Here is a 72,089-nt window from a genome sequence, read left to right as displayed (position 1 = left end):
TCTTGAATCTTGATCCAGCTCTCCTGCCTTTTCTTGTCAATGCCACCATCTCCCACCCATACCACATATCTCACTCCCCACTCTATTGCCTTCCCTTTCCTCTACTCACTTTCCTTTTCAATCTTACTGGAACCCACTCTCCCTGACACACATTCCACCCCATTCCACCCTGCCTGTACTGCCACTCTCTCACCTCTCTTTTACCCACACCTGTACATCCCACTGCTACTAAACTCAACTACCTCATCTACCATCTACCCCTCCTCTACTCTCCTCCATCCTCAACATTTCTCCTTCCCTTTCATATTTACACATATATTCCTGTTTTAGCCCTGCTGCATTCCTCTCTCCTCCTCTCCTCTAATCTACCTTCACCTCTCTCAAGGTCAACCTGGTCCCTACTCTCACTACAGATCACAATCACAATGTCATCTGCAAACATCATAGTCCTCGGCCTCCTCATCTGATCTTCTGTCTGTCACTCCTGCCTACCACTGCCAACAGGGATCCTTGCTCAGAGCTGATCTCCACCTTATCCGTATCCACCTTAAACGATCTGTCTGTCACCCCACTGCAGTCCCTGCACATTACCACTACCACTACATATATCCCTCTTACCACCCATACTCTGCCACTCCTGGACTTCCCTCAGACAATACTACAGGCCTCTAGGCACCCTGTCATATGCTCACCACAAGCACACACACACACTAACACCTTCCTTCCTTCTCTCTATTTCTAACACACTCTCAGAGCAAACTCAACATATGTAGTGCTCTCTTCCTGCAATGAAACCATACTGCTGATCACTAATCATTACCTCTTCTTACCCTAGCTTCCACTACTCTTTCCCATAACTTCAAGCTGTGACTGATCATCATTTTCCCTCTGTAAGTTACTGCAGCTCTGCACATCACCCCTTTCTTAAAGATAGGTACCAAAACACTTTTTCTCCACTCCTCAGGCATCCTCTGACATTCCAAAATTCAAATAAACAATCTAGTTAAAAATTCCACTGCCATTTCTCCTAAGCACCTCCATACTTCCACTGGCATGTCATCTGGGCCAACAGCCGTTCCATTCTTCATCCTCTTCATAGCTGTCCTTACTTCCTCCTTGCTAATCTGTTTCACTTCCTGATTCACTATCCCCGCATCATCTAACCTTCTCTCTCTCTCATTCTCTTCATTCATCAACCCCTCAAAGTACTCTTTCCATCTACTCAACACACTCTCCTCACTTGTGAGTATGTTTCCCTCACTATCCTTTATCACCCTTTCCTGCTGCACATCTTTCCCAGCCCTGTCCATCTGTCTAGCTAATTGGTACAAGTAATAGTGGTAGCAGTAGTACAGTTTGGTTAATTATGATTTAATGCTTGCTCGGCACCTTGTGCAAATGATGCTGGAATTGTCCTGGTCACTGTTGGATTGTCTAACTTGGGCAACTTTCATGTTTGATGCACAGTAGGGAGTATGACAAACATATTTGGTTTGTCAGTTCCTAGATGGATTCTTCTGTTGTATGGCATTTGCTCATTTGTGTCCTAACTACTTGTGTTTTATTTTCAAGTTACAATGTATGATGATAGTGAAATTGATCTGTCCCCTGTGGGTTTGTTTGACATGTGCTTTGGCTTGACAAAGGTTGTATACATATACAGAGAAAAAAATTATATACCTTTTATTAGCTTGAAAGATTTTATATTTTCTGTTGTATATATTGCTCATATGTTACTGCTAAAATTCCTCTAAAGTTGAACAATGTTTTGTCTTAGTGAAGTGCAGTATTTATGTACGAGGATAAATAAATAAATAAATAAAATAAATGAGGATAATCATATATTTCTCCATTACAGGTTAATCACTATCCTTGGTTAATGCTGCTGATAAAAGTTTCCTACTCTGTAGTTACCTCTGTCTGATACACACAGTATACAGCCAGTACATGGGTAAGTAAAAGCAGGTAATTTTACATGGATCACTGTTACTGTTTTTATTTGCTTGTGCTTAGATTTTTTTTTAATTCACTTATGCAATGATGGTGTGTGGTATATTTAGTCTTTTAGCCAGGGCCATAGCATATTGTGCAAGCCTCCATCTGCCATGATCATCCCCAGATGCTGGTTGTTTATCTGAGTCCTCATCTGTGTCTGCTGATCCTGCCTGTGGTGCTGGTAACTGTGATTTGTGACCTTGTTATCTTTGCTCAACTGTTTCTTAACAATGATGTTATGTAATATGGCACATTATGTAATATGGCACACACCATCAGTAGTTTGGCAGATGTGGCAGGGTCATACTGCGAAGCACCTCCAGATGTCTCTAAATATCAGAAACATGACTTCAGCAGGACAAAACATGCTAGTCTGACCATCTGCATTTTTTAACCTTGCTCAGTGGGGTTGTGTGGATTTCTCATGGGTGTCATGAGCCAAAGTTCCATGGCATAGCCTACATTCCCCATACCTTTCAACCTGGAATCATCAAAAATCTGGACAAGGGCCCATGAAAAATAGGTGCAACTGGCCAAAAATCAGTGTGTTGATTAACATAAACTTTACATACATAATTATGTAACCCCACCCACTCCAATGGAATTGTGGGATACCAACTCTTAAATGCAAATGGAAGAACAGACAAAATATTAAACACAAAATATAACTAGAACAGTAGTATTTTATTCATATTAACATTTAAACTTGTATAACCTTGCACTATGTTTATTACTTACAGACATTACTACTGAAACATGCTTATTAATTGCAGATGGTACCTGCTACACCATGTCTATCAGATCCATATTATATCTGCTGCATCATCCATACTACTTCTAGGTGGCACCTGCTACACCATGTTTATTAGTTCCAGATGGTATTTGCTATGTCATGTTTATTAGCTCTGGGTGATATCTAATGCACCATGCTTATTACTTTCAGATGGCACCTGCTGCACAATGCTTAATATTTTTAGAAGGGCCCTGCTACACTATGGGCCGGATTCACGAAGGCTTGCACGGAGTCTTAGAGTAGAGTAAGACTCCATGCAGCCATCATGTCTGACAAGCGATCCAGGAACAGCCTGTAGGGGCATGTAAGAGAGCTCCTAAAATGGCTCTTACACGGACAGGGCTGGGATATGCAAATTACCTCAATTGCAGGCGAAAGGCATGCAAATGAGGTAGATTTGCGATTCAGGAAACCCGAACCTGTCCGAGTAAGAGCAGTGTTATTTGCAGAAATGTACTCAGTTGACAACTGAGTACCGTTCTGCAAATAGCAAAACGGAGCTGTGAGAGCTGCAAATAAAGGTTGCATCTAGTGCAGGAAGCATGCCAATGGCCAAATATAAGGCCATTGGAAATGTTTCCTGATGCAATATGAAAATAAAAATATTTTTTTTTCACCGATTTCCGATGTTTAAGCGTAGCGCAGCGCCGTGCAAACGGGCTGTGCTCTAAAACCCAGAATACTAAAAATTAAAACCCACAAATGTGGATTTTATTGAAATTGTTAATGTACAATGCAAGGGAATGGCAAGCTGAAGACAACATGGCCACCGAGTAGAGGTTGTTAAGGGGGGAAGCTCAGTCTAAGAGATGTAACCAAGCATCAGTAGGCAATCTTATGTAAATGAGTGTTAGGATAGGGAATCGCAAGTTTACATAGCAAATGTGCAGGGTCAGTGGAGTCTAGGAGTAGGATATGGGGAGTAACAGAGTAGAAGATAGGTGACATCACGAGGGAGGTATGTATGAAAGAAGTGAAGCTCATTGGAGCAGAGTGGCATGTGTAAGCTGCCATTTATACATCATGGAAAGAGGTGTGTCAACAGGTAGGATAGGGAAAGCCAAGAAATGGAAGGTGTATGCCGTGGATAACACCAAAGTTTCTTGCTGAATGGGTATGCACGTATGTGCGCGCATGTAAACCTGAGTAAGAGTGAGTGCACACGTGTAAGCATGAGTGCACGCATTTAAGCCGGAGTAAGCATGTATAAGGCTGTTTAAAGAGTTATAAGTGTGTTTGCACTAGTGTGCATGCGTTTTAACCCAAATAAGCAAGTTTTAGTCCATGTAAGCATGTGTGCGTGCGTGTTAGCTGCTATGCGTGGGTTTGCACTTGTGTGCGCGGCGCCCGAGGAAACAGAAAGGAAAAAGGAAGCACAACAAATAGTAGGAAGCTACCAGGGAGTACTAGCAGATCTAGAAGGTCAAAACAATCAGAATCAGGCAATTACACAGGCAGTACACTAGCCCAGTCCAACCATGCACTTAAAACTCTGCAAACAACAGTCCAGTATGTTTTTCACAACAGACACTGCAGTAAGCTAATAGAAGTGAAAACTGAAAAAGCTTTACTGAGACAAAGAAATGTTAGGGGCTGCCATTGCTGTTATAAGGTGACATATGCAAAATGCTGAGGGTGGTGACAATGGAAATGCTGCTGGACAACCCACAGTGAGGAGACGAAGAAGAGTGTACAGGCCCAGGGTAACCTACCAAGGGCTACATGAGCTGGAGATAGTGGAGCGCTATAGAGTGGACAGAGACCTCCTGCAGCAAATTGTTGAGCTGTGCAGGCCATGCCTCACACACAGAACCAACAGAGGGGAACCCATCCCAGTGGAAACCAAGGTATGTGTTGGCCTAAGAATATTAGCAACAGGTACCTTCCAGAGACCAACTGGTGTTATGATGGGGATATCACAGGCATCAGCATCCAGGGTACTACACCAGTTCCTTGATGCCATGTCAGCACATGTCAGTGATCATGCATATTTCCCCAATTTCCATGAGGTATTGGCCAGCAATATGCGTCTCTTCCAGCAAATAGCAGAATACCCTGAGGTAGTGGGTGCAATAGACTGCATGCACATATGCATCAAAGCACCAGCCGGCGAGCGGAGTAGAGTCTACTTCAACCGCAAGGGCTTCCCCTCCATCAACTGCCAGGTCATGTGTAATGCCCTGGGCATAATACTGAATGTGTGTGCAGGCTGCCCTGGAAGCTACCATGATTCCCATATCTGGCATCTGACTCAGCTGTACCAGACATTTGCCAATGGGGACATCCCACATGGTCACCTAGTGGGGGATGCTGGCTATGCACTGGAGCCATGGCTGATGACACCCATCAAAAATGCACACACACCTGACCAGGAATGCCATAATGAGGCACACGCACAAACACATAATGTAATAGAGCATGTGTTTGGGCTGCTCAGTCATGGTTCCGGTGCCTGGACACATCTGGTGGAGCCTTGCAGTACTCACCAACTACATGTACCCAAATTGTCATGGTATGTGCTATGCTACATAATATGATCCTGTGAAAACAGCTGCAGCAGGACCAGCATAGGCCTGGGCCAAACAGCCCCCCACCATTGCCAAGGCCATCACAGGCAGAGCGTGACTCAGAGGAGGAACAACCTGAGCCTGCCCCAGTAGGAAGAAGGAGGCATGCCCAGTATGCTTTGGCCTTGGCAAAGAGGCAATGCATAGCACATACACTGGCTCAGTAGAAACTCTGGAAATGATACCTCTCTCCGACTCGCACATATAGTAAAAGGGATGCCTAAGTTGACACTACCTGCTTTCAAACATGTAGAGTGTAGTATGTGCATCCGACATAGGCAGCCCTGCAGCACCACCTAAAGCATGATTGCCATGTGTTAAGCAATATAAAGCAGTGCTAAACAGCATTTACTGCCATGCAGTATATGCAAACAAAATCGCACACACCAACTAGCACAACTGTGGTCAATGTTCAGTAATATTGGGCAACGTCCAGCAATGTTGGTGAATATTGAGCAATGTCGGACAAGCCTGGTCTAAGTAGGGCATAGCTGAACAAAAGCCAACATGCTCATATTTGCTTAACGGGCCCTTAAGCAGTCTGGTCTGCTCAGTATGAAAATATAAAGCAGCGATGGGCCTCTAACCCAGAATATTGTGCACTATAGCCAAGGTACTGAACCACTAAACCATGACAGTATTGCAGTTGTCAGCCTGTATGAAGAAATGTTGATAAGTCTATGCAAAGTATTTCATGGAAACCCTGCAGGCACAACATAATCCTTGTCGAGTTATGACACAAAGGTGAGTCCTGCAGTGTGAACAGAATCTGACTTCCAACACACACAGTATAAATGTTAATATCGGTCATGTTCGCACACATCAACCAGTATAGTGGACCTCAGATTTCAACATACTGAAAGCTCACACTGGGCATGCTCAGACATGAATAAATAAGACAAATGTCAGGCAACAAAACACGGACTGGCAGGGCTGGGCATGCTCAGACACTTAGGCCGTGTCTGAGTACAGCAGTGGGCCACACATATCTGGCAGTTGCATGTGTTAACCCTGGAACCTGTCAATATACAGCAATCTGCCCTGTTCACACACTGTCATATGACAACAGACACATCTATAATATAGTGGAACCCTGTCATAATCAAATATGTTCTGCAGATACCGAAGTTGTTCATAGAAACTGCTAAAGCAATGATGATAAAGACCTGGAAACAGTATCAGCAATAAACATTGTGCATCTTCAACATTAGCATAGGTTCAGAGGTCGATACTAGGCTATCTGCCCTAGGGCATGTACAAGCCTAGCCAGAGTGTGTTTGGCATTCGCAACCCTGTCAGATTACTACACTGTGTGTGTGATTAGTAGGTCACACAAGATAGCCCATGTACATTTAGGCTAGTGTGCCTCTGTCTACCAGGGACACAGAAGATATCCCAGGGGTAAACATACGATCACCATACAGTCGTCAAGATGTCTCCAGTAGGTGGTCAGTGGGTGGCTCTGTCTATGTGAAACTGGGATTACATTCGGGAGTGAGTGGAGCCTCTGGGATAAGAATATGTCCCTCCACAATGTCCTATTAACATCTGTGCTAAGGTATACGTCCCTGGAGTGTGTAGCTCCAAGGGAGTCGGATATCCTTAGGTGGAGCATGTCCAGTAATTCTGGGTTGGGTATATCTGTAAACAACAGGCACACATCATATCCGAGTAGGTGGTAAGCGACTGAGTAGAGCTGCATCTGAACTCTGCAGAGCATCTATGTGAGTCCCTAGATCTGCTTGGTGAGGAACTTCCGTGGCCAGTACAGTTGCTGCAGTTGTCGGGTAAGGTACACCCCAAATGTGGCATTGTAACCAAGCATGGATGTGATGAGTATATGGGCACAATGACCTCACTCGATCTAGATGTGAAACCATATTGGATAAGGTGGCCCACATAGAAGGTGTGTCCAACCACTTTGGCAATGTAAATGTCAAAGGCGACAGTACGAACAAGTCATGTCCCCAAACCCCTAACAACTCCTACCGTATATAATGGAGTACTACCTATGTGGTAATGTGTGGGCATGTTGTTATTTCCAAAGGGAATGACTATGCAACTAATGGCATTTAGCTGTAGACCATGGCTCAGGCACCAGTCATCCATCTCTGTGAGACCCTGTTTGAGTATGCATGTGGCAGCTGGAGAGTTGATCATGGCACCAAGTTTGCAGTCAGGTGCAAACATGTTCAGCCATATTCCCCCTGTGGTAGCCTGTACGTCAGACAAATATATACTGAACAAGAAAGGTCCCAGGACCGAGCCGTGTGGGATGCCACATGTAACTGGTGTATAGTCAGATATGGCACATGCAATTCTGACCATGTGGTTGCTATCCCTGATCCAGGTATCAATCCATCGTGTGAGATATGTGTCCATATCGACGCTGGTGAGCCTATGCATAATGGCCCAGTGGGTTATTGTGTTGAAGGGTTTTGTAGGGTTCAGGTAGGCTGTGTGGAAAGCCATCCCTATGTCGATGGACCTGTTAGCCATTTAAAGAATACAAACAGGTTCAAGAGGCAAGATCTGCCCACAACAACACTGAAATGTGTAGGACACAGTGTCTGTAGGTTCCCGATGTCTATGTGTATGAGTCCCATGACAATATGCTCCATAGCTTTGCAGAACAGGCTACTTAGGCTTATAGGGCAATATTGTCTGTGGTCCATTGTGGCACCGACTGTGTGGAGCGGGACCACTGTCACTGTATGCCATTCCTTGGGTACATATCCTGTGGTAACTCCGATATTGAACAGTGATGTAATGTGAGGGTTGCGTCTGTCATAATGCTCGTGTAAGATGCAGGCTGGGACACTGTCTGGTCACACTGATACTGTGATGTACGCTTTGGGGAGGGCAGCACTCACCTTTTACTGTGTGATGTCAGGGAGGTTATACTCTGTTGGGATGGATAGTTGCTCCTTAGGGGGGATGGGTGGGAGACATCTGCACTGAATCTGTTTGCCAGGATGTTGGCAATGCCAGTGGGTTCAGGGTAGGTTTAGTCAGTATGCAGTAACTCACAACATATCAGTGAGTGTCCACCCAGGTTCCTGACATAACTGAAGAAGGCCATGTGATAGTCCTACATGTCTGTTGCAATTGTCTGGTAGAAGCGGCCCTTAGAAACGTTCATGAGGGATCGTAGCTGTCTGCTAGTACAGATCACAGATGGCTTCCCAGTCTGGGATTGTGCTCTATCATGTAGTAGCTTCCTCCTGACATTCTACAGCTTATTAATGGCTGGGGTCTACCACACAGGTCCCCTGCCATTGGAGTAGTGAGTCCTGTTGTTATTTGGGATAGCACAATCCATGCAGTCCACTAGGTTTCCATAGAATGTGCATGTAAAGGATGCAGCAGTGTGAGCCGTATTTGCCACTGTCTCAGGGTCTCTGAAGGATACCACCTTGCTTCAGTGACATGAGACATTGGCTCATGAGAAGTTCACCAAGATTACCCAAGATGGGTGTGTGGAGGGTATATGTATGTCCAGTGAGATACATGTATGTTCTGACCTTACCAATGAGGGGTATATCGCTGGTGTGGAACATAGAGTCCCCATGTTGGTGATGATCAGGTCCAATATGTATTCCCCCTTGTGGCTGTGCTGACTGGTTGTGCCATAGCATATGAGTCTACAAATTGTAGCGACTGTTGGGTGAGGGTGTCAGGGCTTGAGTAGTATCCCCAATCAATATTTGTGTATATGAAGACACACAATATAATGGAGTTTGTGGAGACCTTCATATTCTCCATAGTTCCCACGAAAGCCGAGTGTGTTTCCTGAGTTTGGGAGTGTGTTCTGTAGCAGGCAACAAACTGAAAGCCAGTATTGCACAATGGTAGTTGCATATGTATGGTCTGTGATGCTTTGTGCAGTGCTACTAACCCGGAGGGGTGTGTATCTGTGATGTATATGGATACTCCCCCTAGTTGTGTTGTCTGTTCCAAGTCTTGTTGTCAGACAGCATGGTATGAAACTTAATCTGGTAGTGCTGGTGTGCATAAGCGAGCCTGAACCAGGCATCTGTCAGTGCACAGATATCGCTATCCTCCATACTGAGGAGAGTCCTCAGTGGCTGCAATATGAGGTTAACACAACTGTTGTTGAGCAGCATTACCCTTAGTTTCATTTAACCTGTAATGTCTATGGAGGTGTGTTTGTCTTCTGAGCCCTGCTTAAAAAAGGCACTATGGTGGTAGCAAGTGCCTTAGCCAGCAATCCAAAGTCCAAGGGTGACAGGTGCAAGCTGTCCATAGTGAAGCTACGTGGCATGTTGAGCATGACACCATAGGCTGACAGACACTGTATCCCCTATTAATTAAACAAATTTGTTAGGCAGCTGTTAAATGTGATATGTGTGTCCATATACTGTGACATCATAACTGGTGGGTGTAAGATGCTAGACAAGGTCAGGGTCATACTGGCCTGGGCTACATGATCAGAGTGTTCCTCCATGTATCATGTCATGTGGTCCAGGGAGTAACATCTGAGGTTATACACACCAGCATGGACAATGATGGTGCCAGTCCTGTACTTGCTTTGGAGTGACCTGACTGCCTGTGTTATGCGACAGATCCTGGCACCCAAAAGACAGCCCAAAGTGACTATTCCCTTGTTAGGGTTGGTGAGTGGTACATCAGTGTGTCTGACAATAAGTGTCGCCTATTGCAAGTGTATTAGGTGTGTTGTTTAGCCCGAAGGGCAGTGACTGTGTGGCACACTGACATTGTGAACTATGTGATATGTGGGTATTGTAGTGGGGTAGCAGGTGTGTGTGTGTCTGCTTTGGAGGTCTCTGCTGCTTAGGTAGAGTACATTTACAGCATCTGAGTATGTCTATGTGTGATAATGTGGTTTGAGTGCTGTTGCTAGAGGATATGTGAGACTGATATGTGGTGTGTGTGGTTACCTTCACCACCTGATAGACTGTGCCAGTCATGGGTCGAGAGAGTTCAGCACCCTGTATGTCTATATAGGTGCATCTCACACATATATCTGAGTTTGTCAGGAGGAGGAGAGGGTTGTCTGTGTACAAGAGGTAGATGTGACATTGTGTCAATATCACAATATCCACCAGCTGGACTGAAGAGTACACATGAAACCAACCCCTGGACATGCCAGGATATTATTATGACATACTCTGTAGCCTGATTACAAAGTATCAGTAGGGTGTTAAGTGTGTAAAAGAGTATAACAGGGATTAGTGCTCATGTTTGTTGGTGTTTTGTAAAGAGTAGCTGAGAAGGAGTCCAGACAGAGTCATGACACCTCCTTCAGCTATGTCATAAATAGCAATGTACACCCATATATGTCCTGAGTCAGGGTCAACTGTACCTGAGTGACAATGCCGATATCATGACAGACAGGCCCATATGTACATACCCATCTCCCACTGACAATAGTCCACATCATCATACCAGGAGATATCACATGTAGAATGGATGAGCAGCTATCCCCACTGCCAAAAGCATGGCAGCAAGTGGAATACACTGATTCCCAATATGTGTCATGCACAAACTACAGACCAAACAGATCATGCACCTGAACAGATAGCTAAGCCTCACCCCCTGCACAGGATGTGGAACCGTTGAATGTGTCACAGCTACATATGGCATTCCCCACAAGTGTTGGTGCACAATACACCATGGGAAGTCAAGTCCAGTACGCCTATGAAGTCTGATCTGCAAGGTCATGGAGTCCATCATGGTTGCAGTCATAAACAGAGCTATTGGAAGCTGACATACACACAACCCTACCAACCGTGGTATGCTCATGTGCGGATCATGGTTCCCAAACATGCTAGACTGTTTGCAAGTCAGCCACCCAGGACATACATCAATGAACACATCTACACATGTTTCACATAGACTTTGAATAACCCTTTATCAACATCCCAGAACATGTAGTATCCACAAAACCAATAAACTGTGCATAAATATGTGTTGACATATGACGGAATGTCAATGTGTCCACAGATAGATCACACAAGGTAAGGATTCTGAGGTCTTGTTGAAGCTGTTGACACCTGCTGACACACATGGACCATTCCTGGAATGGCATAAAGCAAAGTGTGCACACATCACCATGTCCTGTCTGATGATGTTACCATCCTATAAATACAGCAGGAGAAGAGAAACCAGCCAGTAAAGCAAATAGCATGCCATGTTAATGTGTCTCCCTCTAGTATCATAACATAGTTAGGTAGGGGGGGTTTGTGCATGTGTGCAGTTACCTTTGAGAGGTGTCCCCTTTTTGGAGACTGGGAAAACTCACTAAAAGAGGTACATTCCTCTTTGGAAAGACTGATGATGTCACCATCCTACAAATACAGTCGGAGAAGGGAAACTAACCAGTAAAGCAAATAGCACGCCATGTTAATGTGTCTCTCTCTAGTATCATAACATAGTTAGATAGGGTTTTGAATCCTGCAAAGAGTGGGTGTGTGAGTGGGGGTGTGTATGTGCATGGTTTCCATTGAGATGTGCTCCCATTTTCAAGACTGGGAAAACTCACTAAAGGAGGTACATTCCTCTTTGGAAAGACTGATGATGTTACCATCCTACAAATACAGCCGGAGAAGGGTAACCAACCAATAAAGCAAATAGCGCACTGTGTTAATGCGTTTCTATCTGTTGTATCATAGTATAGTTAGGTAGTGGTTTAAATCCTGCAGACAGCGTGTATGTGTGCAGTTATCTTTGAGAGGTGTCCCTTTTTGGAGACTGGGAAAACTCACTAAAAGAGGTACATTCCACTTTGAAAAGACTGATGATGTCACCATCCTACAAATACAGCCAGAGAAGGGAAACCAGCCAGTAAAGCAAATGGGGGTGTGTGTGTATGTGTGCAGTTTCCTTTGATAGGTGTCCCCTTTTTGGAGACTGGGAAAACTCACTAAAAGAGGTACATTCCTCTTTGGAAAGACTGATGATGTCACCATCTTACAAATACAGCCGGAGAAGGGAAACCAGCCAGTAAAGCAAATAGCGCACCAAGTTAATGCATCTCTCTCTAGTATCATAACATAGTTAGGTAGGGGGTGTGTGTGTATGTGTGCAGTTACCTTTGAGAGGTGTCCCCTTTTTGGAGACTGGGAAAACTCACTAAAAGAGGTCAATTCCTCTTTGGAAAGATTGATGATGTCACCATCCTATAAATACAGCCGGAGAAAGAAAGCCAGTCAACAAAGCAAATAGCACGCCATGTTAATGCATCTCTTTCTAATATCAAAACATAGTTAAATAGGGGTTTGAATCCTGCAAACAGTGAGCGTGTGTGTGTGTGTGTGTGGGGGGGGGGGGGTATATATGTGTGCAGTTTCCTTTGAGACTGGGAAAACTCACTAAAAGAGGTACATTCCTCTTTGGAAAGACTGATGATGTCACCATCCTACAAATACAGTCAGAGAAGGGAAACCAGCCAGTAAAGCAAATGGGGGGGGGGTGTATGTGTACGATTTACTTTGAGAGGTGTCCCCTTTTTGGAGAATGGGAAAACTCACTAAAAGTGGTGCATTCCTCTTTGAAAAGACTGATAATGTCACCATCCTACAAATAGAGCCGGAGATGGGAAACCAGCCAGTAAAGCAAATAGTGCGCCATGTTAATGTGTCTCTCTCTAGTATCATAACATCGTTAGGTGGGGGGGAGTGTGTATGTGTGCAGTTACCTTTGAGAGGTGTCTCCTTTTTGGAGACTGGGAAAACTCACTAAAAGAGGTACATTCCTCTTTGGAAAGACTGATGATATCACCATCCTACAAATACAGCCGGAGAAGGGAAACCAGCCAGTAAAGCAAAGAGCGTGCCGTGTTAATGTGTCTCTTTCTAGTATCATAACATAGTTAGGTAGGGGTTTGAATACTGGAAACTGTGAGTGTGTGTGTGTGTGTGTGTGTGTGTGTGTGTGTGTGTGTGTGTGTGTGTGTGTGTGTGTGTGTGTGTGTGTGTGTGTGTGTGAGTGTGTGTGTGAGTGTGTGAGTGTGTGTGTGTGTGTGTGTGTGTGTGTGTGTGTGTGTGTGTGTGTGTGTGTGTGTGTGTGTGTGTGTGTGTGTGCAGTTTCCTTTGAGAGATGTCCCCTTTTTGGAGACTGGGAAAACTCACTAAAAGAGGTACATTCCTCTTTGGAAAGACTGATGATGTCACCATCCTACAAATACAGCCGAAGAAGGGAAACCAGCCAGTAAAGCAAATAGCGTGCTGTGTTAATGCATCTCTCTCTCTCTCTCTCTCTCTCTAGTATCATAACATCATTAGGTAGGGGGGGAGTGTGTATGTGTGCAGTTATCTTTGAGAGGTGTCCCCTTTTTGGAGACTGGGAAAACTCACTAAAAGAGGTACATTCCTCTTTGGAAAGACTGATGAGGTCACCATCCTACAAATACAGCTGGAGAACGGAAACCATCCAATAAAGCAAATACCCTGCCATGTTAGTGCGTCTCTTTCTAGTGTCATAACATAGTTAGGTAGGGGTTTGAATACTGGAAACAGTGAGTGTGTGTGTGGGGGAGGTGTATGTGTGCAGTTTACTTTGAGAGATGTCCCCTTTTTGGAGACTGGGAAAACTCACTAAAAGAGGTACATTCCTCTTTGGAAAGACTGATGATGTCACCATCCTACAAATACAGCCGGAGAAGGGAAACCAGCCAGTAAAGCAAATAGTGCGCAGTGTTAATGCATGGGGGGGTGTGCATGTGTGCAGTTTCCTTTGAGATGTGTCCCCCTTTTTGTAGACTGGGAAAACTCACTAAAAGAGGTACATTCCTCTTTGGAAAGACTGATGATGTCACCATCCTACAAATACAGCCGGAAAAGGGAAACCAGCCAGTAAAGCAAATGGGGGGGGGTGTATGTGTGCAGTTTCCTTTGAGAGGTGTCCCCTTTTTGGAGACTGGGAAAACTCACTAAAACAGGTATATTCCTCTTTGGAAAGACTGATCTTGTCACTATCCTACAAATACAGCCGGAGTAGAGAAACCAACCAATAAAGCAAATAGTGTGTCATGTTAAAGTGTCGCTTTCTAGAATCATAACATAACTAGGTAGGGGTTTGAATCCTACAAACAGTAAATATGTGTGTGGGGGAGTGTGTATGTGTGCAGTTTCCTTTGAAAGGTGTCTCCTTTTTGGAGAATGGGAAAACTCACTAAAAGAGGTACACTTTGGAAAGACTGATGATGTCACCATCCTAAAAATACAGCCGGAGAAGAAAAAACAACCAGTCAAGCAAATAGCGCACCATGTTAATGCGTCTTTCTCTAGTTTCATAGTATAATTAGGTAGGGGTTTGAATCCTGCGAACAGTGAGTGTGTGTATGTGTTCAGTTTATTTTGAGAGGTGTCCCCTTTTCGGTGACTGGGAAAACTCACTAAAAGAGGTACATTCCTCTTTGGAAAGACTGATAATGTCACCATCCTACAAATACATCTGGAGAAGGGAAACCAGCCAGTAAAGCAAATGGGGGTGTGTGTGTATGTGTGCAGTTTCCTTTGAGAGGTGTCCCCTTTTCAGAGACTGGGAAAACTCACTAAAAGAGGTACATTTCTCTTTGGAAAGACTGATGATGTCACCATCCTACAAATACAGCCGGAGAAGAGAAACCAACCAGTAAAGCAAATAGTGCACTGTGTTAATGCGTCTCTCTCTAGTATCATAACATAGTTAGGTGGGGGGGTGTATGTGTGCAGTTACCTTTGAGAGGTGTCCCCTTTTTGGAGACTGGGAAAACTCACTAAAAGAGCTACATTCCTCTTTGGAAAGACTGATGATGTCACCGTCCTATAAATACAGCTGGAGAAGAAAAAACAGTTAGTCAAGCAAATAGCGTGCTGTATTAATGCATCACTCTCTAGTGTTATAATGTAGTTAGATAGGGGTTTGAATCCTGCAAACAGTGAGTGTGTGGGGGTGGGTGTATGTATGTGTGAAGTTTCCTTTGAAAGGTGTCCCCTTTTTGGAGACTGGGAAAACTCACTAAAAGAGGTACATTCCTCTTTGGAAAGACTGATGATGTCACCATGTTACAAATACAGCCAGAGAAGGGAAACCAGCCAGTAAAGCAAATGGGGGGGGGGGTGTATGTGTGCAGTTTCCTTTGAGAGGTGTCCCATTTTTGAAGACTGGGAAAACTCACTAAAAGAGGTACATTCCTCTTTGCAAAGACTGATTATGTCACCATCCTAAAAATACAGCCGGAGAAGAGAAACCAACCAGTGAAGCAAATAGCGCACCATGTTAATGCATCTCTCTGTAGAATCATAATATAATTAGGTAGGGGTCTGAATCCTGCAAACAGTGAGTGTGTGGGGGGGTGTATATGTGTGCAGTTTATTTTGAGAGGTGTCCCCTTTTCGGAGACTGGGAAAACTCACTAAAAGAGGTACATTCCTCTTTGGAAAGACTGATAATGTCACCATCCTACAAATACAGCCGGAGAAGGGAAACCAGCCAGTAAAGCAAATGGGGGGGGTGTGTGTATGTGTGCAGTTTCCTTTGAAAGGTGTCCCCTTTTCGGAGACTGGGAAAACTCACTAAAAGAGGTACATTCCTCTGTAGACTGGGAAAACTCACTAAAAGAGGTACATTCTTCTTTGAAAAGACTGATGATGTCACCATCCTACAAATACAGCGGGAGAAGGGAAACCAGCCAATAAAGCAAATGGGGGGGGATGTATGTGTTCAGTTTCCTTTGAGAGGTGTCCCCTTTTTGGAGACTGGAAAAACTCACTAAAAGAGGTACATTCCTCTTTGGAAAGACTGATGATGTCACCATCCTACAAATACAGCCAGAGAAGAGAAACAAGCCAATAAAGCAAATAGCGCACAGTGTTGATGCGTCTCTCTCTAGTATCATAACATTGTTAGGTATGGGGCTTAAATTCTGCAAATGCTGACTTTGTGCGTGTCACTGTTAATCAATGCAGTGTGGGTTTTGCTTTTACTATGGTATGACATAGTATGATTACAACAGTAAGTGCATTGCACACATCGGGTATCTGCATGGCAAATATATATGTGTACATATCCCCTCAATCAGCACATAGGTGTGAAGCCTGCATACTACATGAATACATTTGTTTCCACTGACAGGTTGTGCCGCTGCTTCTCAGATCGTAGGTCACATATGTATGTATGTGACAAGGCCATCCACTGTCATGTACTGTGGCACACACACCCATGACAGTTACTTAAGAGTAGGGTGTATGCCCGGGGTATATGTCAGACATGGTCATAAACACCAAAGTCTGCCAAGAATGGACGGTCTTTATAGGTATATGACTGCCTTGTGGATATGCATTCAGGCCTATAATGCCTTATGTGATACACCTTGGGACTCCACAATACCTATGGATATGTGGATACCAAGGGACACATGACATGAGTCTGTATGTACACATTGGTACCCAACATACATGTTGAGGGCTACCACCTGTGTTGTACTGATGGGATAGTATGTATAGTACATGAGGATGACTATGCCATAGTTGGCTTACTGCTATACAGCATGTATCAGACAACAGGTATCTGTCTGTATGATACCCTTGTGTAGGATATGCATCCCATCCAGGGAATGCATTGTAGGCCAATCCATGCATTTCCAGATTTGGATGGACACATCCCTAGTGTCTCTGCATGTACCTAAGGGGGCTATATGACAAACAGGTGTGGTCACAGTAATGGGTGGTGGTCATTACCACTGGTTAGTGTTATAGTGTAGCACTGGAAGGATCCAATTGATACTGGGTTCCCTACTACTGTGTGTCATTTGTCAGGACATCATCCAATTATTGCTTATAGTCATGCTGTTGAGGTTGTGTATACCACCAGACCACAAATCATTGACAGATATTAACAGTATCACCCACAGCATATTGTCAACCGATGTCATGCACACGTCAACCCATGTTAGTACATAACTGTAGTAGAATGCATACTGGCCATTGAAAGATGCTATGAGATGTTAATGTGTACGACAGGGTATGACACACGTCCTATGTGTCCACTATGCACGTACATCCAGACAGTGCGCACCCACCATGTTCACAGATGTACACTTGCTAATCTGTACTGCACACATCACACACGTACTGTCCACTCACTAACACATGCTGGCAACACATTACACTTCAGCCAAGTGGCACATTGGTGGATAATACATACTCAGACCTAAAGGTGGTGTAAACAATGCTACATTGACAATCAGAGCTTTGATGCATAATGTCTGCTTAGATATACCTACAAGGATGTAGTTACACTTTCTTGCTGACAACTTTCTATTATTGCTACACTGCTATAGTGTCACCCTGTGCATCAGCACCATGTTAGCCTGTCCCTCCATCAATAATGCAGATGACAGGAGGCTGCACAGATAGCATCATATGCACAGGGCGTTTTGTTGTTTGCCAGAGCCTGACATTGACCCATCGTGGGAGTGGCTTCAGGTCACCTGCTGCTTTCACCAACCCCTAATTCATCACCTGTGAGAGGAAGACAGGAAACACACTTTACGGTCTGCACATGCACACATGCACACATGGACACATGCACACATGCACACATGAACACATGCACACATGCACACAGGAACACATGCACACTCCTCACTACAGCAGATACACACACACAACAGCAATACAAAACATACTCAATAGTGATTGAAGGTGGGTAACGGTATCACAAGGCAAACAGTGACATCACACGTGTCAGCATGCAGAATATGTGTTGATAAAGTCCATGCAGTGTGAGTGTAGACAGCCATAGGTAATGACAGTGTACATGGCTGTGGTGCATGTGTGTACATATTCAGTGATTGCCTACACCCTGGAACACAATGTGTACAAGGACACAACATTTCTGTGCAAGTATTATAAGCTCTGCAATGTCCTGTGCACCATCACTCACAGGTATACATACCATGGCTGCATGTGTTATCTGTGTGTCACATGGATTTCCATGTCTGAATGCAGTGTCTGTGTCTGTGCAGATAATTGTGGACACAGGTGTAACCCATGCATGCTATGTACACACACAGGATGAGTGGTGCATGTATACATGATGGATTACCAATCCTGGACATGGCCATTATACAGTGGTTATGGTGAGTGTGGGTCATATTCCAGATATGCCAGTGCCAGCCATGACATTGCATGGTACATGACTGCAACATTAAACATCACAATTACCCAATGTGTATCATATGACCTATACACCCAATATCATTCCAGGACAAATATGCGTCACTTTGTACAGAATGCGACTGCTATGCATATTGTGCATAGTTGCATATGTTTGCACACACACAACATGCTATGCATAATGTGTATAGGTGCATATGTGTGCACACACACAACATGGAGGTGCAAAGCAATGACAGCTATGTGTAGTACTGTGGTCATTGTAACTGTATGGGGTGTAGTACCATTAGCCACCATCATCATGCATCATGTTGTCAATCAAGGCCACTAAAGTGTGCTAAACCACCGCCTAGCATGCTGTACCTGAACCGCAGTGCCGTGGCTAAGTTCACAATTACACAGCCACATTGCACAAGGGTGTGTGAGGTGCCCAATAGGGAGCAATGCCTAACATGACTGTGTTATGTGTTGAAGAGTGTTGCACAGCCCCATGCTAGGCCCCTACCCCTCAGGTATATTATGTGTGGTGTGTGGATGACATGTGGGATACTGAAGTGTGACCTGGCAGCGGGAGTCCGGTTACACTATGTGTAGCATGATGAGATGTACTGCGTATGACAAACGTGTTATGTTGTGTACATGTGTGTCAACTATGCCTATCCAATGTGCAGTACAGTGTTGCCACATTTGTGTCTGGTGCTCTGTGCATTGCATGTGATTGAGGCAGCTACTGACTTTACTGAGATGTTTAACGGCTCACAGCAAACATGCACAGCATGCTTTATGCATAGGTGTGTTATGTGTACATGGCCTACACCTCACCTATGACATGCACATTTCAATACCAATTTTAAAGTGTTAACACACTCACCAGCATGTATCGTCTGCCCTGCTGTCACACCAGAGGGACCTACAAGAATGTGACACAGTTTGTCAGTGGCCACAACTGTGGCATTGCTACTGTGAGTGTGCTAAACTACAGTAGAACAACAGGCATAGGTGTATGGATACTATTCAAAATATCAGTATTGCACTCAATAGGCAGCACAACTGCTAAACACAGTACACATCTCGCATATGCATAATCTAACAATACAGGTAACAGTAGTTTACAGCTAGGGCATGTTACCTGCATGCTCCATGTCACCATGCTGGGTGGCTCCGGCCTCCATGATGACACATGTGTGATGTTGTTGCTGCTGTAGGCCAGGAGCCACCACACTTAGAAGCAGTTCCTCCACTCTGGTGAGGGGGGATGTATGGCCACCCCACCAACTGTGGCAAGCTGTTGTCTATGGATATCAGACGCATGCCACCAGACATGTCTAATTAAATCACTGCAGTGATGGCGTACCTGCTCATATGTCCGGTTATGCATGCCTATGTCATTTACCCAACGAATAAGATCTTGCCACAGTGCAGTACGCTCATGCTGGTGCTGGCTGGCCCTGGAAAACAGCAGGGTATAGTGCTGAACCAGGCTGTGGTGGATTTCCTGTTCCTCTGCAGCTGTGTAGGAGGATTCCTTTGATGAGCCATAAGCCTGGAAGACAAGTAAACGATATGTGTGAGCAAGTCATGTGGCACACTTATTATACAGTACAGATATCAGTTAACTGCCATATATAGCATCTGTTCATCTGTCAGAGGATACACACATTCAATACCACATATCAGTGCTCAGCCCACAACTGGCTGACAGTGCCTGGCACACTCCATATAACAAACCAGTATACACCAGTACTCGGTGCACTGTTTGGGATCCAATGCACAGCTTCGCCACAGGGGTGCATATCAAGCTAATGCATGAAGAAATATGTCATCCATTGCAATGAATGTGAAGTACAGTTACAGTATAACCAGTAACCCACCCTAGTCGTTGATGCCATAACCCTACCTAACATATGTGCACAGTTCTTAATATAGCTGGCATACTGCTGTAACAGAGTATACATGTTGCTAGGTACACACGCAAACCCTGCAACACACATGTGATTGCAGACATGGTACAGGCATCATTACACACACATCAGACATTCATACAACACACAAATGTATGCTGACACAGATGAGCATTTCCTGTGTACCTTACATTACTGTGCCCCTACTTACAGATACTTATGCCTGAGGTATGTAATCTGTGCAGACTACAGGAAACACACAAGACAGTGTTACCAGGGAATGAGAACATACACCATACTGTGCTGTTTAGGCTTCCAGCTTCAGGTAGTACAACAGTTCAAATGTCAGCTGGATTCACCAGCAGTACCACTTACTGAGCATACATGTATTGCTTCAGCCTACGATGGGACACCACAGTCGTACACAAGGAACTATGTCACAACATATGCCATCCTACTATGTCTGCATCCCAATAACTGACACATCTTTCTCTGGCCTCACACCTAGGACACAAACGACCATGACAGAAACAACCTCACACTAAACTATCACACCGTTACAGACCTTGCACACATTCACTGTCACACTCATTCCACCTCACATAGCAGGTATTGCACTGAGTACATGTGTGTGTGTGTATTGTGTCATAGGTAGGTAATACGCTATTGGCCCTAAGGCCTACAGCAGCCTAGCCATATGCTACCCTGGCCTTTGACACACATGTAATTTGATTTCACTTGCTCCTGTCAACCGGATACACAGAGGTGATTCCCAGGGCGTGTTTCCTATCCCCCAGACAATCATCAGGGGTATGTATGACATCTGCTACTAGGAGCCTTGTTTGTTAATGCTGGCTGGTTTACCCCAGAGTATGGCATATTTGACAATAGGAGCCTACCCCTCCAGTATGTGATGTTTAGTGAGGTGGTGGGGATTAGGGACCTAGGCCATGTAGCCCAGTGGGGTTGTGAGGTGGTGACATGGTGGCTGTCTGACTGCTATGGGTGTGACATACCTCTGTATGTTCAGCAGAGGTAACCTCTGGGTGGCCGGTATGCTATGCACTGTAGCTGTGGTTATGTCAGTCAGTCTGCATAGGGTATGTGTTTGAGGGCAGTATTACTCTTTGTGAGGTATGTCTGTGGCCTTTCCACTTGCTGTAGTTGTCATGTAAGGTACATACCACATGGGGCATTGTGATGAGTACAGGGGAACACTGACCTATATTTCCGTACATGACACAATGTTTGTGATGACACATACCATGTAGACAGATTACAAGACTAGTGTGGCACTGTGAATATCAAAGGGGAGGCTACTGTCCACCTGTGTCCCATGTTCCCTTCTGACACCTTCAGTGTTAGGCAGGCAACCACCTATCTGGTGGTTAGTGGGTAAAGTGTTTTGGAATGGGGTATGGCACTGCAGCATCAGCACTGGTGTTCAGTCCATGCCCTGGTCACCAGGCACCTGTTGCAATACATCTGACCCTGTGTCTCCCTCTCACTATATATATATATATATATATATATATATATATATATATATATATATATATATCCATATATATCCATATATATCTGTATATATCTATATATGTATATATCTATATATCTGCATATCTATATATCTATATATATCCATATATGTATATATATATATATATATATATATATATATATATATATATATATATATATATATATATATATATATATATATATATATATATATATATATATATATATATATATATGCAGATATATATATATATATATATATATATATATATATATATATATATATATTTACATATAGGGAATATCAATTATGAAACAGTTGTGAGACATACAATTATGTAATAATATTGCACAGTGTTGTGCAGAATGCATTTCGCTGTCCTAAGGTCGTATAGCTGTAGCAGACCTCACTGGCTGTAACTCAGTCCCACAGCATTTGACCACCACATGACATATACCTGCACTGCTTGCTGTTTTCAATGCCACACACTACAACCTACATAGATATGTGCACATAGCAACCTTCAACTACATATATATGTCCAGCCTTCACTAACAGTTGCAGTATGTCCCTTGACCTATGCACATCTGCATATACATATAGATACGGACTGCTACCACATATGGAGAGTTCACAGTATATAGAGTACCCTTCTGTCTGTGTCTCTCTCACTCTCTCTCTCTCCAGTTGCTGCAGTGATATTATTGCATGTGTGGACAGCAAGTACAGGCTGCTTTTGTAGGTATCTGCACATGTGCATGTGATGGCCTCTGCACCAGTTGGTGCCCACCATTTAGTTATTGCATGCAGCCTGCTGTGTAGTGATTGCAGTTCTCACTGTGATTTCAGGACACTGCTATAAAATGATAGGTTAGGTAGGCTTAGGCCTTTCAGTTTTGCAAGGTGGGCACATGCTTGTTTGCTGTGGACACTGTTGTGTCAGTCAGAAGGTTGGTATATGTCTCATATCTGAAGCTGGGTTGCAGCCAGTGAAATGCATGTTGTACTGAAACCTGATTGATGCTTCTTCCAGTACACTTCTCAGTGTGTAAGTTTACTCACACCTCCTAATGCTACCACTGGATACATGGGAGTATGTACTTTCTTTTGGAATTAGGGAATTAACTGGCATACAACAGTAGTTATTGCAATGTATTCCTATGGCTTTCCTATTTTCCCTTTACATTCACTCCTTGTAATGCATGTTATATTTCTTTCAGCACCAAGTTATTGTGTATCTGCTGTGGCTTAGTGGTGCAGCATGTAGACTGGTGAGTCCAAGGTGTGGGGTTTGAGACTGACAAGGGTATTTTATTTTGCTGCTGAGCAGTATAAGGGCCTTGTCATACAGAGTGACTAAGGCTCTTTTAAGCAGTTGTAAGCGGGTTTGCGTGAGTTTGCGCGTCAATTAGCAATGCTTAGATAAGCGCACACAAGCTCACACCCACGCTAACTACTGCTTAAAAGTGCTTACTCCCGCTAACCCCCGTGCTAATGTCTTTTAAAGAAAACACAAAAACCAATGGAGAATGAACCAAGAAAAAGGAACTTCCCAGCAGTGACAGGACCCGGAATAACCAATAAATGTTTGTATAGCAATCCAGTCTTTATTGTACAAAAATAAAAGCAAACTCTTTCGCTCGGTTATTACCAAGCTTTTTCAAGGTGAGATAGGAAAGTGGTGAAAAAGGGGGTACAAAGAGGGAAAGACAGTAGGGAAACCAGCTTGGGATGTGCAGGATGGGTGTAGGGAAGGTCCATAGCTGCCCATTTCTTTACCAGCAACAGCTGTACATATGTATGAGATTTGGTGTGAAATTTGTAACCTTCCACCCCTGAGAGAGGGGTGAGGACAACACAATATGTTGTACTGCTAATTAGAATTATCAGTTTACATGTTCAGTGAACATGTGTGCAAATTGGGCAGCTATGTATGGGGAGTAATTTTTTTGTGGGAACAGATCGCCCTTGTTTTATTATTTTTTTTAGGTGAGAGTGGAATGTGAGGTAGAGGATGTAGGTATATTTGGGGAGGTAGGTTGGGAGGCAAACAGACAAGACAAACAAGATGCATACAGTGGCAGAGTTTGACACATGGGGTGGGTGAACACAATTGATGGGGAAGGTTGTTTGGAAATCGCAAGTCCATGAACCCACAGATGGTAACAGTGGAACTGAGATCCCCTCCCATGGGCAGTCACCACTGCACCTTCACAGCCCCGAGGGTGTCTGTGCTGGGGGCTTAGTATGACGGGCAGGCTCACCCAAGAGACGCACCACTCTCACCTCAAGCTGGCATAGGGGATCAGCGACTGAACGCTGGATCTCCCTATTCACCACAGCCCGGACCCTTTGAAGAGTGACAGGTGGCCCTTCTCCGCCCACACTTGCATGGGGGGGATGAGCCCCATTCCCTGCAGTGCTTCCACCTGAAGGTGGCACAGAACCAATGGAGGAGGGGAGCCCGGGCTGGGCACCGGAGCACTCGCCAACTGAGGAGGGACAGGTGGGTCCGCTGGGACCGGCCTTCCCATACGTTCTGTGATTAGGTGTGTTTAATTACAACATAAACAACAGCATTCCAGATTAGTTGTAACAGCATGCAGTAATATTCCCATTAACCCAACACACCAAGGTTCCAACAGTTGAACAGCAAGCATAACACATGCATATATTGAACGACAGTGGATATTCCAACAGGGGCGGCCATGGTGGTGCAGTGGTTAGCATTGTCGGCTCACAGCAAGAGGTTCTCCAGTTCGATCCTTGGCTAGGGTGCCTTCCATGTGGAGTCTGCATGTCCTCCCTGTGGTCACGTGGGTTTCTTCCAGGTGCTCCGGTTTCCTCCCACATCCCAAAGACATGCTGCAGGTGGATTGGTCCTAGGTGTGAGTGCATGTGTGTGTGTGCCTTCTGTGGAAGGTTGGGTGCCAGGCTGGCAACTTGACACTGTAAAACTCCACTGCCAATCATGAGCAGACAGGTGATCCGCTGTGGCAACCCCTAACTGGGAAAAGCTGAAAGAAGAAGAAGTGGATATTCCAACAGCATGCAGGGATGTTTGGTAGCAACAGGCCACCATGAACGTGGTGTTTGAACAGGGCACATGCATCAACATCAATGCAAATATTTATAAAACAATAGGACATATGTCCCTACAAACATTTAAGGTTACACATACCCATTGAGGTGTGGAATTGCATGATTTATGCACACACGGTAGGGTGTAGAAAAAAACCTCGGTTAACATCTTATAATGACCTTTTAGTCTACACTACATTCCCTGTGACTGCAAGTGTATATCCCCTACCTGTATTATTACACTTGCCACCATACATTAGGTTGTGTCATGGGTTTGGCTAGTTCAATATATGCCTGACCTATATCTGACATACTAACTGTCCAGGATGCAGATGTTACTGCTACATATTTCTTATTTGCATTTATATTTCTTTATCTACATATCTGGGATGTTTTCACATGACATTTTCACTTTGATTTGTACAGAACCCTGCATTTCTTGACACACACTCACATTTCTGGTGAATAATTACATGCTACACATGTGCCAGGTTTACTTATTCATGCCAGCCAGTAACTATTGTGGACTGTATATATGTTTCACAGCTACTAGCACTTCCATCACCCACTTTATATGGGACTGCATAACTCTGGGTTGCCAGCACATTTTCAAACAGTACTGTTTGTATAATGCAAGGGTACAACAACATTTCAGACTCTGTGACACAGACACACTCTGGGTTTTAGACCTTTATTAATGACATTGCACACTTTTCCACAGGCTCACTCCTTTATTTGTTTTAATGGTATTTATGTCAGACATGTTTAAGACATATTATACCTTTATTAATAGGTTAGAACAATCTTTTTTCAGGCTCAATCACTTATGTTATATGACAGTGCCTGCAGGGATATTATTCCAGACATATGTTACCTTTCTTAATGGGTTACTACACTCTTTTTCTGCCTCTCTGACATTTTTATCTGACAGTACATGCAGAGGACTTATTCAGGCAATTCTATGGCTGTTTTATTGGACTACAACACTTTCTTTCATGCTCTCTCCCATATTTTATATAACAATACATGTAGAATAATCACTAACCTGCCTGGTGGCGCAGCCTTAGCAGCCTATCAGCATAGGCTTGCTGATTTGCAGCACGGTCACCTGCAGCTATAAAGTAAATGAAGGGATAATGAGACATACCTATCCATTATACATACTCCATTATCAATTCTTACATACTGCATTCCATGGCTACATACTCAGTTGTGGGGCATTGTGCATCCCATGGGCCTCCTGTATCCACTGGTTCAGGCGGTCCTGCTTTCGTCTCTTCAGGTCTGTATGGTGGTGGTGATGGACCTGCTCACCAGTCTGAGGAATGCCTGTGGCACTGGTGAGGTCACGAGCTAACTGGTTCCAAGCCTCTGCCTTGTACTCCATCCCTTGGAACTGGCCCTACAGGAGTCTTGTCTTGTGATGGTGGTCAAGGAGCCAAGCCATGTATTTGGACTCCTCGATGCATGAACGTTGCGCTCGGAAGCGTGAACCCTCTCCTGCACCTGCCATTCTGACTGCAAATATGAGCTACAATCAGTTATGGTGAGTATTCCCACCTATGGGGCTTAAATATGCCGCATTTCCCCCACTTTTTTGTGATTGGCCATTTTGTAAAATTCTCAGCTGACTGCAGACCTGCTTAGTAATGGTTAAACTTCCATTCATAAGTTTATGAATGTTAATAGTGGCTGCTTCCCCTACGTTGTCATGGATTAGTGGTTCTGTACTTTGATTATGATGCAAAGGGTCCTGGGTTTGAACCATGTCATTTGTTTATTTTTATATTGTCTAGACAGGCTAGGGGGTGTGGCTGTGTTTAAGCAACTTAGCTCTATGTTGCTCCCCGGTACCCTACGGTGCCCTGGTTGGCACAGCGCGCACGTCCGCGCAAACACATTGCACTGGGTAAAGCGCTTTTGGGCAACTCTATTGTGCTGGGTAAAGCGCTATTACACTATGGACAACTCTGTTTAGCTGGGTAAAGTGCTATTAAACTATGGGCAACTCTGTTTAGCTGGGTAAAGCACTATTAAACTATGGGCATCTCTCTTTAGATGGGTAAAGTGCTATTAAACTATGGGCACCTGTGTTTAGCTGTGTAAAACGTTGCTTAACAGCAGGCTACTATATATCTGGGTCCTTTAAAAATATATATTTTGTTCAGTGATACATTGGCCATGTCACTGCTTTTAATAAAATTTTAATGATATTCGTCTGGTATTATTTCAAATACTGATTTAAAACATAAATAAGAAGGGGAGTGGTGGGACTTGAACCATGAATGCCTTCACTTTGTGCATACGCTCTACCATTACGCTATTGCTATTTGGATTAATTTGCATAAGTAGTTCTTATATGCTCTTCAAGTGTCACAATTGCTAACTGTGGTTAAACAATGGGCACACCCGCGCAAACAAGCGCAAATACGGGCAGCTATATCGTGGATTTAAAAAAAATAAAATTAATATTTTATGTTTTGTAACTGTGATGGGGGTTTACAGTGCCAGGGAGTGTGGTGTTGGGTGCAAGTACATTTGAGCAAACTCTCTCCTGTCTGTTGACATTATGCTTTTAAAAACCTTGCAGGGGCGTGGACTTTTAGACTGCTCGGCAGTCGAACACGCCCCCTGCTTGCCTACTCAGTCCGTGTAAGAGTTACAGATGAGTCAGCATGCCCTCATGAATATTCATGGCATGCTGACGTCATACCGTTCAACTGCAGCCTCCGAGTAAGATATATTAAGTCTTACACGGAGGTTTTGTGAATCCGCAGGTATGTTTATTAGTTTAAGATGACACCCACTTCACCATTCTTTCTACTTCTAGATGGTAGCTGCTGCAAGATATCTATTTGTTACAGGTGGTACCTACTGCATGATGCATATTACTTCCAGGCATATTGTTCAACCTCTTGAAGCAAGAAATCTGGACAAAGCCATAGATGAAAGTAGGACAAAGGCTCAAAAATAGAGACAATTTTTAAATATTGCTCTTACAAACTTAAAAAGTTGATAGAATATCAGGTTTTGCATTAGCATGAATTTTTCTGATGGGTATGAAGTCTGAAACTCAAATTTCTGTTATTATTTTCTAACTTCAATTTTTAATGATTTGCCACTAATTTTCCAAAAACACACACTTCTATGAAAAACAAACCAAAATATTAGACAAAATGTGCACATTCTGTAAAAAAAAAATCTGTACAGTTGAGAGGTATGGTCTCAAAATCAATGCAATGTTCATTTCTCAAACCGTTAGAGATTAATCCATTGAGTAACAGACACAATTTTTATAACTTTGCTGGAAACCAGTTATTAAAACCAGCCCACTTTAAAAGATTATAGATAGATATGCATGACATTTCAGTATCTGATAGCCATACGCATGGACATTGACAGTAGACTAAACACTGCCCAGAGCCTTTCTTGGCCTTAATTACCTGTTTGAAGTCTGCAATGTAGGTCACTATGGTGCCATCATCCTTTTGAAACTCCAGGCTGATAAAGTCAACCAAACTGTCCACTTCCAGCCTTTCCTCTACCACGTGTCCATCTGACAGCCTCACCCACACCCTCAGCTCAGAGCACAAGCAACATCCAGGCATGTAATCGGGCAAACGAGTAGCAACTAAAAAGTAAAGCCTATGTTGGTAGCCCAACAGGGAGCAGCATATAGCCATTGACAACAGCGCACCCCAGAGCTGCACTCCATGGGCAGAAAAAACATGTGCAGCTTACTGAACAGTGTAGCCCAGCAACGCAAGCCAGCAGCTCAGCAGTCTTCTTCATACCTCTCAACTGTACAGATTTTCACAGAATGTCCATATTTTTGCCTCATATTTTGGGTCTGTTACTCATAAATTTTTTTTTTCTGTTAAATCATTGAGGGCTGAAGTAAGAAAATAAAGACAGCCATTTGACTTTCAAACTTCACACCCTTCAGAAAATTCATGCCAATAAGATTCATATTGTTCTATCAATTTCCTATGTTTGTAAGAGAAAACTTAAAAAGTTTTTCTATTTTTGGGCTTTTGTTTCCCAATTGTTGGTTCCTTTGTCCAGATTTCTTGCTCTATGTGGTTGAGAGGTATGTAAGATTTCTGTCCAGGCAATGACCCATGCCAGACAGCTAGCAAAGTATAACCATGATCTGCTACCAGCCAAAGTCACCCAGACTTTGTAGAAAGTCTGTACAGGATGTACTGTGGGAGCAAGAATGATGCACTGCACTGTTTTAATCAGAGACTGAATGCAACTTCTACATTCAGTACTCCTATCCCTAAGTTAACTACTTTCTTTACTTACAACTCAACATCCATTCATATCTGGGGGCCCACTGATTGTACTATCCCCTCTCTCTTTACAACATTCAATGTTGTCACTTCCTTCAAAAAACAGACAACCTATATGAGTGTTCTTAAAGGCCCAGCAAGTTTGCATAATCACTAAAATGTGAAGAAATAACAGCACACCTCTAACCCCAAAGGCAGTCATGAAAAAAATTGTAATTCCAAAGTCTGATTGCACATTTCAGATATATAGTACCAGCTGCAGAATTTCATGACAGGCAATAGTTATTGCAGGTTACATAGCTGCTTATCAGTTTAAATTCTTTAAGTGTCAAGAGCCAACTGCTGCTAAAGACAGTTATTACTGCACCTAACAAGCTGATGTTAACAATTTGTATCAAGGAACAATATAGCATTAAAATACGTGGAGAGAGAGGAAGAGAGAAAGAGAGAAATGCTTCCTTCTTTGATTCATTTATCCTATACATGTTTTTTTTTTTTAAGTTACCTGGAGGAGCTGACAAAAGTATTTTTTTTATATTGATCCTGTCCCTTGCCTGCCAGTGCCTGTTGAGATTTGGAGTGCTGCTGCTGTGTGGAGTGGACGAGGACAACTCTGCAGAACTTGTCTTGAAGTTAACTTTACTTGGTAGGCAGAACTTAAATTGTAAACAACAGTTGTGGCAAAACAACTCCATTAATGCTTGCAGCTGTCTTGTCTGCTTCCAAATACAGTAAAGGTAAACATTACATGAATGAAAGAAAAGTCAGAGAGTCTGACCCGACAACAGAATTGTCCAACACTAAGGCGGTCTGCTTCAATCATTCATGAAGCTGATGTCATCATGCATGCCCCTGCATGTTGTTGATGACATCAACCGCCACTTCAAATTGCAAAAACAAAACAAAAAAAAAATTGGAAATTGAAGGGGGGCACCTGGAATTCGTGGCATGTCATTATAAAACCTTTATTAAAAATTTTGCAGCAGAAACAAATAAAATTGTTTGATGTATAAAGCAAAACATGCACATTGAAAACCAAACTCTGCATGAGCCACAACAAACATCTCTTCCTTTAAAATACACATTTATTGATAATGCATCTGGTAACCCAATAAACTATAAGAAACATGCTGAGATCCACAGTCAAATTAGCATATAGTGAACACTTAGTGGCTGTCTGAAGGGTGCAGGAATTCAAAATATATGGGTGTAATGTAGCTTGGGATGGACAACTGGACAAAAGCTTCTCTTTTCAGGGGCAGCCCAGTTGGACTATCTGGTGAAGTGAATTGATCAGACTTACATACTAGATAAAGGCTGAGGGAGTCAAACCCTGCACCACAGGAAGCAGTTCTTTAACTAAGCATAACATGCTCATCCGTATTACATACTAGAAAAACTGTAGAAGCCCTACACAGTGCATTTCACACCCATGCACCTGCAAAGCACACGTTATATTAAGAATTAATTTAGAATTAAACTTGTGGACTTCATACTGCTCAGCCTACTCACAACCAAATAATGAACACACTCAACAGTCAAACAAACAAGGAGACCAAGGATTGTAACCAAAGAACATAGTTCATATAACAATACTCATGTTTACTACAATTAACTCCCTCCTTTACACCATAATTACTTTGAGATGCAAGAACTATTTATTTAAACGTACACGCGCACACACACACACACACACACACACACACACACACACACACACACACACACACACACACACACACACACACACACACACACACACACACACACACACACACACACACACACACACACACACACACACACACACACACACACACACACACACACAGACACACACACACTACTATGTTGCTTATCCAGCACTAGTTATGAATTACACTCATTCCCAGTTCTTCCATTCCACACATATGCTGCTTTGATATTTTTTTTCTGAAACAATGTCTCAGATTACCAAAGTCTGCACTCCTGAAGCTCATACTCCTGCTGATGATTTAGACTATCATATGACATACTCTTTGAAAATCACTTATATCCACACCTGGAAAATAATGATCGTATATCCAACTGGATTAACTGTTACCATCTCTTTAAACTAACTACAACACTATTTTCAACTCTTTCAAATAAATAATCCAACTATCTCAGAGTTTATAAGAAAGAAAACAAAATGCCCTGGATCAGCTGGTAAACTCCCCTACCAGAGGCCACAACATATTGGACCTGGTCATCACCAACATGGGTGACAGGTGCTCCGTACTGGAGGTCAACTCGTCACTGGTTAGATCAGACCATAAACTAATCATCCTGGATGTCCACACCCCACCACCACCCCCAACCAAGGAAACCACAGTGAAAAAAATTTCTAAAGCAAACTTCACCTTACTTAAGGCAGAGGTGGTAAGTTTCATAGCCCCCATGCTAAAGGATAACACTGCCCAAGATGCAGAATCCTTTACAATTGCACTCTATGAGCACTACAAGGATGCATGGATCATGCCATCCCTAACAAAACCAAGACTCACTCCCCTATGAGACGAAAACCAGTCTGGTGGACCCCTGCCATAAACAGGTTATTCAACAAAAGGAGGAAACTAGTTCAGAAAAAAAGCAAATCCCAAGAAAGAAAGACATCCCTGATCAGTATCAGTAAGAAACTAAGGTCCCTCATAAAATCATCCAAGGCTAATTTTGAAAGAAAAATAGCCAAGGATTCGAAAGATAACCACAAAGCCTTCTTTAGCTATGTCAAGAATCTAAGTGGCAACTCACAGATATGCTCTAAGATAGTGCAAAATAGCACAAAATATACTGAACCTACTGATATTGCCAATATACTGGCAGATAGATTCAGTGCAAACTTCACCTCCCTCTCACCTTCAAAAGGCCCACAACAATACCGGAAAAGTGTAGTGTCCCAAAAGTCACAGAAGCACAGGTGAAAACAGCCCTTTCAAAAGCCGAAAACACAGCATCAATGGAGCCAGATGGTGTCCCAGGCTGTGTCTTGCACGAACTACAAAACAAACTAACCCCCCACCTAAACACGCTGTTCAACCTCAGCCTCTCCACAGGCTACATGCCCATAGAATGGTGCACAGCGATGGTTATTCCGCTCCACAAAGGAGGAGCCACAACTGACCCTGATAACTATCGCCCCATAAGCCTGACTAGCCTGGTCTGCAAGGCTATGGAGCGCATCATCATGGAACTCATTAACAAAGACATTGGGAATCACCAAACATTTGACCCGACCCAGTTCGGTTTTGCTAAGGGCAGATCATGCCTACTAAACCAGGTTGACTTCTTCGAGATAGTTACCAAGGCCATAGACGAGGGAAAGGTGGTTCACACAGCCTACCTTGATCTCGCCAAGGCGTTTGACACCATTCCTCACTCAGGTATTACAGAAAAACTCACCAGCCTGAACATAAACCCCTATGTCACAACTGGCATACAGACAAAACTCACACAGTAAGAATAGCGGGCTCCAGGTCTGACTCTAAACCAGTCACAAGTGGTGTCCCACAAAGCTCAGTTCTGGGACCCCTACTGTTCAGCATATATTTCTCAGAAGTAGAGGCAAACACAGGAGGACTATGGCTAACCAAGTTCGCTGATGACTGCAAACTGGGAGCCATAATTGACTCTCCAGCTGACACGGATATCCTCCAAAAAGGCCTTACTGAGACAGACACCTGGTGTCAAAGTCATGGCCTCAAGCTAAATGCCAAAAAATGCATAGTCATCCCATTTGGAAAAAACAAAACACCCATGAATTACCACATAGGCAGCAGCCCCCTTAATACAGAAGAGGTAATAAGACATCTGGGGACCCAGGTAGATAGTAATCTCTCCTTTGACAATCATATTGCCAAAGTAGTTAGGAAATCCTTCTATGTGGCCCATTTAATTACTAAGGGGTTCGCATCTAGAAAGGTTATAGTGCCCCTCTACTCGTCACTCATCAGACCCATCATAGAGTACAATGCCCCATTTGGGATGTACCTCATAAGACACTTCCAACACCTTGAAAGACCACAAAAGCACCTCACCAAGAGGATTACTGGCCTCAAACATATGTCCTATGTAGCCTGACTGAAAAAACTCTGGCTGTACTCAGTGGCATATTGCTTACTCAGAGGTGATCTCTACCTGATTTACAAAGCCATGTCCAACTCAGAACTGATGGACATGCTCCACCTAAAGAAATCCAAGTCACTGCGAGCCATGCGCTCTAGTGAGCTAAACTTCGCCACAACATTAAATAGAACATGCTGGAGGGATAGATTCCTGTCACAGAGACTCCCCATGCTTTGGAACAAAATTCCTAACTACATTAGGCAGAGCTGCAGTGTTGCAAGCAGACAGACAGAAACAACTAATAGAGCACTCATTGCAATGCTTGGCACACTCTCTAAAAGATGTGAAGAAAGCAAGTAAAATTGTTTCCATGCTCTGGATAGTGTAAGCTATTTGTTCCCATTAAGCATGTAAAATGGCTCCTCAAAATAAGTGAAACTAAGTAACATTGCTGACTTGCAAATTGCTGTTGCTTCCAAAAAAAAAAACAGAAAAGCATCACAAAAATACTAGGCATTGAACCTCCCGGAAGCCTCAAACTCATTAACTTAAATGTAGAGCCACAGAGTCAACAATAGACATAGAGAACGAGAGACTTGCTGGAGCTACAGCAGTTGAGTGGTATAAAGCATAGACCAACTACTGTAAATTGCAAATGCAAGAGTGAGTTTATTTTTCTTTCTTTTGAGGTGAGATAGTTTTTTAAATTTTTTGAACATTTGTGCACCCCCCTCCCCAGACTAGCACAGGCCCTAGGCAGCTGCCTAGGACACCGTGTGTTAGATGTGGCTCTGTATGGTGAGATAGTTTTTTAAATTTTTTGAACATTTGTGCCCCCCCAGACTAACACAGGCCCTAGGCAGCTGCCTAGGGCACCATGTGCTAGATGTGACTCTGTATGTGACACCCCCACTGTGTAACCTGCCTGTAACTAGCATGCATAATACTACACTTACCTTGCCTTCCATTGGGATGGGACTGCCTTGTTTCCCATGTCTGTTCACCCTGTGATGGTCTATTATTGCTATCTCATGAATTCCATGGCAAATAAAACATGGTCTGAATACTCTACACCTTCAAGGACAAAGTATGGCAGCAGAACTTTGCATTAAGGTGTGTTGCACATAGAGATTTATGATAGTAGCAGTGGCCCCTAACATGTTTACATTTTCTTTGTGGCTGAATTCCAAGTCTTGGAATTCAAGAGTAAAGGGAGTGCAGCATATAGATGCTCATTTTATACATTACAGAATCTCTACACCATGATTTTCCTCATTAGCATATACTTTAGATCCTTATCCCCTCATTAGCAAAACCAGCTGCTAACCTTTGTTTTGCAGCCAGGTGCAATGTGTAGGGCTGTTTTCTGAATAGCAAACAGCTCATTCATTGCTGCTCATCACACAAACTGGCTTAGTGTGGCATGTAGACTTTCATGAATCCAGGCCAGTATCTACTGAAGTATTGCACTAGAAATATCTTTGAAATCCACTAAAAGTGCAGTGATATTCTTTTGCAGTTTCACCACGGAGTAAATCAACATATTATTGTTTATAGCTATCTATAGTAGTACACTAGTTTATTATCAAAAGCATTTCATTATGAAGAGCCATATTAAGTAATATCTTTGGAAACAAACAGATCACATCTAAGAAAAACAAAGCTTTCTAACTATAGCCTTTATGCATTGATACTGTTTCTCATAAAATCTATTTCTAAACACAGCACCGTACTGGTTCTGCTGTCTGTGTCAGGGCAGTAAAAATCTTCCTGTTGTTTGTCAGATCCTTCCCTTCAGTGATCGTCACTCATTAAAAATTCAATGTGCTGTCCAGCATGTAGAACAGAATTAGCAATCACTGTGAATGCAATGTAGCAACCAATATTTTGTGATTGAGTACCTGATAATCTGATGTGCAGAAAATGTCAATTATAAGCGAATTATATAAATATCAAAAAGAGCTTTGGAAGTTTTAAGCTATGCAATGCATCTGCATTGCTCTTGATTCATGTAATGTTGTTAAGCTACTGTTAACAGACAACTTCATCTTTTTAAATGGTAGATAATTATATCTCACTTAGGATGTTCATTATTTAGATCAGCTTCTTCATATAGGCGAATAATGCTAGCTTTTTATTACATTGCTTTGACATTTTCCATTCTAATTTTGCAACTAAATCAAGAAGTAAAGGAGGACGAAATTTAAATGCTTTAGAATTATGATTTTACTGTATAAGTCAAATTTATTCAAAACAAATGATGTCATTTTATGCAGCTCGTGTATACTATAACGAGTTGTATTTTTGAAGGTTTCTCTATTTGCTCTGTTAGCATACATGCCGAAGTATAACTTGTAAAAAGGCGAACTGCTTTGCGATACATACATCGATAACATAAACATCTTAATGAAGTAATACAATTTGATTACTTTTGTATAAATATACATTTACCTATGTCACAAGTGATAATTCAATAAAGGTGTTAAAAAAGGGGGTCTCTATCGAAGTCTTAAAACTTTGAATGTTATAATATCGAACCCATTCAATCGAAACACCAGAAAACCTAACAGTCAGAATAGCAAATCTTTTTCCCAGGGAAGAAATTTTCTGTTCCGACAAACATACACACAACACAAGCATACCAAAATAAATAATCCACACACATGCACTTCACAAAACCCTATACTAAACCAGACATACACCACTAGCTATCCACTTACCTTAACCCAACCCTAACCCTAAGGTCCCTAACTATCGCACACTCACCTTAACCGCTCTCTATGCCTAAAGTCCCTATCGCATACTCACCTTACCAGCTCCCTAACCCTATAGTCCCAATCGCACACTCACCTTACCCACTCCCTAACCCTAAGGTCCCTATCGCACATTCACCTTTGTTCGCACACTTACCTTAACCCGGTCCATAACCTTCACTCCACAGTTGAGGAAATAGCAAAGCTGCAGAAACGGCCCACTGAATACTTCCCTAGGAAAGTATTTGGTGTTCTGCAGCTTCGCTTTTTCAAGCTTTGACTTTATAGGGTTCAATATTGTAACATTCGAAGTTTTAAGACTTCAATGTTATAATATAGACCCAAAAAAAACAAAAATAAAGACATACTTGCATCATTCTTCCAGTGTAACTCAGCTGATAATTATGTTAGCTATAGAGCTTTGTTTTTGAGACCAAAAATATATATATAAATATATAAATGTTTGTTACTGTCTTGCACTTCAGAGCTGTAAACATGGGGCTTCACACCTCCACTTCCCAAATGACATGTCTACATGCAGTCTCTTAACTTCCTCATTCCAAATGAATGAAAAGGTAGACATATGGGTTCAGAGTATCTGTCTTATCTGAAAAAATGTTTAACCAAATTAACAAATATATAAAACTCAAAAATAACTATAGTTTGTAAAATGAAGTTGTTCAATAATGGTGTTTAACATTAAACATAATACATCAAAACATGCAGTTTCATCAAAAAGTGATGTCCCTTTATAGAATGTTCTTTTAGTAGATTTGCTATGCAATCTAGAATGCAAAAAGTTGTGTACAGAAAACTAAGCATGAGCCCCATCCATCTGAACATGTTATAATATTACTGACATCGTTATGTACATCTTTGACCCCAGAATAACTGTCCTGCAACAGGTAACACAAATATTCTGCATTAGTTCAGCAGGGAGTTGTTTACTTCACACTGCAGCTTGTGAAGATATACTCTGGATCATTCAGCCTGACATTCTAGTAACTAGTTATGTATATTGCAAAACAAGTAACCAGCTACTCCAGACTAACCAACTCTGTGATTTAATAAGCTCTGTGTAGGTTTAGTGTGAAGCCTACACAGAGTTTACATTTTTGCATGATGAACAGCAGTGCTAATCGCATATGTATGCCATGTATCGAGCTTACATAGATACAAATGAGGTTTTGTGGACAGCAACAGTGTTGCCAGCCAGGAAACTGTAAGCAACTGAGAGACACATAACACACACAGACAGGTATATCTGCAGGCAAACTTGCATTGTATGGACAGCTACAAAGACTATCAGGGCTAAAATTATTGTAATTAATACAGTAATAACACATTATAGAAAAGTGTACTCATTGCAATGTACACTACAACATGTCTTGGTATACTGAAATAAAGGCTTTATAGTGATCATCAAGGGAACATAGAATGCAGTATAAATACGCTAATCTGGGGAACTGTGCATATGGAAAAGGACCACAGACATAAATGGTGAGAGGAAGAAGAGACATGAAACATGCCAATGTACAGCAGATAAGGGCATGCCAATGTATGTACACCTGAAAGACAAGTCAGTAGCATGGAAAGTAATCTTAAATGTACATATTACATTATGTACTGCTGTTTATACCTCCTGTGAGAGTATATCCATATCATCACATAGTTATAGCATATTATGTGACCATCACACAAGATCACATATCAACGGAGATGGTTCGTTTTGATATGAACAGGCTGACATGATCAATGGAGAGGACATTTAGCAAAGACAGTATATACAATCGAGGTATGTGCCTATTAGGAAGGTGTGCGAAATGACTTGCATGAGTATGACTGAAATGTCAGCATAGCTCTCAACCAATCAAGGATACATAGCAACAGGCTCATGGACAACAGTAGACAGAAGCAGGCACAATCATAGACAGAATTTCAGAATAATACCACAGTTAATCTGTGACATTGACATAAAATATATGTTTGTGAGTTATTATACATGTTCTGCAGGAAGACACTTAAACAACTGTAATTATTTGTCAGTAATCTATAAGAGGAATCAAGCATACCTTCCTTAAAAGATTACCACTTTTTGGAGGTGTTACAAAGGACATTGTTATGCTTGTAGTTTAAATTAACAGCAATCCTAGCCAGTTGAAAGGTTTGCAGGATACATAAGCCACACTCCACACCTTCAAGAATGTAACTCAATGTTACATCATCAACATAAATGTTGTCAATGAGCTGTGTATTTACTGGGTGCATCACAGAAAGATGTATCACTCATGCATGTTGTAGAACACCTTGAAGGGAAGCCTGCACTGTAAACTCCTGATGGTTATGCATCATAAAGAATACTTATGTATGACCAAAAAGATATGTGGGAGCTCACTCTGTCAAAACTGATACACTTGAGTAAGTCATTCCTGGAACACAAAGGTATGGGCCACTAGTATAAGTAACAACACTTAAAAGCAATGCCCTATTATCAGTAGATTCCCTACCCACAGCTGTGTATTGCATTCATCTGCCACAGGCAATAGCAATGGATATTGTCTGATACATCTGCAATTGATGTGCGAATTAAGACGTGATCCATTATAATGAATGGTCAGCAGTATGTGAAACTGATGGCAATGCATCAGTATGCCCATGTACACAGAAACTACAGAACTGCAAAGTGTAGCATCAATGGGTGAGGACGTTGTCACTGTGATACTGTTCACATACCAAATGATAAATGGAGCATGCACTATATCAGCACATGTTAAACCCAAAACATGTGCAACATGATTACTGCCACCTTGATATTGCCATGGAAACTTTTAGACTACTTTGAAATCCTGTCATGCATGTATAACTGTTCATGCAAACTATCATGTGGAAATACTGATGTGATGCATGGGTACTTCTGTGATGCTGCACAGTCACACTATAGCTGAACCTAGGATACAATTATACATCATAGGTTTATAGGTGCCTAAGAGACTACTAGTCTAATGTCCCAAGATCCCATAAAAGCCTAGTCATGTGCAACATGTCTTTCATAATTTTCAATAGATATGTGAACAATGTTCACACAGTTATGAGCCTATGGTATGTAATCTAATGCCAACTGCCTCTGTCCATGAGTGGTGTGGCTGCAACAACAGGAGTATAATCATGATTAGCCATCCATTGATGTAGGTAGCACTTGAAGAGGTTCAGGCAAGGCCTTGGGTTTACATGAATGGCAACATGATCTAGAGAAGGGGTAGTGTCTGAGAGTTGTATCTATCTCTACAACATGATTTGTTATGTCAGAGGCTCAGTTAATATCCTTGGAACAACTGATCCTCATGCAGTTTGCATAAACAAAGTGTAACATTTCCATCGTGGCTAGACTGGAGAGCGCCCTGTAGGCCAGATGCAGATTGACCCTTAGTAGTCTGTTGGAGATATAATACAGCAATAGAGCTTTCACTCTCTCCAGGTGGGACCTGTTGTTTATATCATGTATCTTCTTTGTTAGATAACTCAGGGGTTGCTCCTGCTGTTGCAGATGTGTGGCGAGATACATGCAAAAGGGTGCACTATACTCAATTATTGGTGTGATAAGCGTCAACAACAATGGAATTATAATGTCCATTGATGTGGATGGCCTGCCAATACTTAAGAGTTGTATTACATACAAGGGATTTGTCACCACTGTGGTCACAGGCTGGTGCATGTTTCGAATACTATCTACCAGAGTACCCAGGTCACATATCACTGGGTATACTCATAGGGGTGTGCTATCTATAGTGTAAATAGCTTGGGTATTTGCTTTCAGGAAAGGAAATCATTAAATTTTTTGCTTCATTTAGTGTGTCTCTATGGCTCTGGCAACAATAATTTTTGTGTGTCAATACTTTATGCAGTACATGAATAGCATTCTTGGATTCAATGATTGTCCATAAAGTTGGTCAAAGTCTGTCTAAGTTTGCTTTGACTTCTGACAGTTAAATACTGAACAAGAAAGGGCCTAGTGCAGAACCCTGAGGTGCAGCCCTTGTCACTGGTGCTTTGCTGGAGGTTAATTCATACACTTTGATGGTAAATGTCATGTCTGTCATCATTTGTCTATCCACTTGAGACAGTTTCTCTGTAATACTTGATTGTGGATTTGTGTCAAATGCCTTGGCCAGGTCAAGGTAGGTGTGAAGCTTAGTATTTTCCTCATCCATGCCCTTGGTGACATTCTTGAAGAAGTCAACCAGATTTAACAGACATAGTAGGTTCATAGGTGTGTACTAGGCTATCAGTCACAAGGGCCTTTTTAAGCCTAACCATACATCCCAAATCTCTGATTCCCTTGATAAGTGTAAGCAGGGGCTAAGGAGGTGAAACATTTACAAGCAGAGGCCTGGGAGATGAACCATTTATAGGTTGCCTATGTGCTTTAGAGACACAGGTGCCAAACCAGGGATGAATTTCCTGTTCCCCATCCATTTGTCCAAGTTACACTTCAATTGGGTCTGCTTCACATGGATGGGGAGCCTGTTCCAGAGAAGGTGTAGTCTCTAGGATACATATCTGTCTCTGCAGCAGGTTCCATTTATATCGGGTCTATATTAGATAACTGAATGTTATCTTTAGCGAACGCTCACATGAGCAAAAATGCCGGGAATCAAAAGGGTGTTTGCGGGGTCGTGGTACAGTGAGGAGTGGGATATTTGCCCTTTCCTCACTGTAGTGCGATCTCGGAGTTGGAATATATAGTTAGCGGGGGGTGTGGGGGGCACAGACACCCACAATACCAAGTTCGGTTACTGGCATTTTTGCTCATGTGAGCATTCGCTAAAGATAACATTCGGTTATCTAATATAGACCTATTTATATCACAGGTAAGGTTTAAGTCTTTAGAACAGGTAATTCTGGTGCTGTTTGTTTTGTGGATATGCAGGAGGTCCATCAGAGTGGGGTCTGACAATGCCTTGTCTGCCTGGCTTAGATCTCCCCTCAACAGTCTGAAGGAGAGCGAATACAAGGATAGGCCTTGAGGTAGTCTGCACAGGACACATTACTTACACCCTGTATTTCTTTACTAAGGAACCTCTGTGGACATTCCAATTGTTGGATATGCCTGGTTAGGTATATATAGCTGTAACAAATCAAAAACGTGTTAGCTACAAATTTGGAAGACTATTTGTGTCCTGTTAGATGAGCTGCCCTCCTGAGAAAATAAGCTGAAAAATGTCTGTATGTATACTTTGCCTAATGGCCAGTGGGGACAGAGTGGTGAAGTTTGATCCAAACTATCAGCTAGCAGATTGTCTATTTTCTCGAGATAAGTATGGCTGGTGGTATCCACAAACAGCTCGGCACTTAGTTGTCTATTCCCCTTAACATTTCATTCTTATTAAAAAAAAATGATTTGTGACATCTCTAGATCCAACCTTGTATTTGCATCACATGCCACACAGTGGTACTGTTTGCACAATCATATAACTCTACCTATGTCGTGTAATTACATCAATTGTACATCATATGCCCATATGTTCTTCATTGGAAAGATGTGTGTGATTACCCTGATACCACATATGGGAATGTTACAAATGAGATGGATGTGGCTCATGCTGAACACCTACTGACACGAATGATGATAGGCACAAAATGGTGCTGGGGTCTAATAATACTTGGGAATAGCAACCCAATTAAGCATACAATGAATTCACCATGGTTGCAATTCCACCACAACTTTTAATATGTTTGTGTATATAACATCATTACAACATGTGGATGAAACAAGATGTATGTGGCCATGTAGTCAGTATGACATTATGTTGATGTATGTCACAGACCATTTAATGATGGTAGGTATACACATGCACAACTGTGCCATACTGTGTCACTGTTGTGATGGTTGAATGAGAATTGCATAGAATGTTGATATACTCCGCTACAAAAATACTTGCATTACTAAGCCAACAATATACATAGTATCATCCCATCTCAACAGTTCTCAGGAGCCATATTACTACAGCTGTTATGTACAGAACATGTAATCAAATGACAGCAGCGGCCATCGATACAGTACCTCACATCACAGATTGCAATACCCTTTTGTAGGCCTAACGTACAGCCACACCTCAACATAGCACATGTACAGCAACATTGACATGTGCAATGTTCATAGGGTCATTGGACATTACTAGGCTAACAGCCAACATCACACAAAATCATAACCAGTATGATACCATGTTATCCAACATCAACTATGTATATGAGAGAAGAAAGTAAAGATATGTGTGCTTGAATATGATTGTATTATATACTGCCTCTGTCCATATGTGACATGTGCATCACACCATGATAGATTGACAACCACACATCCAGTGGTCTGGAGATGGCTTGCAAAGGCTCATGGAATGTCTCTGGGCCGGATTCACGATGGCTTGCACGGAGTCTAAGAGTAGAGTAAGACTCCATGCAGCCATCATGTCCGACGAGCGATCCAGGAACAGCCTGTAGGGGCGTGTAAGAAAGCTCCTAAAACGGCTCTTACATGGACAGGGCTGGGACATGCAAATCACCTCAATTGCAGGTGAAAGGCATACAAATGAGGTAGATTTGCGATTCAGGAAACCCGAACATGTCCGAGTAAGAGCAGTGTTATTTGCAGAAATATACTCAGTTGACAACTGAGTACCGTTCTGCAAATAGCAAAACGGAGCCATGACAGCTCCAAATAAAGGTTGCATCCAGTGCAGGAAGCATGCCAATGGCCAAATATACGGCCATTGGAAATGTTTCCTGATGCAAAATTAAAATAAAAATATTTATTTTTTTGCCGATTTCCGATGTTTAAGCATAGCGCAGCGCCGCACAAATGGGCTGCACTCTAAAAACCAGAATACTACAAATTAAAACCCACAAATGTGGATTTTATTGAAAGTGGTAATGTACAATGCAAGGGAATGGCAGGCTGAAGACAACATGGCCACCGAGTAGAGGTTGCTAAGGGGGGAATCTCAGTCTAAGACATGTAACCAAGCATTAGTAGGCAATCCTATGTAAATGAGTGTTAGGATAGTGAATCGCTAGTTTACATAACAAATGAGCACAGTCAGTGGAGTGTAGGAGTAGGATATGGGTAGTAACAGAGTAGAAGATAGTTGACATCACGAGGAGGGTATGTATGAAAGAAGTGAAGCTCATTGGAGCAGAGTGGCATGTGTCTGTTGTCATTTAGACATCATGGAAAGAGGTGTGTCAACAGGTAGGTTAGGGAAAGCCAAGAAATGGAAGGTGTATACCATGGATAACACCAAAGTTTCTTGCTGAGCGTGCATGCGTGCATGTGCGGGCCTGTAAACCCGAGTAAGACAGAGTGCACGCGTGTAAGCATGACTGTGCGCGTTTAAGCCGGAGTAAGCATGTATAAGGCTGTTTAAAGAGTTGTAAGCATGTTTGGGCTGGTCTGTGCGCATTTTAACCCAAATAAGCAAGTTTTAGTCCATGTAAGCATGTGTGCGCACGTCTTAGTTGCTGTGCTCGTGTTTGCGCTTGTGTGCTCGGCGATCCCCCCTGAGGAAACAGAAAGGAAAAAGGAAGCACAACAAATAGTAGGAAGCTACCAGGGAGTACTAGCAGAGCTAGCAGGTGAAAACAATCAGAATCAGGCAATTACACAGGCAGTACACTAGCCCAGCCCAGCCTAGCACTTAAAACTCTGCAAACAGCAGTCCATTATGTTTCTCACAAGACACACTGCAGTAAGCTAATAGAAGTGAAAACTGAAAAAGCTTTACTGAGACAAAGAAATGTTAGTGACTGCCATTGCTGTTATAAGGCGACATATGCAACATGCTGATGGTGGTGACAATGGAAATGCTGCTGGACAACCCACAATGAGGAGACGGAGAGGAGTGTACAGGCCCAGGGTAACCTACTAGGGGCTACATGAGCTGGAGATAGTGGAGCGCTATAGAGTGGACAGAGACCTCCTGCAGCAAACTGTTGAGCTGTGCAGGCCACGCCTCACACACAGAACCAACAGAGGGGAACCCATTCCTGTGGAAACCAAGGTATGTGTTGGCCTAAGAATATTAGCAACAGGTACCTTCCAGAGACCAACTGGTGATATGATGGGGATATCCCCTAGTGGGGGATGCTGGCTATGCACTGGAGCCATGGCTGATGACACCCATCAGAAACGCACACACATCTGAAGAGGAATGCCATAATGAGGCACACGCACAAACACGTAATGTAATAGAGCATGTGTTTGGGCTGCTCAAGTCATGGTTCCGGTGCCTGGACACATCTGGTGGAGCTTTGCAGTACTTACCAACTACATGTACCCAAATTGTCATGGTATGTGCTATGCTACATAATCTGATCCTGTGAAAACAGCTGCAGCAGGACCAGCATAGGCCTGGGCCAAACAGCCCCTCCCCATTGCCAAGGCCATCACAGGCAGAGCGTGACTCAGAGGAGGAACAACCTGAGCCTGCCCCAGTAGGCAGAAGGAGGCGTGCCCAGTATGCTTTGGCCTTGGCAAAGAGGCAACACATAGCACATACACTAGCTCAGTAGGAACTCTGGAAATGATACCCCTCTCCGACTCACACATAAAGTAAAAGGGATGTCTAAGTTGACACTACCTGCTTCCAAACATGTGCAGGGAGTGTACTATGTGCATCCAACATAGGCAGCCCTGCAGCACCACCTAAAGCATGAATGCCATGTGTTAAGCAATATAAAGCAGTGCTAAACAGCAATTACCACCATGTAGTATATGCAAACAAAATCGCACACACCAACTAGCACAACTGTGGTCAATGTTCAGTAATACTGGGCAACGTCCAGCAATGTTGGTGAATATTGAGCAATGTCGGACAAGCCTGGTCTAAGTAGGGCATAGCTGAACAAAAGCCAACATGCTCATATTTGTTTAACAGGCCCTTAAGCAGTGTGGTCTGCTCAGTATGAAAATGTAAAGCAGTGATGGGCCTCGAAACCACGACACTGTGCATTATAGCCAAAGTACTGAACCACTAAACCATGATAGTATTGCAGTGGTCCACCTGTATGACAGAATGTTGATAAGTCTATGCAAAGTATTCCATGGAAACCCTGCAGGCACAGCATAATGCTTCTTGAGTTATGACACAAAGGTGAGTCCTGCAGTGAAAACAGAACCTGACTTCTAACACACACAGTATAAATGTTAATATTGGCCATGTTCGCACACATCAGCAAATGTAGTCGACCTCAGATAGCAACATATTGAAGGATCACACTGGGCATGCTCACACACTTGAATAAATGAGACAAATGTCAGGCAAAAAAACATGTAATGTCAGAACTGGGCATGCTCACACACTTAGTCCATGTCTGAGTACAGCAGTGGGCCACGCATATCTGGCAGCTGCGCGTGTTAACCCAGGAACCTGTCACTATACAGCAATCCACCCTGTGCACACAGTTATATGACAACAGACACATCTATAATATAGTGGAACCCTGTCATAATCAAATATGTTCTGCAGATACTGAAGTTCTTCATGGAAACCGGTAAAGCAAAGATGATAAAGACTTGCAAACAGTATCAGCAATAAACATTGTGCATCTTGAACATTAGCATAGGTTCAGAGGTCGATACTAGGCTATCTGCCCTAGGGCATGTACAAGCCTAGCCAGTGTGTGATTGGCATTCACAACCCTGTCAGATTACTACACTGTGTGTATGTGTGTGTGTGTGTGTGTGAATAGTAGGTCACACAAGATAGCCCATGTATGTTTATGCTAGTGTGCCTCTGTTTAGCAGGGACACAGAAGATATCCCAGGGGTAAATATACAATCACCCATACAGTCGTCAAGATGTCTCCAGTAGGTGGTCAGTGGGTGGCTCTGCCTATGTGAAACTGGGATTACATTCTGTAGTGAGTGGAGCCTCTGGGATAAGAATCTGTCCCTTCACAATGTCCTATTAACATCTGTGCTGAGGTATACGTCCCTGCAGTGTGTAGCTCCAAGGGAGTTGGATATGCTGAGGTGGAGCATGTCCAGTAATTCTGGTTTGGGTATAGCTGTAAACAATAGGCACACATCATATCTGAGTAGGTGGTAAGCGACTGAGTAGAGCTGGAGTTACTGCATCTGTGTGAGTCCCTAGATCTGCTTGGTGAAGACCGTCTGTGGCCAGTACAGTTGCTGCAGGTGTCAGGTAAGGTACACCCCAAATGTGGCATTGTAACCAAGCATGGATGTGATGAGTATAGGGGCACAACGACCTCACTCGATCTAGATGTGAAACCATATGGGATAAGGTGGCACACATAGAAGGTGTGTCCAACCACTTTGGCAATGTGAATGTTAAAGGCGACAGTATGAACAAGTGATGTCCCCAAACCCCTAACAACTCCTACCGTATGTAATGGAGTACTACCTATGTGGTAATGTGTGGGCATGTTGTTACTCCCAAAGGGGATGACTATGCAACTAATGGCATTTAGCTGTAGGCCATGGCTCAGGCACCAGTCATCCACCTCTGTGAGATCCTGATTGAGTATGCATGTGGCAGCTGGAGATTTGATCATGGCACACAGTTTGCAGTCAAGTGCAAACATGTTCAGCCATAGTCCCTCTGTGATAGCCTGTACGTAAGACAAATATATACTGAACAAGAGAGATCCCAGGACCAAGCTGTGTGGGATGCCATATGTAATTGGTGTATAGTCAGACATGGCACCTGCAATCCTGACCATGTGGGTGCTATCCCTGATCTAGGTATCAATCCATAGTGTGAGATATATGCCCAAATTGACACTGGTGAGCCTATGCATAATGGCCCAGTGGGTTATTGTGTTGAATGGTTTTGCAAGGTTCAGGTAGGCTGTGTGGATAGTCATCCCTATGTCGATGGACCTGTTAGCCATTTAAAGAATACAAACAGGTTCAAGAGGCAAGATCTGCCCACAACAATGCTGAAATGAGTAGGACACAGTGTCTGTAGGTTCCTGATGTCTATGTGTAGGAGTCCTATGACAATATGCTCCATAGCTTTGCAGAACAGGCTACATAGGCTTATAGGGCAATATTGTCTGTGGTCCATTGTGGCACCAACTCTGTGGAGCAGGACCACTGTCCCAGTACACCATTCCTTGGGTACATATCCCGTGGAAATTCCGATATTGAACAGTGATGTAATGTGAGGGTTGCATTTGTCATGATGCTCGTGTATGATGCAGGCTGGGACACCATCTGGTCACATTGATACTGTGATGTATGCTGTGGGGAGGGCAGCACTCACCTGTTACTGTGTGATGTCAGGGAGGTTATACTCTGTTGGGATGGATAGTTGCTCCTTAGGGGTGATGGGTGGGAGACATCTGCACTGAACCTGTTTGCCAGGATGTAGGCAATGCCAGTGGGTTCAGGGTAGGTTTAGTCAGTATGCAGTAACTCACAGCATATCAGTGAGTGTCCACCCAGGTTCCTGACATAACTGAAGAAGGCCGTGTGATAGTCCTACGTGTCAGGTGCAATTGTCTGGTAGAAACGGCCCTTTGAAAAGTCCATGAGTGATTGTAGCTCTCTGCTAGTACAGATCACAGATGCCGTCCCAATCTGGGATTGTGCTCTATCATATAGTAGCGTCCTCCTGACATTGTACAGCTTATTAATGGCTGGGGTCTACCAGACAGGTCCCCTGCCATTGTAGTAGTGGGTTTTGTTGTTATTTGGGGTAGCACAATCCATGCAGTCCACTAGGTGTCCATAGAATGTGTATGTAAAGGATGCAGCAGTGTGAGCCATATATGCCACTGTCTCAGGATCTCTGAAGGATACCACCTTGCTTCGGTGAAGTGAGATGTTGGCTCATGAGAAATTCACCAAGATTACCCAGGATGGGTGTGTGGAGGGTATATGTATGTCCTGTGGGATACATGTATGTTCTGACCTTACCAATGAGGGGTATATCGCTGGTGTGGAACATAGAGTCCCCATGTTGGTGATAGGCAAGTCCAATATGTATTCCCCCTTGTGGTTGTGCTGACTGGTTGTGCCAAAGCATATGAGTCCACAAATTGTAGTGACTGTTGGGTGAGGTTGTCGGGGCTTGAGTAGTATCCCCAGTCAATATGTGTGTATATGAAGTCACACAATATAATGGTGTCTGTGGAGACCTTCATATTCTCCATAGTTCCCACAAAAGCCGAGTGTGGTTCCTGAGTTTGGAAGTGTGTTCTGTAGCAGGCAACAAACTGAAAGGCAGTATTGCACAATGGTAGTTGTATATGTATGGTCTGTGATGCTTTGTGTAGTGCTACTAACCTGGGGGTGTGTGTATCTGTGATGCATATGGATACTCCCCCTAGTTGCAGTGGCGGCTGGTGACTTCAAATCACAGGGGGGCTGCAGGAGATGCTGAATGGGTGGGGTCAAAGGGAAGGGGTGTGGTCAACCATAAAGGGGAGGAGCTATGCACAAAACCACAAAAAACTAACTTTAATTAAATACGCTGCCCTGGGTGGCAAACCATCATTATGAAAGTCCAATCAAGACAAAAATAAGTGTAGAAGAATAAAAATATTTCAATGCATTGGCTGCATGACAGCTTACTTAATATCTAGATGGAAACAAAAGGTTGTGAGGCATGAAAAATAAATTACTTTTAAATACATTACTGGAATGCCAGTCAAAATCAAGTATAAGAAAAACCAGAAGCACTCAACTCAAACCACTTCTCCTTGCACTGCAGTTCTAATTATACTATATTCAGCTTTATTAAAGTACCAAGCAACATGCTGAAAGTAGAAATCTATGTGATGCCCCCACTTGTAAAAATGTTTCTTATCCAAAAAGACCTGCTGCCTGACAACTTGTTTCATGGGGAAAACATGATAAAAGTAAAAATGAAAAGCAAACAAGAAACAAGCTCAAGATACATTGCTTAAAGGATTACTGTACAGGTTATGGACCACACATGATTGGCATTCTGTTTAGTTAACGGGTAAAGTCTGTAGAGATGACTGGAAGTCTCCAACAAGTGTAATGAGCTTTTTAAAATAATGGAATCCTGTCCTTTAATACCCAAGGCTTATACATTATCTAGTCAAGTATTCTCTGCATGGCAACAACAGAAAGGCTTTCAATGTTGGCAATTCTTTAACAGTATGCTTATTAAAGCTTACTTGCATCTTACGATGTCAGACAAGCTTACCTTATGGTCATTAAAGCATTGCTACTTAAACACAGAGCAACAGGCACTTTGAGTAATAAGCATAAATCTGAGTAATAAGCATAAATCAACAGTACAAAAATATGACAGAAACCAGACCATTCTGCAAAATCAAGGACAGATGAAAAGCCACTGTAGTACTTATGCAGTGTGTCCTCCCCATCCAAGGTAGATACAACTACTCCTTGCCTTGCTTGGACACATCCAGAGTCACTACATGGGGAGTGGGTGCAACAAGCATGTCACAATTTGAAATCTCTCTGGCTGACTGTGATGGCCCTGACACATTTGTCATACCTCTCAACCTCAAGAGCAAGAAATCTGGACAAAGCCATACACAGAAGTGGGACAAAGGCACAACAATAAGGACAATTTTTAAATATTGCTCTAATAAACTTAGAAAGATAATAGAATAGGTCTTGCATTAGTATGAATTTTCTGAAGGGTATAAAATCTGAAACTCAAATGTCTGTCATTTTCTAACTTCAGTCTTTAGTGATTTGTCACTAATTTGCCAAAAACACAATTTTATGAAAAATGGACCAAAAATGTGATGCAAAAATATAAAATAGACACACAATACAGCTGCTACCTGTCAAAGAAGGGACACTTTAATATTAGTACTGCTACCTTGAGCAGCTGACAAAATAAAAGAATCTACATGCATTTCAAGTAATCTATAACTTTGATTATTACAGTTATTTCTTAATTGTAAACCCTCCATGTTTTCTTCCAAAATTGCTATTTTTGGAGGGATTATTAGGGGAAGAGCAACATTTTGAGCCAAAATTGGGGACAGTTGAGAGGTTGGCTATGCCTAATTCTATAAAGCAATTTATTTGCATGTACCTCTCAACCTGTTAATGCAGTAAATCTGAACAAGGCCAAATATATTGGGGCACATATAAACAGTACTAAAATTGCTCTTGTATAAATTGAGACAGTTGATAGAACGGCTCTTACTTTAACATGCATTTTATGAAGGTTATGAAGTCTGAAACTTATTATTTAGTGACTTCTGGCAAATCATTTAGGAATTAAAACTACAAATTTTATGAACAACAAACCAAAAATAAGAAGCAAAAATCTATTCATTCTTTGAAAATCTGGACAGTTGGGAGGTATAGATCAGCTGGGCCTGTCTGAGTTTGCTGCCCCCCCCCCCTGACAAAATAATGGTTGAATGGAGCCTCTGCAGCCATTCCAATTAACCATTACTTGGCTATTTCACTCCATTTACCATAAACACTAATGTGCATACTGCTTTACTTCAATGATTGGACTTCATTTGAAAGTTTTATTTTGTATTTTACAGCACAAACATTAAGTCATCTGTTAAACAAAGCAATGCAGTCTCACAATGAAAACTTATTATTAAAACTTCTCTGCCCTTGAAACTCACATTCATTGAAACAGCATTGAAACCCACATTCAAAGAAAATACATTTTGCCAGTGGCAGATAAAGATTAATTTTGGGCTGTTTTCGAATCATAGGCCCCTTGCATATGAAACATACATGTGCTCTTTGATACACCTTCCTCATTGTACTAAAAATTATATTCCTTGTACAATACAGTACACTTGTTAGAGGGTGTTTTAAATTTGTTTTGAACATTTTTCCAGTAAGCAATGAAACAAGACATATGCACCCATAATGGCAAAACTGCCCAGTTGAGAACATTTATCATAAAAGTCTACTCAGACTTCCACAGTCCACCATTATTAGTAAATATACACAATTCTACAGTCCACCATTATTAGTAAATATGCACAATTCCACAGTCCACCATTATTAGTAAATATGCACAATTCTACAGACCACCATTATCAGTAAATATGCACAATTCTACAGTGCACCTTTATCAGTAAATATGCACAATTCTACAGTCCATATTCAGTGAATTCAGTTCTTGCCATAGCTGTCAACCTTAGCACAAAAACCTGGACGAAACCAATAACGGGGGAATACAGTCCCAAAAATAGGGACAAATTTAAAATATTCATCTTATAAACTTAGAAAATTGCTAGAAAAAAAGGTTGTGCTACTATGTATTCTGAAGAACATAAAGTTTGAAATTCAAATGCCGGTCAATTTTACTGCAGACAGAACAAAAACAATTTTCAGCAGAGACGCAGGGATTAATACTGCAGACACGTCTTTGTAAAATGGCAGGGCACCAGAGAAAATCCACACAAACACAGGGAGGAGATGCAGACTAAACACAGAAGCCACCCCAACCAAGAATCAAACCAGAAAACCTATAGCTGTGAGGCAACAATTCTACCACTGCACCATCAAATCTACAAGGAATTAAACATTCAGAAACCTGAAGTCTGAAATTCAAATGCCGGTCAATTTTACTGCGGACAGAACAAAAACAATTTTCAGCAGAGCCTCAGGAATTAATACTGCAGACACGTCTTTGTAAAATGGCAGGGCACCAGAGCAAATCCACACAAACACAGAGAGGAGATGCAGACTCCACACAGAAGCCACCCCAACCAAGAATCAAACCAGAAAACCTATAGCTGTGAAGCAACAATACTACCACTGCACCATCAAATCTGCAAGGAGTTAAACATTCAGAAACCTGAAGTCTGAAATTCAAATGCCGGTCAATTTTACTGCGGACAGAACAAAAACAATTTTCAGCAGAGACGCAGGGATTAATACTGCAGACACGTCTTTGTAAAATGGCAGGGCACCAGAGCAAATCCACAAAAACACAGGGAGGAGATGCAGACTCCACACAGAAGCCACCCCAACCAAGAATCAAACCAGAAAACCTATAGCTGTGAGGCAACAATACTATCACCGCACCATCAAATCTGCAAGGAATTAAACATTCAGAAACCTGAAGTCTGAAATTCAAATGCCTGTCAATTTTATTTAACATTTGTTAATCAGGACAGTCTGACTTGGAACAAAAAAACAATTTTCAGCAGAGGCCCAGGAAGAAATAATGCAGACATGTCTTTGTAACATGGGAGGACACAAAAGCAAACCCACACAAACACAGGGAGAAGATACGGACCCCACAAAGAAGGAACCCCAGCCAAGAATCAAACCTAAGAACCTGCAGTTGTGAGGCAACAATGCTACTACTACACCATCAAATATCAAGCATTACAACATTTACAAACCACAGATATTATGAGGAACAGATCCGATCAAATATGAGGCAAAAATCTGCAATTTTTTTACAAATGGTGGTGGGTAGGGAACTCAAGTCTTTAACACCTGCATACAGGGTACAGGGTTCAAGCCTGAGGTATTCCCTACCACACCACCATGAGCACCTGGGGCATTTACACACACACACACACACACCTCTCCAGTTACAAGCACCAGCTAACACATACACAACTCCAGTTACAAGGACCAGCTAACACATACACAACTCCAGTTACAAGCACCAACACATAAAGTAAAATGCAGCATACACTTACCTGTCTGTTCTCCATACCATATCCTACCTGTGCAATACTCACAAAGACAAAGCTCCTTCCTGATGATGAGATCCCAAGCTCCCTCCCGAGACTGTTCTGGCTGTTGCTGTTGCAGTCTGGATGCGATATATCCTCCCAGCGTGTCAGTGCACAGATGTCTCCTTGGGTCCTGCCAGACTGATGGTTTTAATTTTCAGTTTGAGGGGGCTGCAGTCCGGCAGCCCGATGCCACAAGCCGCCCCTGCCTAGTTGTGTTGTCTGTTCCAAGTCTTGTTGTCAGACAGCATGGTATGAAACATAACCTGGTAGTGCTGGTGTGCATAAGCGAGCCTGAACCAGGTGTCTGTCAGTGCACAGATATTGCTCTCCTCCATACTGAGGAGAGTCCTGAGTGGCCACAATATGAGGTTAACACAACTGTTGTTGAGCAGCATAACCCTTAGTTTCATTTAACCTGTAATGTCTATGGAGGTGGGTTTGTCTTCTGAGCCCTGCTTAAAAAAGGCACTCTGGTGGTAGCAAGAGCCTTAGCCAGCATACCAAAGTCCAAGGGTGACAGGTGCAAGCTGTCCATAGTGAAGCTACGTGGCATGTTGAGCATGTCACCATATGCTGACAGACACTGTATCCCCTATGAATGAAACAAATTTGTTAGCCAACTGTTAAATGTGATATGTGTGTCCATATACTGTGACATCATAATTGGTTGGTGTAAGATGCTAGACAAGGTCAGGATCATACTGGCCTGGGCTACATGATCAGAGTGTACCTCCATGTATCATGTCATGTGGTCCAGGGAGTAACGTCTGAGGTTACACACACCAGCATGGACAATGATAGTGCCAGTCTTATACTTGCTTTGGAGTGACCTGACTGCCTGTGTTATGCGGCAGATCCTGGCACCCAACAGACAGCCCAAAGTGACTACTCCCTTGTCAGGGCTGGTGAGTGGTATGTCAGTGTGTCTGAACATAAGTGTCGCCCATTACAAGTGTATTAGGTGTGTTGTTTAGCCCGAAGGGCAGTGACTGTGTGGCACACTGACATTGTGAACTTAGTGATATGTGGATATTGTAGTGGGGTAGCAGGTGTGTGTGTGTCTGCTTTGGAGGTCTCAGCTGCTTAGGTAGAGTACATTTACATCATCCGAGTATGTCAATGTGTGCTAATGTGGTTTGAGTGCTGGTGCTAGAGGATATGTGAGACTGATATGTGGTGTGTGTGGTTACCTTCACCACCTGATAGACTGTGCCAGTAATGGGTCAAGAGAGTTCAGCTCCCTGTATGTCTATATAGGTGCATCTCACACATATATCTGAGTTCGTCGGGAGGAGGAGAGGGTTGTCTGTGTACATGAGGCAGATGTGACATTGTGTCAATATCACAATATCCACCAGCTGGACTGAAGAGTACACACAAAACCGACCCCTGGACATGCCAGGATATTATCATGACATACTCTGTAGCCTGATCACAAAGGATCAGTAGGGTGTTAAGCATGTAAAAGAGTATAACAGGGATTAGTGCTCATGTTCATTAGTGTTTTGTAAAGAGGAGCTGAGAAGGAGTCCAGACTGAATCATGACACCTCCTTCAGCTATGTCATAAATATCAATGTACACACATATATGTCCTGAGTCAGGGCCAACTGTACCTGAGTGTCAATGCTGACATCATGACAGACAGGCCCATATGTACATACTCATGCCCCACTGAAAATAGTCCACATCATCATGCCAGGAGATATCACATGTAGAATGGATGAGTAGCTACCCTGACTGCCAAAAGCATGGCAGCAGGTGGAATACATTGATTCCCAATATGTGTCATGCACAAACTACAGAATAAATAGATCATGCACCTGAACAGTCAGCTGAGCCTCACCCCCTACACAGGATGTGGAACTGTTGAATGTGTCACAGCTACATATGGCACTCCCCACAAAAGTTGGTGCACAACACACCATGGGAAGTCAAGTCCAGTACGCCTATGAGGTCTGATCTGCAAGGTCATGGAGTCCATCATGGTTGCAGTCATAAACAGAGCTATTGGAAGCTGACACACACACAACCCTACCAACTGTGGTGTGTTCATGTGCGGATCATGGGTCCCAAACATGCTAGACTGTTTGCAAGGCAGCCACCCAGGACATACATTAATGAACACACCTGCACATGTCACATAGACTTTGAATAGCCCTTTATCAACATCCCAGACACATGTAGTATCCACAAAACCAAGAAGCTGTGCATAAATATGTGTTGACATATGACGGAATGTCAATTTGTCCACAGATAGATCACACAAGGTAAGGATACTGAGGTCATGTTCAAGCTGTTGACACCTGCTGACCCACATGGACCATTCCTGGAATGGCATAAAACAAAGTGTACACACATCACCATGTCCAGTCTGATGATGTCACCATCCTATAAATACAGCAGGAGAAGAGAAACCAGCCAATAAAGCAAATAGCGTGCTATGTTATTGCATCTCTTTCCAGTATCATAACGTAGTTAGGAAGGGGTTTGAATCCTGCAAAGTGTGTGTATGCAGTTTCCTATGAGAGGTGGGGGTGTGTGTATGTGTGCAGTTTCCTTTGAGAGGTGTATGTGTGCAGTTTCCTTTGAGAGGTGTTCCCTTTTTGGAGACTGGGAAAACTCAGTAAAGGAGGTACATTCCTCTTTGGAAAGTCTGATGTTATCACCATCCTACAAATACTGCAGGAGAAGGGAAACCAGCCAGTAAAGCAAATAGCATGCCTTGTTAGTGCATCTCTCTCTAATATCATAGCATAGTCAGGGAGGGGTTTGAATCCTGTATGTGGCCAATTTCCTTTGAGAAGTGGAGGTGTGTGTATGTGTGCAGTTTCCTTTGAGAGGTGGGAGTGTGTGTACGCATGCAGTTTCCTTTGAGAGGTGGGGCTGTGTGTACCCGTGCAGTTTCCTTTGAGAGGTGGGGGTGTGTGTACGCGTGCAGTTTCCTTTGAGAGGTGGGTGTGTGTACGCGTGCAGTTTCCTTTGAGAGGTGGGGGTGTGTGTACGCGTGCAGTTTCCTTTGAGAGGTGGGTGTGTGTGTACGCGTGCAGTTTCCTTTGAGAGGTGTTCGCTTTTTGGAGTCTGGGAAAACTCAGTAAAGGAGGTACATTCCTCTTTGGGAAGTCTGATGATGTCACCATCCTACAAATACTGCAGGAGAAGGGAAACCAGCCAGTAAAGCAAATAGCGCGCCATGTTAGTGCATCTCTCTGTAGTATCATAAAATAGTTAGTGCGGAGTTTGAATCCTGTATGAGTGTAATTTCTCTTTGAGAGGTGGGGGTGTGTGTATGTGTGCAGTTTCCTTTGAGAGGTGGGGGTGTGTGTATGTGTGCAGTTTCCTTTGAGAGGTGGGGGTGTGTGTATGTGTGCAGTTTCCTTTGAGAGGTGGGAGTGTGTGTATGTGTGCAGTTTCCTTTGAGAGGTCTGTGTGTGTGCAGTTTCCTTTGAGTGGTGTATGTATGTGTGCAGTTTCCTTTGAGAGGTGGGGGTATGTGTGCAGTTTCCTATGAAAGGGGTGTGTGTGTGTATGTGTGCAGTTTCCTTTGAGAGGTGGGGGTGTGTGCAGTTTCCTTTGAGAGGTGGGGTGGGTGTATGTGTGCAGTTTCCTTTGAGAGGTGGGTGTATGTGTGCAGTTTCCTTTGAGAGGTATTCCCTTTTTGGAGACTGGGAAAACTCAGTAAAGGAGGTACATTCCTCTTTGGAAATTCTGATGATGTCACCATCCTATAAATACTGCAGGAGAAGGGCAACTAGCCACTAAAGCAAATAGCACACTGTGTTAGTGTGTCTCTTTCTGGTATCATAACATAGTTAAGGAGGGGTTTGAATCCTGCGAACTGTGAGTGTATGTATGCAATGGTCTTTGAAAGGAGTTCCCTTTTTGGAGACTGTGAAAACACACTAAAAGAGGTACATTCCTCTTTGGAAAGTCTGATGATGTCACCATCCTACAAATACTGCAGGAGAACGAAAACCAGCCAATTAAGCAAATAGCGCGCCCTGTTACCGAATCACTCTCTAGTATCATAACATAATTAGGTAGGGGTTTGCATCCTGCAAACTGTGTGTGTGTGCTATTGTCTTTGAAAGGAGTGCCCTTTTTGGAGACTGTGAAAACACACTAAAAGAGGTACATTCCTCTTTGGAAAGTCTGATGATGTCACCATTCTACAAATAACTGCAGGAGAACAAAAACCAGCCAATTAAGCAAATAGCGGGCCTTGTTAACGCATCACTCTCTAGTATCATAACATAATTAGACAGGGGTTTGAATCCTGCAAACTGTGTGTGTGCTGTTGTCTTTGAAAGGAGTGCCCTTTTTGGAGACTGTGAAAACACACTAAAAGAGGTACATTCCTCTTTGGAAAGTCTGATGATGTCATCATCCTTCAAATACAGCAGGAGAAGAGAAACCAGCCAATAAAGCAAATAGTGCACCTTGTTAGTGTGTCTCTTTCTCTAGTATCATAACATAGGTAGGTGTTTGAATCCTGTATGTGTGCATTTTCCTTTGAAAGGTGGGGTTGTGTGTATGTGTGCAGTTCTCTTTGAGAGGTGTTCTCTTTTTGGAGACTGGGAAAACACAGTAAAGGAGGTACATTTCACTTTGGAAAGTCTGATGATGTCACCATCCTACAAATACTGCAGGAGAAGAAAATCCAGCCAGTAAAGCAAATAGCGCGCTGTGTTAGTGTGTCTCTCTCTAGTATCATAACATAGTTAAGTAGGGGTTTGAATCCTGTAAACAGTGAGTGTGTATGTGTGCGATTGTCTTTGAAAGGAGTGCCCTTTTTGGAGACTGTGAAAACACACTAAAAGAGGTACATTCCTCTTTGGAAAGTCTGATGATGTCACCATCCCACAAATACAGCAGGAGAAGAAAAACAAGCCCGTAAAGCAAATAGCACGCCATGTTAATGCGTCACTTTCTAGTATCATAACATCGGTAGGGATTTGAATCCTGCAAACAGTGAGTGTGTGTGTATGCAATTGTCTTTGAAAGGAGTGTCCTTTTTAGAGATTGTGAAAACACACTAAAAGAGGTACATTACTCTTTGGATAGTCTGATGATGTCACCATCCTACAAATATAGCAGGAGAAGGAAAACAAGCCAGAAAAGCAAATAGCACGCCATGTTAATACATCACTCTCTAGTATCATAACATAGTTAGGTATTGGTTTGAATCTTGCAAACAGTGTATGTGTAGAATTGTCTTTGAAAAGAGGAGTGCTCTTTTTGGAGACTGTGAAAACACACTAAAAAAGGTATATTCCTTTTTGGAAAGTCTGATGATGTCACCATCCTACAAATACAGCAGGAGAAGAGAGACCAGCTAGTAAAGTAAATAGCGCGCTGTGTTCATGTGTCACTCTCTAGTATCATAACATAGTTAGGTAGGAGTTTGAATCCTGCATACAGTGAGTGTGTGTGTAGGGGGGGTTGTGTGTGTGTGTATCTGTGCAGTTGTCTTTGAAAAGAGTACACTTTTTGGAGACTGTGAAAACATACTTGTGGGTGGGGGGTTGTGTGTATGTGTGCAATTGTCTTTGAAAGGAGTGCCCTTTTTGAGACTGTGAAAACACACTAAAAGAGGTACATTCCTCTTTGGAAAGTCTGATGATGGGTGGGGGGTGTGTGTATGTGTGTAATTGTCTTTGAAAGGAGTGCCCTTTTTGGGGACTGTGAAAACACACTAAAAGAGGTACATTCCTATTTGGAAAGTCTGATGATGTCACCATCCTACAAATACAGCAGGAGAAGAGAAACCAGCTAATAAAGCAAATAGCACGCAGTGTTAATGCATTACTCTCTAATATCATAGCATAGTTAGGTAGGGGCTTCAATCCTGCAAACAGTGTATGTGTGCAATTGTCTTTGAAAGTAGTGCCCTTTTTGGAGACTGTGAAAACACACTAAAAAAGGTATATTCCTTTTTGGAAAGTCTGATGATGTCACCACCCTACAAATACAGCAGGAGAAGGGAAACCAGCTAGTAAAGTAAATAGCACGCTGTGTTCATGTGTCACTCTCGAGTATCATAACATAGTTAAGTAGGGGTTTGAATCCTACATTCCATGAGTGTGTGTGCAATTGTCTTTGAAAGGAGTCTCCTTTTTGGAGACTGTGAAAACACACTGAAAGAGGTACATTCCTCTTTGGAAAGTCTGATGATGTCACCATCCTACAAATACAGCAGGAGAAGGCAAACCAACCATTAAAGCAAATAATGCACCGTTTTAATGTGTCTCTCCCTAGTATCATAACATAGTTAAGTAGGGGTTTGAATCCTGCAAATGCTGACTGTGTGGGTGTCACTGTTAGTCAACACAGTGTGGGTTTTGCTTTTACTATGGTATGACATAGTATGATGACAACACTAAGTGCATTGCAGACAGCAGGTATCTGCGTGGCAAATATATATGTGTACATGTCCCCTCAATCACTACATAGGTGTGAAGCCTGCATACTACATGAATACATTTGTGTCCATTGACAGGTTGTGCCACTGCTACTCAGATCGTAGGTCACATATGTATGTATGTGACATGGCCGTCCACTGTCGTGTTCTGTGGCCAAGGTCATCTGTGGCACACACACCCATGACAGTTACTTAAGAGTAGTGTGAGTGAGGGTATATTCCTGGGGTATATGTCAGACATGGTCATACACAACAAAGACTGCCAAGAATGGGAAGTTTTTATAGGTGTACGACTGCCTTGTGGATATGCATTCAGGCCTCTAATGTCTGTGATACACCTTCAGATTCCACAATACCTATGGATATGGGGATACCAAGGGACACATGACATAACATGGGTCTGTATGTACACAATGGTACCCGACATACATGTTGAGGGCTACCACTGGTGTGGTACTGACAGGATAGTATGTAAAGTACATGAGGATGACTATGCCATAGTCGGCTTACTGCTATACAGCATGTATCACACAACAGGTATCTGTCTGTATGATACCCTTGTGTAGGATATGCTTCCCATCCAGGGAATGCATTGTTGGCCATTCCATGCATTCCCAGATTTGGATGGACACATCCCTATTGTGTCTGCATGTACCTAAGGGGGCTATATGACACACAGGTGTGGTCACAGTAATGGGTGGCGGTCATCACCACTGGTTAGTGTTATAGTGTAGCACCGGAAGGATCCAATTGATACTGGGTTCCCTACTACTGTGTGTCATTTGTCAGGACATCATCCAATGATTGCTTATAGTCATGCTGCTGAGGTTGTGTATACTACCAGACTGCAAATCATTGACTGATATTAACAGTATCACCCGCAGCATAGTGTCAACCCATGTCATACACACATCTACCCATGTTAGTACATAACTGTAGTAGAATGCATACTGGCCATTGAAAGATGCAATGGGATGTTAATAATGTGTATGACAGGGTTTTCCACACATCCCATGTGTCCACTATGCACGTACATCCAGACAGTGCACACCCACCATGTTCACAGATGTACACTTGCTAATCTGTACTGCACACATCACACACGTACTGTCCACTCTCTAACACATGCTGGCAACACATCACACATCAGCCAAGTGGCACATGGGTGGATAATACATACTCAGACCTAACAGTGGTGTAAACAATGCTACATTGACAATCAGAGCTTTGATGCATAATGTCTGCTCAGATATACCTACAAGGATGTAGTTAGATTTCCTTGTTGACAACTCGCTATTACTGCTACATTGCTATAGTGTCACCCTGTGCATCAGCACAATGTTAGCCTGTCCCTCCGTTGATAATGCAGATGACAGGAGGTGGCACAGGTATCATCATATGCACAGGGCATTTTGTTGTTTGCCAGAGCCTGACACTGACCCATCCAATCGACATGTGTGTGTGTGTGTGTGTGTGTGTGTGTGTGTGTGTGTGTGTGTGTGTGTGTGTGTGTGTGTGTGTGACAACAGTACGGCATGGGCCAATGTTAATGTAATGTGTGTGTGTATGTGTGAGCCCTAGTTGTTTGCTTAATGTGTGTGTGTCTGCATGCACTTAGCTCCACCATGTGGCTGCCATATATGGTGTTTTGTGGGACAGCCACAGCTTGTACCTGCTTAGCTGTACAGATCACTGTCTCCGGCCATGGACACAGTACCTGTGCCTGGCAGAGGTGCTACGGACGGTATCGGGTACCAACCCTGACTGGGTACTGTCATCAGAGGCAGAGGTATGACGACTGGACCCATGTCCCTGCTAGGACTGGCCAGAGCCACGTGCACGTGGTCTACTGGGACGGACAATGGACAGGCCAGCTCCAGCATTGCTGGGGCTGGTAATGCCAGTACGGGAGTGGCTGTGAGCTGTGGGCCGTCCGCGACAACTGCCAGCTTTTACTGTTGCTGGCATGCGTCTGCGTCAATGTCGCAATCGTCCCGCACTGTCCTGGCTTGAGGAAGACATGTTGTGGAGGGCATCTATTGTCTCCCCCCAACGTCTATCAATGACCTTGGTGTATGTCCGGATGGCACCGGCAAGGTCACGGATGCTGCCATTGATAGCGGTGTTATGTGCCCTCTGTGCCCTAAGTCCCTGCCTGGTGTACCGTTCCATACGTGCCTGAGCCTGCATTACAGCCCGGAACATAGTGGTCATCATAAGACCTGTCAGGGCACGCCTGCCAGGGGCAATACATCCAGTGGTGCTCCCGCAAGAACCCCTGGACCTCCGCCTATGTAGTATCGTTCCGGGTCTATGGCTATGGCAGCTGTGAGGAGATGCACGTGCCATGGGTACCACACTCTCCTGGTCAATGCCAACTGTATGCTGCCCCTCCCCTATGGCCATTGGTGGTGAGGGATGTAATGGCATTATGAGTGTGCACATAGATGGGGTTGAATGCTGTGTACTGTCGGTGGACCAATGACAGACCCTGTCAAATCTCCCTGTGCCAAAATACATGTGTCATCATCACCACTATCCGTGGCAGTGGCTTCAGGTCACCTGCTGCTTTCGCCAAGCCCTACCTCAACACCTGTGAGAAGAAGACAGGAAACACACATTACGGTCTGCACATGCACACAGGCACACAGGCACACAGGCACACAGGCACACATCCACACAGGCACACAGGAGCACATAGGTTCATAGGTTCATAGGTTCATACTAGGCTATCTGCCCTAAGGCATTTATAAGCCTAGCCCAAATTATTGTGGCTTACGCCACCCCTTATATGAAAAAATACTGTGCCCATTAGTTTGTTGTGCCTCTGTCCAGCAGTGACCCAGAGATGATTCCCGGGGTAAACCTATGATCTCCCATCCACAGGTCTAGATTTCTCTTGAACAGAGTCAGCGAGGTGCTCTGCCTCACATGGACCGGGATTTTATTCCACAGCATAGGGAGTCTCTGAGTGATAAATCTATCCCTCCAGCACGTCCTATTTATATCCGTAAGGTTTAAGTCGCTTCCTTTAGTGGTTTTGGTGGATTTGGATTTTTGAGGTGGAGCATGTCCATTAATTCCGGGTTGGACATGGCCTTGTATGTCAGGCACATGTCACCTCTGAGCAGACGGTATGCGACTGAATAGAGCTGGAGTTTCTTCAATCTGGCAGCATATGACAGATTTTGGAGTCCCTTTATCCTTTTGGTGAGGAACTTTTGGGGTCTCTCCAATTGCTGCAGATGTCGGGTGAGATACATCCCGAATGGGGCATTGTACTCTATCATTGGTCTGATAAGTGAAGAGTACAGGGGAACAATGACCTCACTAGATCTGGATGTGAATCCCTTCATGATCAGGTGGGCAATGTAGAAGGTCTTTCTAACCACTTTAGCAATGTGAGTGTCAAAAGAAAGGCCACTGTCAACCTGGGTCCCCAGGTCCCTGATAACCTCTTCTGTGCTTAGTGGATTGCCACCTATATGGTAGCTTGGGGTTACCTTGTTTTCCCAAGGGTATGACTATACATTTTTGGCGTTTAACTTCAGGCCATGGCTCTGGCACCAGCTATCTGTTTCCGTGAGTCCCTTCTGAAGGATATCAGTGTCCGATGCACTTTCCACTATGGCGCCCAGTTTGCAGTCATCTGCAAACTTTGTCAGCAAAGTCCTCCCATGTTGGCCTGTACTTCTGAGAAGTAGATGCCAAACAATAGGGGCCAAGGACCGAGCCCTGTGGGACACCACTTGTGACCGGCTTGGAGTCTGACACAGCCAGCAACTCTAACCCTGTGGGTTCTGTCCTTAAGCCAGTTTGCAACCCATCTTGTGACATATGGGTTTACATTTAAGCTGGTAAGTTTTCTACAATACCCGAGGGGTATTGTGTCGAAGCCTTTGCAAGGTCAAGGTAGGCTGTATGGACTGCCTTTCCTCATCAATGGCCTTGGTGACTATTTCAAGAAGTCGACCAAGTTCAAAAGGCATGATCTTCCCTTGACAAAGCCAAACTGGGTCGGGTCCAATGTCTGCAAGTCCCCTATATCTTTGTTTATGAGCTCCATTATGATCCTCTCCATAGCTTTGCAGACTAGACTTGTTAAGCTTATGGGGCGGTAATTACCAGGGTCCGTAGGGGCCACCTTTGTGGAGTGGGACCACAGTTGCCGGACGCCACTCCTTGGGCACGTATCCTGTGGTAAGGCTGGGATTAAACAGCTTCCTTATGGTCGGGTTTAATTCCTCATTTAGCTCGTAGCACACAGCCGGGGACACCATCGGTCCCATTGATGCTGTGTTTTTAGCTTTAGAGAGAGCAGCTTTCACCTGCGCATTTGAGATGTCCGGGAGGCTACACTCGGCTGGGATAGTTATCTCTCCTTTAGGGGAGAGGGGTGAAGTTTGCACTGAACCTGTCTGCCAGTATGTTGGCAATGTCTGTGGGTTCAGTGATTTTTGTATCATTTTGGACTAATTCTGAGCATATCTGTGAGTTTCCACCCAGGTTCCTAACATAGCTGAAAAGGCCTTATGATTGTCCTTGAATCCATGGCAATTTTTCTCTCAAAATTGGCCTTAGTTGATTTTATGAGTGCTCGTATTTTTTACTAATAATGATCAGGGGTGACTTCCTTTATGGATTTTGTTCTATCATGTAATAGCTTTCTCCTCTTATTGTAAAGTTTGTTAATGGCTGGGGTCCACCAGACTGGACGTTTGCCCTTTGTGGAAAGAGTCTTGGTTTTATTTGGGATTGCCTGATCCATGCAGTCCTGGAGGTGTTCATAGAAGGCATTTGTAAGGGCTTCCAGCTTGGGTTGTGGTTTCCTCTGACTCAGGGGCCTTGAAGGATACCACACCAGTCTTGAGTAGTGTGAAGTTTGCTTTAGAAGTTCTTCACTATGGTCTTTTTGTTTGGGGTGGGGGCGGATGTGGATTTCCAGTGAGATTAGTTTATGATCAGATCTCACCAATGAGGGATATACTTCGTGTGGAGCATTTTGTCCCCATGTTTGTGACAATGAGATCTAGTATATTTTCTCCTCTCGTGGGAACAGTGACTAGCTGTTCCATGGCATTTGAATTTATGAACTCCAGGAACCGTTGGGCTAGAAAGTTAGGGCTTGAGTAATGTTCCCAGTCTATATTCGGTAGTTGAAGTCACCCAATATGATGGTGTTTGGAGATACATTTATACCCTCCAGTGTCTTCAGGAAGGCTGTGTGGGTTCCTGAGTTTGAGAGGGTGGCCTGTAGCATGCTACAATTTGTAGAGCAGTTTTGCCTATTGTTAGTTGCACCTGGATGGTTTCAAGCTTCATGCGTTGCCACCAACCTGGAGGTGTGAGTATCCTTTATGAATATGGATACACCCTCCTTTTGTGGAGTGGTCCGGTTTTGGGGCCGGAACGCATGATATGAGGTAAAACCTAATAGTGCCGGGTGCTCTCAGGAGCCTTGAACCAGGTTTCAGTTACAGCACAGACATCGATGTTCTCCATACTGAGAAGGGCCTCGAAGCGTGCATTTTGAGATTTAGACTTCTGGCATTGAGCAGCATTACCCTCAATTTCTTCCCATTTTGTTTTCTAGGGTGGTAGGTTTAGAATTTGAGCCTTGCCTAAAAAGGCACTATGGGGTGGCAAGAGCCTTAGCCAATATCCGAATCCCAGGGTGACAGGTGCAAGCCGTCCCTTGAAGCAGCGTGGCTTGTCAAGCATGTCATCCCAGGCAGACAGACACTGGATCCCCTTTGAATGACACCAGACATTAAGCCAATTGTTAAAGCTGATCATCTTGTCTCTATATTGTGGCATCATTCTTGGTGAAGGAAGGATACTGCTCAGGGTTAGGGTCATACCTGCCTGGGCTACATAATCAGAGAGCTCCTCTATGTCTCTTTTCATGCAGTCCAGGGAGGTCGTCTCAGGTCGTCACACCAGCATGGACAATGACTGTGTCATATTTGTACTTGCTGTGGAGTGACCCGAGTGCTTGTGTTATGTGGCGGATTCTAGCGCCGATAGGCAGCTTACTGTGACCCTCTCCTTGTTCAGCCTGGTGAGTGGGACGTCAGTGTGTCTGACTATGGAGTCACCTATGACAAGTATGTTTGGTGTTGTATTTGGCCTTAAGGGCTGTGACTGCTTTGCACACTGCTTTTGTGGTTTATGTGTTGCTTGTGGGTGTCTTGAGGTAGCAGTTTTTGGGTGTCTGCTTTGGAGGCCTCTGCTGTTTAGGTAAATTTTACTCAGAGCCTGAGTATGTCTTTGTGTGTTTATGTGTTTGATTCAGTGGAGTGGTAGCATTATGTGAGGCTGGTTTTGTGGTGTGTGTAGTTGCCTTCTCCTCCTGTCTGGTCTTGCCAGTCCTGAGTTGAGAGAGCTCAGCCTCCAGTTTGGCTAAATAGCTGCATCTCTCGCAAGTATTTGTGTTATGTGGGAGGAGGAGAGGGTTGTCTGTGTACATGAGGCAGTTATAACATTGCCTCAAGAATCCCAGATTCACCAGCTGGACCGGAGAGGAGATTGACAACTGACCTTTGGACATGCTAGAATAATATTGGGAAATCCTTAATTGAAAACAAGGGCCAGTGGGGAGTGAGGGTGTAGTGCTTTTAATTTTTAGTGCTGACTTATATAATTGCTTTAGTGAGCAAGTGCCAGGTAACTTGAGTGCAATGTGATACAAGTAACTAAATGCAAAAACGACAAACAGTAACTTTCTTTCAAGTGAAACAAGGAAAAAAGTACAGTAAGCAATGCAGATATCACGTATGACGAAGGAACACAGGAACACAGGAACACATGCACACTCCTCACTACAGCAGATGCACACACACAACAGAAATCCAAATCATACTCAATACTGGTTGAAGGTGGGTGAAAGTATCACAAGGCAAACAGTCACGCACACGTGTCAGCATGCAGAATAAGTGTTGATCAAGTCCATGCAGTGTGAGTGTAGACAGCCATAGTTAATGACAGTGTAGATGGCTGTGGTGCATGTGTGTACATGTTCAGTGATTGCCTACACCCTGGAACACAATATGTACAAAGACATGACATTTCTTTGCAAGTATTATAAGCTCTGCAATGTCCTGTGCACCATCACACACAGGTATACATACCATGGCTGCGTGTGTTATCTGTGTGTCACATGGATTTCCATGTCTGATTGCAGTGTCTGTGTCAGTAGCAGATAATTGTGGACACAGGTGTAGCACATGCATGCTATGTACACACACGGGATGAGTGGTGCATGTATACGTGAAGGGATACCAATCCTGGACATGGCCATTGTAACAGCATGGGGTGTAGTACCATTAGCCATCATCATCATGCATCATGGGGTCACTCAAGGCCACTAAAGTGTGCTAGACCACCACCTAGCATGCTGTACCTGAACCGCAGTGCCGTGGCTAAGTTCACAATTACACAGCCACGTTGCACAAGGGTGTGTGAGGTGTCCAATAGAGAGCATTGCCTAACATGACTGTGTTATGTGTTGAGGAGTGTTGCACAGCCCCATGCTAGGCTCCTACCCCTCAGGTATGGTATGTGTGGTGTGTGGATGACATGTGGGATACTGAAGTGTGACCTGGCAGCGGGTGTCCGGTTACACTATGTGTAGCATGTTGAGGTGTACTGCATATGACAAATGTGTTATGTTGTGTACATGTGTGTCAACTATGCCTATCCAATGTGCAGTACAGTGTTGCCACATTTGTGTCTGATGCTCTGTGCATTGCATGTGATTGAGTCCGCTACTGACATTACTGAGATGTTTCACGTCTCACAGCAAACATGCACAGCATGCATTATGCGTAGGTGTGTTATGTGTACATGGCCTACACCTCACCTATGACATGCACAGTTCAATACCAAGTTTAAAGTGTTAACACACTCACCAGCATGTAATGTCTGCCCTGCTGTCACACCAGAGGGACCTGCAAGAATATGACACAGTTTGTCAGTGGCCACAACTGTGGCATTGCTACTGTGAGTGTGCTAAACTACAGTAGAACAACAAGCATAGGTGTACAGATACTATTCAAATTATCAGTATTGCACACAATAGGCAGCACAACTGCTAAACACAGTACACATCTCACACATGCATAATCTAACAATACAGGTAACAGTAGTCTACAACTAGGGCATGTTACCTGCATGCTCCATGTCACTATGCTGGGTGGCACCGGCCTCCATGACGATACATGTGTGATGTTGTTGTTGCTGTAGGCCAGGAGCCAACGCACTTAGCAGCAGTTCCTCCACTCTGGTGAGGGGGGGATATATGGCCACCCCACCACCTGTGGCAAGCTGTTGTCTGTGGATATCAGACGCACGCCGCTGGACATGTCTAATTAAATCACTGCAGTGATGGCGTACCTGCTCATATGTCCGGTTATGCATGCCTATGTCATTTACCCAACGAACAAGTTCTTGCCACAGTGCAGTACGCTCCTGCTGGTGCTGGCTGGCCCTTAAAACAGCAGGGTATAGTGCTGAACCAGGCTGTGGTGGAGTTCCTGTTCCTCTGCAGCTGTGTAGCAGGTGTTCCTGTGATGAGCCATAGGCCTGGAAGACAAGTTAACGATATGTGTGAGCAAGTCATGTGGCACACTTAACATTATACAGTACAGATATCAGTTAACTGCCATATATAGCATCTGTTCATCTGTCAGAGGATACACACATTCAATACCACATATCAGTGCTCAGCCCACAACTGGCTGACAGTGCCTGCCACACTCCATATGACACACCAGTATACACCAGTACTTGGCTCACTGTTTGGGATCCAATGCACAGCCTTGCCAGGAGGGTACATATCAAGCTAATGAATGCAGAAATATGTCATCCATTGCAATGAATGTGAAGTACAGTTACAGTATAACCAGTAACCCACCCTAGTCGTTGATGCCATACCCCTACCTAACATATGTGCACAGTTGTTAATATAGCTGGTATACTGCTGTAACAGAGTATACATGTTGCTAGGTACACACACAAACCCTGCATCACACATGTGATTGCGGACATGGTACAGGCATCATTACGCACACATCAGACATGCATGTAACACACAAATGTATGCTAACACAGATGAGCATTTGCTATGTACCTTACAGTACTGTGTGCCCCTACTTACAGCGACCTATGACTGAGGAATGTAATCTGTGCAGACTGCAGGAAACACACAAGACAGTGTTACCAGGGAATGTGAACATACACCATACTGTGCTGTTTAGGCCTACAGCTTCAGGTGGTACAACAGTTCAAATGTCGGCTGGATTCACCAGCAGTACCACTTACTGAGCATACATTTATTTCTTCAGCCTATGATGGGACACCACAGTCGTATACAAGGAACTACATCACAACATATACCATCCTACTATGTCTGCATCCCAATAACTGACACATTTTTCTCTGGCCTCCCACTTGGGACACAAACAACCATGACAGAAACAACCTCACACCTAGCTATCACACCGTCACAGACCTTGCACACATTCACTGTCACACTCATTCTACCTCACATAGCAGGTATTGCACTGTTTACATGTCTGTGTTCATTGTGTCATAAGTAGGTAATACACTATTGTCCCTGGGGCCTACAGCAGCCTAGCCATATGCCACCCTGGCCTGTGACACACATGTAATTAGATTTCACTTCCTCCTGTCAACTGGATACACAGAGGCGATTCCCAGGGCGTGTTACCTATCCCCCAGACAATCATCAGGGGTATGTCTGACATCTGCTACTGAGGAGCCTTGTTTGTTCATGCTGGGTGGTTTACTCCAGAGTATGGCATATTTGCCAGTAGGAGCCTATCCCTCCAGCATGTGCTGTTTAGTGAGGTTGCGGGGACTAGGGACCTAGGCCGTGGAGCCCAGTGGGATTGTGAGGTGTTGACATGGTGGTTGTCTGACTGCTATAGGTGTGGCATACCTCTGTATGTTTGGCAGAGGTAACCCCTGGGTGGCCGGTATACAACGCACTGTAGCTGTGGTTATGTGAGTCTGTCTGCATAGGGTATGTGTTTCAGGGCAGTATTACCCTTTGTGAGGTATGTCTGTGGCCTTTACACTTGTTGTAGTTTTCATGTGAGGTACATACCACATGGGGCATTCTGATGAGTACAGGGGAACACTGACCTATATTTCCATACATGACACATCGTTTGTGATTACAAGTACCACGTAGACAGATTACAAGACTAGTGTGGCACTGTGAATATCAAAGGGGAGGCTACTGTCCACCTGTGTCCTATGTTCCCTTTTGACACCTTCAGTGTTACTCAAGCAACCACCTATCTGGCAGTTAGTGGGTAAAGTGTTTTGGAATGGGGTATGGCACTAAATTATCAACACTGGTGTTCAGTCCATGCCTTGGTCACCAGGCACCTGTTCACCTGTTGCAATATGTCTGACCCTCTGTCTCCCTCTCTCACTATCTATATATATATATATATATATATATATATATATATATATAAGTATTTATATACATATATATTTATATATCACTCTATATATACATATGTATATGTATCCATAGATACCCATATATATCTGTATATATCTATATATCTCTATATATATATATCTTTATATGTATATATCTATGTATCTATATATATCTATATATGTATATATCTACATATCTATATATCTATACATATCTATATATGTATATATCTATATATATATATATATATATATATATATATATATATATATATATATATATACATACAAAATACATATGTATATATATATATATATATATATATATATATATATATATATATATATATATATATATATATATATATATACATATGTAGTGGTATTTCATGCAGACTGGTGAGTCTAAGGTCCCGGGTTCGAGACTGACAAGGGTGCTTTTATTTTGCTGCTGAGCAATACAAGGGCCTTGTCATACAGAGTGACTAAGGCACTTTTAAGCAGTTGTAAGCGGGTTGGTATGGGTTTGCGCGACACTCAACAATGCTTAACTAAGCGCACACAAACTCAGTCGCGCACCCCCGCTAACTACTGCTTAAAAGTGCTTACTCCCACTAACCCCGTGCTAATTTCTTTTAAAGAAAAGAAAATGGGGAGATAGGAAAGTGGTGAAAAAAGGGGGCACAAATAGGGACAGACAGTAGGAAAGCAAGCTCGGGATGTGCAGGAAGGGTGTAGGGAAGGCCCATAGCTGCCCATTTCTTTAACAGCAACAGCTGTGCATATGTTGAAAATTTGGAGTGCGTTTTGAGACCTTCCACCCCTGAGAGAGGGGTAAGGACAACATAGCTTGTTGCACTGCCAATTAGAATTATCGGTGTACATGTCCTATGGACATGTGCGCAAAATGGGAAGCTATGTATGGGGCGTAATTTTTTTTCGGGTACAGGTACAGATTTCCCCCCTTTTTTTTTTTTTTTTTTCAGGTGAGAGTGGTAAGTGAGGTAGGGGAAATAGGTATATTTGGGGAGGTAGGTTGGGGAGGTAAACAGACAAGACAAACAAGACACATACAGGGGCAGAATTTGACACATGGGGTGGGTGAACACAATTGATGGGGAAGGTTGTTTGGAAATCGCAAGCCAATGAGCCCACAGATGGTAACAGTGGAACTGAGATCCCCACCCATGGGCAGTCACCACTGCACCTTCACAGCCCTGGGGGTGGCTGTGCTGGGGGCTGAGTAGGACGGACAGGCTCACCCATGAGACGTGCCACTCTCACATCAAGCTGGCGTAGGGGATCAGCGACTGAACGCTGGATCTCCCTACGCACCACAGCCCGGACCCTTCGAAGGGTGATGGGTGGCCCTTCTCTGCCCACGCTTGCATGGGGGGAGCGAGCCCCATCCCCTGCAGCGCTTCCACCCAAAGGTGGCACAGGACCAAAGGAGGAGGGGAGTCCGGGCTGGGCACCAGAGCCACTGGTGCCAGGTGCACTCGCCAACTGAGACGGGACAGGTGGGTCCGCTGGGACCGGCCTTCCCATACATTCTGTGATTCGGTGTGTTTCATTACAACATAAACAACAGCATTCCAGATTAGTTGCAACAGCATGCAGTAATATTCCCATTAACCCAACACACCACAGTTCCAACAGTTGAACAGCAAACATAATACATGCATATACTGAACAACAGTGGTTATTCCAACCGCATGCAGGGATGATTGGTAGCAACAGGCCACCATGAACATGGTGTTTGATCAGGGCACATGCATCAACATGAGTGCAAATATTTATGGAACAATAGGACATATATCCCGACAAATATTTAAGATTAAACATACCCATTGAGGTGCGGAATTGCATGGTTTATGCACAAACAGTAGGGTGTAGAAAAAACCTCCATTAACATCTTATAAACACTTTTACTCTACACTACATTCCTAGTGACTGCAGGTGTATATTCCCTACATGTATTATTACACTTGCCACCATGCATTAGGTTGTGTAATGGGTTTGGCTAGTTCAATCTATACTTGACCTATATCTCACATACTAACTGTCCAGGATGCAGATGTTACTGCTACATTTATTTTATTTTATTTTATTTTATTTTATTTTACATTTGTTGACCGGGCTAGTCTAACTGGATATATGTCCATTTTCAGTAGAGGCCCGAGGAGAAAAGCTCCGAGACAATAACAAGGACAGAAACAAAGAAACATTTATACAAATAGTACAAATAATATATTTTTTTTTTTTTTTTTTTTTTTTTTTAACAGCCAAAAAAGCCAAAAAAGAAAAAGTTCTAGTTCAGTTTCTGTAAGCAAAAAATACAAAAAGTCATA

This window comes from Protopterus annectens, chromosome 2.part0 (assembly GCF_019279795.1).
Source record: "Protopterus annectens isolate FY-2018-M chromosome 2.part0, PAN1.0, whole genome shotgun sequence".
Taxonomy (NCBI): domain Eukaryota; kingdom Metazoa; phylum Chordata; order Ceratodontiformes; family Protopteridae; genus Protopterus; species Protopterus annectens.
Note: the sequence above shows the minus strand (reverse complement) of the source record.